Source organism: Galeopterus variegatus, unplaced genomic scaffold (genome assembly GCF_000696425.1).
Source record: "Galeopterus variegatus unplaced genomic scaffold, G_variegatus-3.0.2 Scaffold5396, whole genome shotgun sequence".
Lineage (NCBI taxonomy): Eukaryota > Metazoa > Chordata > Mammalia > Dermoptera > Cynocephalidae > Galeopterus > Galeopterus variegatus.
This window is the reverse complement of record NW_007731507.1, coordinates 817-72,688: the sequence shown is the minus strand read 5'-3', so window position 1 is coordinate 72,688 and position 71,872 is coordinate 817. Positions and strand designations below refer to the sequence as shown.

The 71,872-nt window shown below is 42.1% G+C and overlaps 2 protein-coding genes across 5 annotated transcripts in view; one reads left to right on the top strand and one right to left on the bottom strand.

Moving 5' to 3' along the window:
- The window catches only part of PPME1 (protein phosphatase methylesterase 1), a 78,807-nt gene extending 50,025 nt beyond the window's left edge, over positions 1–28,782 (top strand). The window contains exons 6-15 of one of the 4 annotated variants that reach the window (XM_008589358.1): positions 964–1,118; positions 1,668–1,758; positions 7,959–8,024; positions 11,396–11,519; positions 19,303–19,370; positions 20,205–20,266; positions 21,691–21,735; positions 25,427–25,491; positions 26,144–26,211; positions 27,563–27,681. In XM_008589358.1, coding sequence (XP_008587580.1) covers positions 964–1,118; positions 1,668–1,758; positions 7,959–8,024; positions 11,396–11,519; positions 19,303–19,370; positions 20,205–20,266; positions 21,691–21,735; positions 25,427–25,491; positions 26,144–26,211; positions 27,563–27,581 — 763 coding nt within the window. In that variant the 3' untranslated portion in view covers positions 27,582–27,681. Of the gene's footprint in view, positions 1–963; positions 1,119–1,667; positions 1,759–7,958; positions 8,025–11,395; positions 11,520–19,302; positions 19,433–20,204; positions 20,267–21,690; positions 21,736–25,426; positions 25,492–26,143; positions 26,212–27,562 lie in introns of all 4 variants that reach the window. The other 3 variants (XM_008589356.1, XM_008589361.1, XM_008589357.1) reach the window with 3 other exon arrangements.
- An 11,423-nt stretch (positions 28,783–40,205) lies between these two features.
- P4HA3 (prolyl 4-hydroxylase, alpha polypeptide III) lies at positions 40,206–70,910 on the bottom strand. Its single transcript, XM_008589355.1, has 12 exons — positions 70,771–70,910; positions 69,888–70,111; positions 66,068–66,217; positions 62,759–62,810; positions 60,561–60,724; positions 59,885–60,061; positions 55,010–55,074; positions 52,417–52,576; positions 51,854–51,916; positions 43,373–43,441; positions 41,717–41,813; positions 40,206–40,865 (listed from the first exon to the last, which is right to left on the bottom strand). Exons 2-12 carry the CDS (start codon positions 70,032–70,034, stop codon positions 40,795–40,797), a joined length of 1,215 nt encoding a protein of 404 aa, XP_008587577.1. The 5' UTR covers positions 70,035–70,111; positions 70,771–70,910; the 3' UTR covers positions 40,206–40,794.
- Between the last annotated feature and the right edge of the window lie 962 nt (positions 70,911–71,872).

Here is a 71,872-nt window from a genome sequence, read left to right as displayed (position 1 = left end):
TATACCACTTTACTCTTTTAAAGTAGTTTCACATTCACTTCTCAGTTAATCCTCAAAGCAATCCAGAGCAGTAACTGATATTCTTGTCTTCATTTTATAGATCTTGAAACTCAGTTTCTGAGAGATTAAGTAACTAATCCAAGATCACATAGTAAAAAATAAACTAGGTCTAGGACTCATCTTGTTACTTCAAACTTCACTACATTATAATGCTAAATGTAATTATTTCCCTGTTTTATAGATAGGAAAATTAAGGCATAAAGCAGTTAAACAATTTGTCCAGAGTTTCAAGCTTAGGTTCAAAATAAAGATGCATGTTTATGTAATTTTACTGAATGTGTGGAATGGGGAAAGTGTGATGTAAAGGAAAATCAGAAAATTTGGGTCCATAGCCAACCATTTATCAGGAGAACTAGATGTTTGGCTACCTGTATAGAGACAGGGGGCACGTCGAGATGTTTACCTAGGTACATTTGAAAATGGCCCAGTGGACCTTTACCGTCTCCCAGGAGTTGCAGACCAAAGGAAGACACTGGAGAAGAAAACTTTTTAAAAGTCTTGTCAGAGGGGCCGGCCCGGTGGCGCACTGGATAGTGCGCCGCTTGGGAAGCGCGGCGGTGCTCCCGCCCGGGGGTTCGGATCCCACATGCAGACCAGTTCCCGCTCACTGGCTGAGCGAGGTGCGGGAGCAACACCGAGGGTTGCGATCCCGTTGCCGGTCCCCGGTCTGGTACGGGCGCAACACTGAGGGTTGCGATCCCGTTGCCGGTCCCCGGTCCGGTACGGGCGCAACACTGAGGGTACCGAGGTTTGCAATCCCGTTGCCGGTCCCTGGTCCGGTACGGGGGCAACACTGAGGGTTGCGATCCGTTGCCGGACACGGAAAAAAAAAAAAAACAAAAAAAAAAAAAAAAAAAAAGTCTTGTCAGAGAGCATTTCCAGTTTTTTTTCTTCTCCTTGCAGAGATGTCGGCAATGTGGTTGAAGCCATGTATGGGGATCTCCCTCCTCCAATTATGCTGATTGGACATAGCATGGGCGGTGCTATTGCAGTTCACACAGCATCGTCTAACCTGGTGCCAAGCCTCCTGGGTCTGTGCATGATTGATGTTGTGGAAGGTAAATCAGAATGATAGACTTATAAAAGATATCAGTGGTGGATTACCATCTTGTTTTAATTTATTGTTGATATCACTCATCTTGAAGTATTACTTACCCTCTGTCTTTATATCTTTTTATAACTTACATTATATAATCATTTTCTCCATGTCATCAGAAACCCTTTATTAACATCTTTTTATGATTGTATAGTATTTTCAATCATATGTATGTCCCATAATTTTATTTAATCATTTACAAAGAAGGGGCCATGTTTTTTATGACCCTGCCCCAAAAGTCACACACTACTGCTTATAAAAGTCAGCCCTATTCAGTGTAGGGGCACTACACTAGGGAATGAATACCAAGAGGCAAAAATTATTGAGGGCCATCTTGGAAGCTGGCTATCATATTAGTCTTCTGAATTTTCTTAAATTGCATCTTAATTTTTTCCCCCAAGCATCACTGAATTCTGCTATTATTGAGGGCAGATATATAGAGTTGACTCAGTAAGTATAAATGCTCAGAATAAGTTAAATGCTGTGGTTAAAATTTCTGTTTAATATCTAGGTACAGCCATGGATGCACTTAATAGCATGCAGAATTTCTTACGTGGTCGTCCTAAAACTTTCAAGTCTCTGGAGAATGCTATTGAATGGAGGTAACCCACAAATCTATGTTGTCTTTATTTTAAGTGTTAGGTTGTAGCTTTCCTTTTTTGTCAGCTCAAGCACCAAGTTCAAAGGAATAGAAGTTCAGGTTCCAAGCTTTATTATAATAGCATGTGAGGGAAAATTGATGTAAAGAGCAGAATTTTTAAAAAATATTTTAAATATTTCAGACGTCTCAGTTTTCTAAAGCTGAGACATCCTTTTCCCACTACATTTTATTACCTCCTAGAATCTTAGTTATTGTGGATTATCTGCTGTCTAGCTGTTTCTGCCTCTAAGGTGAGAGCTTGTACTAGGTGATCTCTAAGGCCTCTTCTACCTCTAGTGCTCAAGAGTTCTAGGTTCACTTTCTGTGTTCCGGATAAAATGATGGAGAAACAGACAATGGGTGTAGGGTCTGTTCTCCTAAATCTATTTGGGTTTTGGGTAGTTTTTATAGAAATCATTGACAGAATTAGCTATGGCTTCCACTTAAGTAAAGGCTATTCAGTCATGAATTTATTTATTAATTCAGTCAGTCATTTGCTTAAATGTTTATTAAACACTTACTTTGTGGTAAAAGGTGAAGATTCAAAGATGAGTAAAACACTGTCCCTCCCCAAAAGCAGATCAGCCCTGCAATAAAATATTTTCACCATCCCATCTTCCTACATATTCTTCAAAATCCATCTCCAGAATGCTTTTCTAACTCCTCCAAACCACCAGATAACTCCCTCAGCAAAACTGCTAGAGACTTTTAAGTCTATATGATATTGTACTTTTAACCCCTTAAGTCTTCCAGTCCTCCCTTTAGGGATATGCTCACATTGTTCATTTTCAATATCTGTCTTAATGCCCTTCCTGCATCATAAGGGCAGAAGGTGTTCTTTATTTCTTATGTACTTTCATACAGCATATAGCATACTGCTGGATGCCCTAGCAGGTGGAACATATCTGTTAACTGAATCAGAGATATCAAGTGGAAATTTAGGACCTGGTAAATATATCCTAGGGAGTTGTCCTAGAACAGAGGTTCTCATGTCGGAAGAGTGCTTGTGTTTGGTGAGGTTGCTTCTACCACCCCTTCCTTGTTCACTATCATGATGCAGGATCCTATTCTCTCAGAAGCACCAAAGATCTGTCTTGGGCAGCCAAAGCATTGAGAATGAAGCTGCTGCTGGCTCGGCATTATCCTCAGGTGCTCTCCCTGCTTCCCCAGTAACAACCAATGAGAAAATTATTCCAGACTTGGCTCAGTTATCTTAAGCCTGTCCTTTTTCCAAACTTTAAAAAGTTATTCAGTAAGCATTTTTTCTAGTACCTAAGATGTGTCAGTATCTGATCAAAGAACTGGGGATGAATCAGGTTCAATTACTGTCATCAGAAAACTGGGAATACAATCAGGTAAACACATAAACACAACACAATGAAGGAAGTGAAGAGGGTATAGAAGAGGAGCAGCCAATCCAGCCTAGTGGTCATGGTAGTCTTTCTCTTAAAGGAAATAGAGTCTTGATTCTAGTGCCAGATGCAGGATAGTGTAAGGGCTCTGTTTGTGGAATATTAAGATGTTTGGGTTCTGTGAGAGTCACTGATTTTTAGAACTCATTTTCCTTCTTTTTTTTTTCTCTTTAGATTTCTATTTTTAAATTCACATGATTTAAAACTGAAAAGGAAAAAATGATATTGAGTGAAAAGTGTGGACAAGAACTGTTGCCTATCTCTTATGTTCCCTTCCAGAGATATTTTCTGCCTGTATAAACAAGTTTGTACGTTCATATCCCCCCTTTAAAATTTTAACCCATATTTAACTGTTCTTCGCCTCACCATTGTCACTTAATAATGTATCTTTTTTTTCTTTAAATTTATTATTATTATTTTTTACATTCTAAGTTTCTGCCTGTATAAACAAGTTTGTACGTTCATATCCCCCCTTTAAAATTTTAACCCATATTAAACTGTTCTTCGCCTCACCATTGTCACTTAATAATGTATCTTTTTTTTCTTTAAACTTATTATTATTATTTTTTACATTCTAAAATGTTGCAGAGCAGATGGGGGGATACAAAGGGAGGGAGAGGGGGTGAGGAGACAGGAGAGAGAGGGGGTGGGGCTGGCTTTTTCTCTGGCCTGGTTGCAGAGGGTGGGGGTGGGTGGGTGTGGCCCCGGCCCATGGCACCCCTCCCATTCTGGCTCAGGAGCCCAGGAGGCTTCTGGCGGCAGCTCAGTCTTCACTGGGTTGGATGTGGACATTGGAGGGGCATGGCTGAGACCTTCTGTCCCCCTTCCCACCCCAGCTCAGGAGCTGGGGTGGCTTTTGGAGGCAGCTTGGTTGTTGCTGGGCTGGATGTGGACTTTGGGGAGGGCATGGTTGAGGCTCTCAGGCCCCCCAGGAGCTGGGGTGGCTTTCGGAGGCAGCTTGGTTGTTGCTGGGCTGGATGTGGACTTTGGGGAGGGCATGGTTGAGGCTCTCAGGCCCCCTCTCTGCCCTGGCTCTGGATCCTGGGGGGCTTCTGGTCCTTCTAGGTTTTATAGATGTTCTTTGGTGGTGTTAGACCTTTACTCGTTAATATCAGAACTTTGTCTCTGATCTGTGTGTTTTTTGTTTTTAATATGAGTTCTTTGTTGGATTATTAGCTATTCCCACAACTTAAAAACTCTGCACCGGAACTAATTTGTTTTCCCTTGGTTACTTCTGAAATGAGGGAACTTCCTGTGGGGACCAGCACTTGAGCTCTGTGGTTGAGCTAAATTGCTACTTCACTGCTGATTCCCTGAAGAAGGGTTTTTGTGCAGCTCGGATTTTAACTGTTGACCTTTTAAGCACTTCAGGGTCTTGTGAGGTCCGATACATCTGGGTTGTGTGGAAACTCTGGTCTGGTTGTGAGTCTTTTCAGCAAACTGCACCCGCTGCAGTTCTGTATTCCTGACCAGTCTCTGCTGAGTGGGCCTGTGCTGATTGGAGGGCAGATCAGCTGTCCATGTGGTGCCCTGGTGTTCCCCCGGTTGGCCCATCACCCCTACTCCCCACATTCCAAACCCTGCCTATGGGGCAGGCCATGCACTAGACCCTTGTGATGACTCACCAGCCTCTGAGTGGCTCTTTTTTTCAATTGTCTGTGGCCCCTCACTCCTACGTGGGTCCACGGGAACCCTGTTAGTGGTCTTGCTGGCTTGGATTCCACCAAGTCCCTCTTCTCCCCTGCAGATTCCAAGCAACATCACACAAAGGGCATATCTGTGACTTTTGTTGGCTCTTGCTCTGTGTACATACCAGGGCCAGGCTTGAAGAGGCCTGGACTCAAAACAGTTGAAATTTCTTTCTCCCATTGCTGCTTTTCCTGCCTTCATAAACTCTGTGGGTCTCTCCTCCTTTTCCCTGCGCTCTAGTAGCTCCAGCTTGGCAGTTGTTGCTTTTTAATAGTTGTAAGTTGGTTTATTGTGGGAGAGAGTGACACTGGGAACCATCTATTCCACCATCTTGATCAAAAGTTAATAATGTCAAGAACCCACTTTCTGAGCCTGAGAATCAGAAAGAATAGTAGAAGGTATTTGGTAATTTTGTTTTGTACTCCACCAGATATCTGAATGAAGTTATGACTCATGGCCATTTTGGCTCTTCCAGATTATTTTTTAAAGTTGTTGAAATACAAGACCAGCAGATTTCTGCTTTTGCTCTCTTGATCTTCCTAATAAAAAGCAGCAGTATATAGTCTTTAAGATCTTGGGCTTTGACTTCAGACTGGTTTCACCACTTTGGCTTCTCTGAGGAAAATAGAGTAAGGGAAGGAGTGGGGAGTGGGTTGATAATGGAAATGGCAAATTACTTAGGAGACTATTGTGGTAGTATAGGAGAACAATTATGGTAAGCGTAGACTGAGGTGGTAACAGAGGAAGTAATATGGTCAGATTTGAAATGTGTTTTGAAGGTAGAACTGACAGGATTGGTTTATGGATTGGATGTTGGGAGACAGAGGGGGGAAGGGAGATATTCAAAGATGACTTCTGGTTTTTAGCCCAAGCAATTAGGTAAATGGTAGAGACAGAAGTAGATTTGGGTGCAAATAAGGGGCAGGGAATCAGGAGTTTTGTTTGGATAAACTGAAATGACTATTAACCCATTGAAGTGGAAATATTAAGTAGGTCGCTGTATACACTAGTTAGAAAAGATTGAGCTAGAGATCAAATTGGAAAATTGTTATCACATAGGTAATATTTAAGCTGAAAGATTGAATGCAATCACCTAGGGATTTGATGTTGATAGAAAAAAAGATCCAAGAACTGAGCCTTGGGATATTCCACAACATTTAGAGCTAGGGAAGAAGAAGAAGATACAACAAAGGGAACGGAAAATGGTAAGGTGGAAGGAAAACCAGGAGAGTATAGCAAAAAAAAAAGATCCAAGAACTGAGCCTTGGGATATTCCACAACATTTAGAGCTAGGGAAGAAGAGGAAGATACAACAAAGGGAACGGAAAATGGTAAGGTGGAAGGAAAACCAGGAGAGTATAGCAAGTGTTTGTAGAAGGAGGGAGAGACAACTGTGTCAAATGCTGCTGAGAGATCAAGTAAGATGAGGACCAAGAAATGATCATTGAAACTGGCATGATAGAGGTAATCTTGACAAGAGGAAACTTGTCAAGAAAATAAGTGGGAGATAAAAACCTAATATAAGTTGGGGATATAGGTTGGGGGAAGGATGAGAGGCAACAAAATGGAGAAAGCAAGATAACCCTTTTGAAGAGTTTTGCTGTATAGGAGAGCAGAAAATTGTGGTAGTAGCTAATAGTGAATGTGGCGTCGGGTATGTTTTTAAGGGCTAGATCGTGCAGTATGTTTATGACATCCACTAGAGAAAAAAAAATGACACAGAAGAGAGACAGGATAACTGAAGGAAACAACATCCTTTCTGAAGGAAGAGAGGATGGGAACCCAAGGACTCAAGGTTGGCCTTGAATAGGAATAGAGATACTTCATGTATTAAACAGGCATCAAGGCAGAGTTTATGGTTACAAATACTAGTGGGTTTGTAGATTCAGTTAGTGGGCGAAAGATGAAGTAGTTTTGATTGCTTCTGTTTATCATAAAAGTAAGAAACATTGTCCTTATCTAAGGGGAGGGGCTTTAAAATTTTACATGATTTTTTAAGCTAAAAAATGAGATTTAAAGAAACGTGTTCTCCTGGTGGCCTGCTTCAGTGTTTCCTGTTCCTCCTAGGACATGCAGCCATTTTGCTTTGTCCTTAGATGTACTTAGATAGACAAGTATGAGAAGACTAATTTATTCAGATAGTCCAAGCTGTACAGTATGGCTTGCAAGGCCCTGTAGGAAGTGGCCTTGCTACCCTATTCTGTCACACTCCTTCTTTGCTCTCTCCCTGCTGACTTCTCCTGCTGTTCAATTCTTTAAAATCATTATCCTGCTGACTTTTACATCACAGTACCTTTGTCCACATTACACCCCCTACCTAGAATGCTCTGACCATCTTCTTTTATTTCATTTTTTTTTCCGAAGAAGACCTTCTTTTATTTTCTGGTTAACTTCTTATCTTCAGTCCTCAGTGTAAGCAGGACCTTGGGCTGGCCCGGTGGCACTGCTACAGTGCGCCGCTTGGGAGTGCGGCGGTGCTCCTGCCGAGGGTTCGGATCCCACATACAGACCGGTTCCCGCTCACTGGCTGAGCGAGGGGCGGGCGCGGCACCGAGGGTTGCGATCCTGTTGCCGGTCCCGGTCCGGAACGGGCGCGACACTGAGGGTTGCGGTCCGTTGCCGGACACGAAAAAAGACAAAAAAACAAAGGAAAAGTGTAAGCAGGACCTTTGAGAAGATTTCTCTAACCACCTCATTCAGAATAAAGTGCTTTCTTTGACACTTGCTTTATTATATTAACATTATCTGTTTGTATCTTTTTCTCCCTATTCAGTTATGTGCTTCTTGAGCACAGGCCTGGCACATAGTACCCTCTTGGTAAATATTTGCAGAACTGAAATGGTTACAATGTCTTTGTACAATGTCTTTACTTAACTTTTTCTACCTGATTCGTAGCCATAATAGCCAGATGAGTAATGGTAATCTCCATAGTAAGCAACATTAGTAACCTCAAGTTTTTATTATGCGCCACGGAATCTGCAAAATTACTCACTATTCTAGTGATGTGATAAGATTGATGCTGAATAACATCCTCTCTCCCTTCTGACTTTTTCTCTCCTAGTGTGAAAAGTGGCCAGATTCGAAACCTGGAGTCTGCCCGTGTCTCAATGGTTGGCCAAGTCAAACAGTAGGTCCTATTATTCCCCTTTGGGCTAGTTAGAGGCTGAGACATGGTGAGGGAAGTTCAGATTGCTTCTTTTATCTTGCACCTATCCTAAATCTATCCTGGTAAACGCCTTCATTATTTTTGATAATTTTACAAAAATAATGCCATACAGGCTGGCTGAGTTTCTTTCTTTCATTCTCTCTCTTTCTTTCCTTCTTTCTTTTTTTTTATTATTTATTTATTTATTTATTTATTTTCTTAAAAGATGACCGGTAGGGGGATCTTAACCCTTGACTTGGTGTTGTCAGCACCATGCTCTTCCAAGTGAGCAAACCAGCCGTCCCTATATAGGGATCCAAACCCATGGCCTTGGTGTTATCAGCACCACACTCTCCCAAGTGAGCCACCGGCCGGCCCTCCTTTCTTTTTTAAGAAATCCCAAAGCCCGTTAGTGTCCTCTATATAATACTGGATTACCTTAGCACAACTCTAGGTATTAAAAAGTGAAGAATCCCAGAGAGAAAACATTGAAAATTAAGTGTCCACTTTAGTGCTGGCAGTTATGGTTTCATTTTGGTAACAGTTTCCTTCTAAGCCAAACCTGGTTGTGAGGGAATTATAATGTAAAAACTGGCATAACCTGAGTGAAAGCTGGATTCTAAGGGTAAACTGAAATTATTTAGCCCAGTTGATCTTTCCTGATAGTTACATGGGTCCTGACTATTGCTCTGTGGTCACAAAATAAACTTTAGGTGAATTGAAAAAATGTTGCCCAGCATAACAGACAGGAGTGTAAGAGTTAGATGAAAATGATAATGGCATTATTGCATGCTTACTATTTGCCAGGCACTGTACTAGGTATTTTATATATACTATCTCATTTTGAATACATTGTATTATGGAAAAATTTCAAATATATAAAAGTAGAATAATACAATGTACTCCAGTTTACTCATTGCCTATTTTCAACAATTAACTCATGGCCAATCTTGTTTCATCTGTGCATCTATTTACTTCTTAGCACAAAATATTTTGAAGAAAACTCCAAAGAAATTTCCTCTGTAAGGTTTTAGTATACTCTAAAAGATAGACTCTTTACATATAATCACAATGACATTATCACACCTAAAAAATTAACAGTTCCTTAATATCATCAAATATCTAATTAGTATTTACATTTTGATCATCTCATAAATAATTTTTATTGTTAAAATCAGAATCAAAATAAGGTAGATACATAGCAGTTGGTTGATATATCTCTTAAGTGTTGTTTAATCTATAGCTTCCCCTTCTATCTTTCTCCTTCTCCCTCCCTCCCTCTCTCTCTCTCTCTCTCTCTCTCTCTCTCTCTGTGTGGATATATCTCTTAAGTGTTGTTTAATCTATAGCTTCCCCTTCTATCTTTCTCCTTCTCCCTCTCTCTCTCTCTCTCTCTCTCTCTGTGTGTGTTTACTTGCAATTTATTTGTTGAGGAAACCTGGTTGTTTGCTCAGAGAATCTCCCGAAATCCGGATTTGCTGATTGAATCCTCAGACTGTAATTTAACATATTTCTTGGTTCCCTGTATTGTCTGTAAATCATAAGATCCAGAGGCTTGATCAAGTTTAGGCTTGTTTGTTTGTTGTCGTTTTGTTGCAAGAATACTTTATAGGTGATGTTGTGCACTATTACCAGGAAGCACATAGTGTCTGATTGTCGCTCTTTTTTTTTTTTTTTAATGTGAGTAGCCATTGATATTCATTACCTGGATTCATTAATTCATTTGCACTTTCTCATTTAATCCCTAAAATACCTCAAGATAAGTATTGTTTCATAGATGAGGAAATGGAAGTTTAGAGAAGTAAATGATATTCCTAGGGTCACGTCCTAGTGGATGACAGTGCTGAGATTTAAACTCCTATGTACTTGACTTCAAGGCCTAAATTATGGATTTTATGCCAAAATGGCAATTCCAGTATAATATCAGACAGACAGAATAGAGACTTTGAATAAACTGTGAGACTGCCCACTTTTCATTGCCTAAATATTTTTATATCTGCCTTGTTTAAGCAGTTATGAAGCATTTTGTGAAGAATTTACATGACTTACATGCAGGTAGTTCAGTAATTCTAAAATTGTATAGCAAGTGGTGTTTTCTCCTAATAAGTAAACCTATGTTTGTGAGAGTGTGTGTGTGGGTGTGTGATAATTGTCACATAGACAGCTGGAAACTTTCTGCCCTTTTTGATCTAGGTGAAATTGCCTTGAACCTCCTAATCCACAGGCTGTGAAAACTCAAAGCACATATTTCTTTGTTATACTATTTTTTTTTTATCATGTCTGTGATATATACTAGATGTGAAACTTGGTCAAGTTTCTTGGAAAACCCCCACTCAACAAAGCATTTGTGAACATACACTTTATTGAAGGTTTGGTAAACAAGACAGAAAAGGATAAGTTATTGTTCTTGAAAATCTACTGCTGACCCAGTATCTTTTTATCTTGCTCGTTTGCTCTTTTTCTCCCTTCTCTCTTTCCTTCTCAAGGGCAAAATAACAGATTTTGCTTTGTCAATCTACTGCTGACCCAGTATCTTTTTATCTTGCTCGTTTGCTCTTTTTCTCCCTTCTCTCTCTTTCCTTCTCAAGGGCAAAATAACAGATTTTGCTTTGTTGTGCAGAGCAAACTCTTGGCACTAGCTGCTACTCAGGCCCTTGGGATTTTTACATTTAGCAATTGTCAGTGTATTATTTCCATTGAGTTCACTCTTAAAGGAATTATGGTACCAACTATTCATATAATAATCATTTTTCTACTTAATTACATAATAAAGAGATATCATTTCTAAGAGGAAAAAAACAATAACTGATCGGGTCAGATAATCTGCAAAGTTCAGCTGGCCATGGGTGTTGTAATTGTCAGTTTCTATCAGCTAATTAAAAAGGAGGGCCTTTTACCATTCTGTCTGAGCCTTGTTCTAATGTAAGCAGGGTACAGCAGAAAAACACCATGCTTTGGAGTTAGTTGGCCCTGGATTTGCATCCCACCCATATCCACTCATGTGGTAGGTAACTCTGGACAATTTTCTTAACTCTTCAGAGCTACTTCATAGTATTATTATAAGGATTATATAAGACAGTGCCAGTAAAACTTTTATTGCCATGCCTCAGGATATGGTTGCTCCGTTTCTATGGGTCATTACTGGTGCAAGAAAAGGAAACCAGCCCTTGGAGTATAGTCATATGGCCATGACCTTCCACAGTCCTGGAAATGTACATTTTCACATCTTCCTCACAGGAGCATTGTCGAGTTTTAGCTAGGATTTGATTATAAAAAACCATAAGTATGAGTATGTCTGAGATAATTTGTATATAGAAGAGAGGTATGTGATAGCACTTTTTTTAAAAACCTAGGTGTGAAGGAATTACAAGTCCAGAAGGCTCAAAATCTATAGTGGAAGGAATCATAGAGGAAGAAGAAGAAGATGAAGAAGGAAGTGAGTCAGTAAATAAGAGGAAAAAGGAAGATGACATGGAGGTGAGTGACTGCCTTCCATTCTTGGAAAGATGGGATAGGGAATAGTTCCAAGTGTGTGTGGGTGGGGAAGGGGAGATGACATTGTTCCTTTCGTCTACCGTTAGATATTTTAGGGGGCAAAGACACTATCATAAGAGATATGTAAGTTAATCGTTGATAGCTCTGACCTATTGGAACATAAAACTTACAGTATATACCCTACCCTCAAACAGACTGCTTTCTCACCAGGCTCTTTCTTACTTCTGTTCCTGTGGTTTCTCTCATGAGAAGAATCATATTTCCTCTAGTCTACTCTTAGCCCATCCAGATCTTACCCATCTTTCAAGGTTTATTCCTTGGGAAAGCTTTCTGACCTCAGTTTACATTAGTCCCTCTGGAATACAGTGCTGAACATCTATATAACACAACTTAGCACTCTGTTTTTTGAAGTTGTGCCTATTAAGTCAACAGAACTGATTTTTGTAAGCCACATTCAAAGATACTGTGGTGTCCTGCTCATCATCCCTAGAATGCTGACTCATGTTGTCCTCTAATTATGCAAGAATTGTATCCCAAAGAAACAAAGTATGCAATTTAAGGGAAGAAACCGATGTTCTGCATGAATTTTTCTAAGCGTTTAGCTCAGGGTTGTGTAAGTGTTGTAGTAAGTGTTCTGTGAGTATTTCCTGAGCAGTTGCTTTGAGGATAGTTATGGAAAGGAGTGCTTTTTTCTTGGGAATGTTCAGTGATCATGAGCAACAGACTTTCTGGGATGAATTATAAACATCTTACTAAAGGCAGGTAATGTGTGCACCACATACTTCTTTGCATTTGGAGATGCTGCTGTTAGCAAGGAGAGCACATTTTTTTTTAACAGTATTTTTAATTTAGTAAGGATCTCCTTGCCATCCTTAAGATCAATGATCAGAATAATACTTTGTATCTCCTCAGAGTTTACAAAGGTAAAAACTGTATCTCTTTAGAGTTTACAAAGTTAAAAACAACACATGATCTATTTGGCCCTCCCAACACCCTATGAGGTGAAGGGATATCTTTTCTCCTGTATTACCATGTTGAAACCTAGGCTCAAAAGTTAAGAGATTTGGCCAAGGTAATCAAGCATTATTTAGTATATTTGAGACTCTGATACAATCAATTACTTTTTACCTTTTATGTACGAGGAACTATGCTAAGTGCTTCATGCTTCACATTTATCATCTCTAATTCTCATTTTAAGATCTGCATTATAGTTATCACCATTTCACAACTCAGGTACAGATACTTGCCCATGGTCACATATAAAAGTTAGAACTGAAACATACCCAGATCCTCTGAGTTTTAATTCCAACTAATTTTTCCTTTGTAATTTTTTATAAGCCCAATTGTATGGTTTTATAAACATCAGCCGTGTTTTTGACAGGGCAAACTGAGGTGCATTAAGCAATAAGGAGTATCCACTAGCAGTCGCTTTCCATTGCTCTCCAACCCTCCCAGTCCTAGCCATTCACTAATCTACTTTCTGTCTTTATAGATTTACCTAATCTGGACATAAAATATAAATGGAATTGTACAATATGTGGTCTTTTGTGACTGGCTTCTTTTACCTTAGCATAAAGTTTTCAAATAAAGTTTCACTTTATTTCTTTATGTCTGAATAATAATCCATTTTATGGATATACCACATTTTTTTATCCATTCACCAGTGGATGGACATTTGTGTTGTTTCCACTCTTTGTCTTACAAATAATACTCCTACAAGCATTCATGTGTCACCTCTCCCAGGGTGACAGAGACTCAAAGGATTACTCAAAGCCCATTTCTCCAGAGCAGTGAGAGGCCCAGAAGGGGTTAATCCTAGGATCAATTCTTTCAGAAGAGAAGAATTCCTAGGAATAACCCTGAATCAGGTTTTCTCTCAGTTTTTATTCTCCAGGCAGGAAAGTTACAGAAAAGGAACAAAGGTGGTTACAAAAAGAACAATGAGATAATCTTCAAAGCAACACTTAGTTCCCTAAGAAACTCAAAGAAACAGCCGGAGGCGAAATGAGGAACATCTGTTAACCATCAGCCTTGAAGCCTTTAGCTCACATACTTTCCCATCATTAGGTTTAGCTGCACCAAGGATGACTGCTCCCAGAGCAAGCATTTTTGCTGTGTTATAATTTTTTTTATCTACACCAGAGACTTTAGTCCTGGGAAAGTTTTCTGTTTTTCCCAAGCTAAGCATTTCTATGTGCAACTCTAAGAAGTTAGACTATACCTTAAACTAAAGGGCTTTGGCCTTGCTAAAACTACAGGGCTGTGGCCCCACTAAGCTATAAGTTAGGCCCTGTAAAATACATTTGCTTTATTAATGTTGGTATCCTCCACATTCATGTCCACCTTTTTGTGTGGTTTTTATTTCTCTTGGGCATATACATAGGAGTGGAATTGCTGGATAATACAGTAACTATGTTTAACCTTTTGAGGAACTGACAGACTATTTTTAAAAGTGGCTGCACCATTTTACACTCCCACTAGCAGTGTATATGGTTCTAGTTTCTCCACATCCTTGTCCATACTTGTTATTTCCTCTTTTTGATCACAGCCATCCTACTGTATGAAGTGGTATCTGATTGTGGTTTTGATTTGCATTCTCCTAAGGACTACTGATGTTGAGCATCTTTTCACGTGCTTACTGTCCATTTGTATATCTTCTTTGGAGAAATGTCTATTCAGATCTTTTGCCTATTTTTTATTTGGGTTACTTCTCTTTATTATTGAGTTGTAAGAATTCTCTATGTATTCTAGATACTTGTTCTACTTGTGTCTGTCTAGAACATGCAAATATTTTCTCCTATTCTATGGGGTTTTTTTTACTTACTCGATGGTATTCTTGGAAGTACAAAAGTTTTTTATTTTGATGAAATTCAATTTATTTATTTTTCCTTTTGTCCCTTATACTTTTGGTGTCATATCTAAGGAGACTTTGTGTAACAAAAGGTCAAAGATTTCTGCCTATGTTTTCTTCTAAGAGTTTTCTAGTTATAGCTCTTACATTTAGGTCTGTGATTCATTTTAGTGAACTTTTGTGTATGATAGTGGAATGGATCCAATTTCATTCTTTTGCATGTGGATATCCAGTTGTCCCAGCACCATTTATTGAAAAGACTCCTCTTTTCCCATTTAATTGTCTTGGCATCCTTGTTGAAAATCATTTGACTGTAAATGTTAGAGTTTATTTATTTTTATTTATTTATTTATTTTTCCTTTTTGTCTTTTTTCGTGACCGGCAACGGATCACAACCCTCAGTGTCGCTCCCGTACTGGACCGGGACCGGCAAGGGATCGCAACCCTCGGTGTTGCTTCCCGCCCCTCGCTCAGCCAGTGAGCGGCTGGTCTGTATGTGGGATCCGAACCCTCGGCGGGAGCGCCGCCGCGCTTCCCAAGCGGCGCACTGTAGCAGTACGCCACCGGGCCGGCCCGTTAGAGTTTATTTCTGGACTCTTAGTTCTATTCCATTGTTCTATGTATCTGTCTTTATAAGAGTATCACACTGTCTTCATTGTTGTAGCTTTGTTATAAGTTTGAAGTCAAGCAGTGTGAGTCCTCCAAATTTCTTCTTCTTTTTCATAATTATTGAAATATTATTTATATTCTTAAAAAAAATTTTGTTGAATGCTTATTTATGTGCCAGACCATATTCCTATTCTTTTACATACATGAGCATCTTTAGGTCATCCTTAAAACAGTTCTTTCAGACCTTGTGTTGCCCATTTATAGCTAAGAAAACAATTTTGAAGAGGTTAAGTAACTTTCTCAAGGGATAGTTATTAGTTAATGATGGGACTTGGGATTTGCATTCATTCAAGTCTGACTGACACAAAATCTATGTTTTTAAACACCTTTTTAAAGAGAGGCTTTGGTAAATAATGCAAGGCCTGTGGTAGATGCCTTTGTTCTACACATAGAACTGTATCCTACACAGGCAAACACCCCAGGAAGATTGGCAACCAACTTTCTGCTTCTCCCACCCAACAACTTAATCTCATCATATCAATCCGTTTTATTACCGTTTGTCAGAGCATCTGTATTAGTCTGTTTCTGTTGCTTATAACAAAATAGCTGGAACTGCATTTTATAAAGAAAACAAAATGTATTGCTTACAGTTTCTGAGGCTGGGAAGTCCAAAGTCCATCTGGTGGTGGTGACAGCGACCCAGGGGTCTCACATTGCAAGATGGTGTAAGCAGAGAAAGAGAAAGCAGAGAGACAGACAGACTCTCCTCTTTTTAAAAGCCCTCAGAACCACGCCCCTGACCATCATTTTTAATCTGTTCACTATGGCATGGTCCTGTGATCTAATGACCTCTTCAAGGCTCCACCTTTCAATTACCATAATAGGATTTCCCACCCTCTTAAGTCACAGTGGGGGTTAAGTTTCTTATACATAAAACTTGGGGGGGGCACAATTCAAGCTTCAGGGAGTTTTGGGGGGACATTATTCAATCCACTACACCATCTAACAGGCATCTAAACTAAACTAACTTTATAATCCAACTCTCCAGAGAAAGGATTTGTTTCTAATACAGTAAATATAGGAGCAGCTCTAATTCTAAACACAATTTTTTTGTTTTTGCAAATTTTAAGACTTGAGATGAACTCCTTTTTAAAGAAATTTATTCTCATAACATTATTATCTTTGGGGGTTCCCTTACCTTAAATTTGTCATTTGCATATGAATTCCAGTGTACATGTGGGAGGGGCTTGTGAGATTTAGAAATGGCTCATAAATGGAAATTGTCACAGGTAATAGGACAGGCTGAGGTTCCAAACTGAAATGGTAATTAGTATTTCACTTTAAAGTTTCTTATGCCTGGAAAATACTAATAGAAGATGATAGAATTGTTTGTTTAGTGAGAATATTAGAGCCATAAGGTACCATCATGTCCCCTTTTACTGATGGGAAAACCAAAGCTCAGAGAAGGGAAGGGACCTGAGAAAGTCAGTGGCAAAGACAGAACTAGAAGACTGAAGTTTTCTGACTCACCATCCAGTGATCTTTTTCTTTTTATTACGGTAAAAAACACATGACATAAAATTTACCATCTTAATCATATTTTTAAGTTTACAGTTCATTAGTGTTAGATATATTCCCACTGTTGTGAAACAGATTTGAAATTCTATACCTGTTAAATAACAACTCCCTTTTCCCACCTTCCTGAAGCCCCTGGCTACCACCATTGTACTTTCTGTTTCTACGAATTTAACTACTTTAGATTCCTCATATAAGTGGAATCATACAGATGTGTCTTTTTGTGACTAGCTTATTTCACATAGTACAGTGTCCTCAAGGTTCATCCAATTTGTAGAGTAAGACAGGATTTCCTTCCTTTTTAAGGTTGAATAACATATATATGTGTACACACACACACACAGAGTCATGTGTCACTTGATGGGGATGTATTCTGAGAAATGCATCATTAGGCAGTTTCATCTTTGTGCAAACGTCATAGACTGTACTTGCACAAATCAGCATACTACACACTTATAATCTTATTGGACCACCATCATATACACAGTCTGTCATAGCCTACTCCATACCTATAATCTTATTGGACCACCATTGTATACACAGTCTATCATAGCCTACTACAAACCTATAATCTTATTGGACCACCATCATACATGCAGTCTGTCATTGAAAGGTGTCCATGGTGGTACCACATTTTTTTATCCATTTATCTGTTGATGGACATTTGTGTTGCTTCTACATCTTAACTGTTATGGTTAGTGCTGCTGTGAATATGGGTTTGCAAACATCTCTTCGAGATCTTACTTTCAGTTCTTTTGGATATAAACCCAGAAGTGGAATTGCTGGATCATATAATAATTCTATTTTTAATTTTTTGAGGAACCACTTTGCTTTTTTCCATAGCAGTTGCACCATTTGACAGCCCAGATCACAAGGTTTCTAATTTCTCCACATCCTCACTGACACTTATTTTCTCTTTTTTTGGTAGTAGCCTACTAATGAGGGTGAGGTGGTATCTTGCTGTGGTTTTGATTTGCGTTGCTCCATTGATTAGTGATGTTGAGCATCTTTTTATATGCTTGTTGGCTATTTGTATATTGCCTTTGGAGAAATGTCTATTCAAGTCCTTTGCCCATTTTTTCATCAGATTATTTGATTTTTTGTGGCTGAGTTGTAGGAGTTCTTTATTTATTATGGATATTAATCCCTTATCAGATATAAGATTGGCATAGGTTTTCTCCTATTCCATAGATTGCCTTTGCACTTTGTTCATTGTGTCCTTTGATGCACAAAAGTGTTTAAGTTTGATGTAGTACCATTTGTCTATTTTTGCTTTTGTTGCCTGTGCTTTTGGTGTCATATCTAAGAAATCATTGCCAAGTCCAGTGTCATGAAGTTTTTTCCCTATTTTTTTTCTAGGAGTTTTACAGTCTTAGGTCTTACATTTAGGTCTTTAATCCATTTGAGTTAATTTTTATATATGGTGTAAGATAAGGGCCCAATTTAATTCCTTTGTGTATGTATATCTATTCGTTTAGTTAACTAAACACTATTTGTTTAAGAGACTGTCCTTTCCCCATTGAGTGGTCTAGACACTCTTGTCAAAGATCATTTGACCATACATGTGAGGCTTTATTTCTGTGCTCTCTAGTCTATTCCATTGGTCTATTTGTCTTTATGCCATTACCAAACTGTTTTGATTACTACAGCTTTGTGTAATATATTTTGAAATTAGAGAGTGTGAGTCCTCCAGTTTTGTTCCTCTTTTTCAAAGTTGTTTTGGCTGTTCAGGGTCCAGTGGAATTCCTTGTGAATTTTAAGATGTTTTTTTCTATTTCCTCAAAAAATGCCATTGGGATTTTGGTAGGGATTATATTGAATTTGTAGATCACTTTTAGTATGGACATTTTAGTCATCCAGCAATCTTTAACACAATATGTTGCTGTCTCAGGTTCACTTCTAGATTTTCGTATTGTAGTTGATACAGTATCCTAATTATTTTGGTTAAAATATTTCACATATTTCAATGATGCAAAAAAGTATAGAGAATCATTTATTTGTTCAGCTAATACTGATTGTATACTTTGTGCCCATTCACTTTCCAACTATCAAGATTTAAACAGATGTTGACATTTTTTCATATTTGTGTCATATTTTCTTCTTAAAATTGCTATTGCAGGAATATTATATCATTATCATAAATCAAAATGAAGGAAAAAAATGTTCTGCCAGCAAATCAATCTATTTTCAGTTTTTCCTTCCAGCCTTTCTCATAAGTATACCACATTTTTCTGGTAGTAATCCTCTTAGATGACATATTATACTCTGCTTGTTTTACTTAATATTATATTGTAAGCATTTTTTTCATACTGTAATGTATTCTTCATAATCTTTTGATGGTATATCCTTCTTGCCAACTGGCTATAAGAAAAGCTTAAGCTTGGCTCTGCCATTTACTAGCTTTGTGACCTTAAGTTTCCTAAGTTTACAACTTGAAAAGCTTAAGCTTGGCTCTGCCATTTACTAGCTTTGTGACCTTAAGTTTCCTAAGTTTACCGAAACTAATAGAAGTAAAAAATAAACTCCTAATTATCTAAAAATGGAGATTACAACAATAACCTATATAATAAGACTGTTATAAGGATTAAATGTATATTAAAATGACTGGGACACAGTAGGGCCTTAATAAGTGCTAGTTTCCTTCCCTTTCCTTTTCCCAGGGACCTAGTTTTTATCCTGTTCCTCCAGGGGTTGCCCTTGGAGACTCAGAACTTGCTCTTATTTCACCAGACCAAGAAAGACCATCCATATACGTGGAGAATTGAACTGGCAAAAACGGAAAAATACTGGGATGGCTGGTTCCGAGGCTTATCCAATCTCTTTCTTAGTTGTCCTATTCCTAAATTGCTGCTCTTGGCCGGTAAGTGTGTATATTAGTTCATTTGTGTTGCTATAACAGGATACCTGAGACTGGGTAATTTATAATGAACAGAGGTTTATTTGCTTACTATTCTGGGACAGCTGTGTCTGGCATGGGCCTCAGGCTGCTTCTACTCATGGTGGAAAGTGGCAGGCAGCCGGCGGGTACAAGCAGATCAAATGGTGAGAGGAAGCAAGAGAGAGAGAGAGGGGTGCCAGGGTCTTTTGAACAACCAGCTCTTGCAGGAACTGATAGAGCGAGAACTCACTCATTACTCCCCCCACCTAGGAAGAGCATTAATCCATTCATGAGGGATCCACCCCCATGACTCAAACAGCTTCCAACACTGCCACATTGGGGATCAGATTTCTGCATGAGTTTTGGGGGAACAACACATACACACTGATAGTTTGTACACCAAACTCTATCAGTGTGTATGTGTATATATTTGTTAGCTCAGCTGCCATAACAAAATAGTATAGACTGGGTGGCTTAAGCAAGAAAAATTTATTCTCACAGTTCTGGAGGCTGAAAATCTGAGAGCAGGGTGCCAGCATGGTCAGGTTCTGGTGAGGGTTCTCTCTTTGTGCCTTCTCTCATGTGGCCAAGAGAGAACAAGAGTGAACTCTCTGGTATCTCTTATTATAAGGACACTAATCCTGTATCAGAGCCCTCCACCCTTATGCTCATTTAACCTTTTGCTCATTACCTCTTTTCATCCATATACGTGGAGAATTGAACTGGCAAAAACGGAAAAATACTGGGATGGCTGGTTCCGAGGCTTATCCAATCTCTTTCTTAGTTGTCCTATTCCTAAATTGCTGCTCTTGGCCGGTAAGTGTGTATATTAGTTCATTTGTGTTGCTATAACAGAAATACCTGAGACTGGGTAATTTATAATGAACAGAGGTTTATTTGCTTATGATTCTGGGACAGCTGTGTCTGGCATGGGCCTCAGGCTGCTTCTACTCATGGTGGAAAGTGGCAGGCAGCCGGCGGGTACAAGCAGATCAAATGGTGAGAGGAAGCAAGAGAGAGAGAGAGGGGTGCCAGGGTCTTTTGAACAACCAGCTCTTGCAGGAACTGATAGAGCGAGAACTCACTCATTACTCCCCCCACCTAGGAAGAGCATTAATCCATTCATGAGGGATCCACCCCCATGACTCAAACAGCTTCCAACACTGCCACATTGGGGATCAGATTTCTGCATGAGTTTTGGGGGAACAACACATACACACTGATAGTTTGTACACCAAACTCTATCAGTGTGTATGTGTATATATTTGTTAGCTCAGCTGCCATAACAAAATAGTATAGACTGGGTGGCTTAAGCAAGAAAAATTTATTCTCACAGTTCTGGAGGCTGAAAATCTGAGAGCAGGGTGCCAGCATGGTCAGGTTCTGGTGAGGGTTCTCTCTTTGTGCCTTCTCTCATGTGGCCAAGAGAGAACAAGAGCGAACTCTCTGGTATCTCTTATTATAAGGACACTAATCCTGTATCAGAGCCCTCCACCCTTATGCTCATTTAACCTTTTGCTCATTACCTCTTTGTAGGCCCTATCTTCAAATACCGTCACATTGGGGGTTTAAACCATCAACGTGAATTTGGGGGGACAGAATTCAGTCCATAGTAATGTGGGTATATTGTCATCTGTATATGATCTCGTTAAAACTACTAGCCAAATGGGTAGTGACTTCCAAAGTGGACTACCATCTTCACTCATCTTTTCCCTTTTTCCTCCTCGTGCCCAATCCCTAAACCTAACTGAGCATAGGCTAGTTCTGGCCTGGGATAGCCTAGTTCTGGCCTAGCCTTTGTACCTCGTCAAGCCCAAGTTCACTCATCTTTTCCCTTTTTCCTCCTCGTGCCCAATCCCTAAACCTAACTGAGCATAGGCATCCACCTGGGATAGCCTAGTTCTGGCCTAGCCTTTGTACCTCGTCAAGCCCAAATCCTTCTTCTAGAGCCTAGATATCATGGTGTAAGGATATTTTGAGTGTTATGAGAATCAAAACAGTAAAACCCTATTTTCAGTAACCAGTTTAAATGAGTAAAATGATTATAGGATAATCTCAACCTTGAAAGTCCATCTGGTGAGAATATAACCTCTGGGAGTTAGGATTGTCATTAACATGAATTGAGAAGATCCTCATGTTTACAACTTTGTAACTATTTTTAATTAGTACTTGAACAGCAAAACCTATTTCACAGGGCATTTTTCAATAGGCTGCCCATGGATTCTCTTGTTTTGTTCTAGGTGTTGATAGGTTGGATAAAGATCTGACCATTGGCCAGATGCAAGGTAAGTTATCAAGAAATTATACCCCTTACCCTTTTCTGAGGGCAGAGAGAGAGGGGTCAGGGTCATGTGAAAATTAATATTCTGAGCTGGTTAGGTGCAATGGAGAAAGCATGAGCTTTACAAGTCAGACCCATCTTTGAGATCCACCTCTGCTTCTGACCTACTGTGTGATTATGAACATGTATTTCGCTTTTTAGAGCTTTGATTTTCTTTTTCTTTTCCATCTAAAAATGGGTATGATAGTACTCCTTATGTCTCAGAGTTATAAGACTTAAAATGAGGCAATGTTTTTTAAAATTATAAAGTACGATAGGTAGCTAACATTGCAAAAGGAGATATTCTGAATACTGATCAGTATTTTTATTACAGTTAGAATTTTTAGGAAAGGGAAAGATCCAAGATAATGTAGACACAAAAAGGAATAGAATCTGTTTTGAAGACAGTATGGTGAGGTGGCAAAAGGAAGGGCTCTGAGGTTGGAGAACTGAGTTTTGAATATTGCTTTCCTAGTAATTTTTTGACCCTGGGTAAGGTGTACTTGACCTGCTTCAGCTTTAGTTTTCTTAATCTGTAAAATGAGAAAATTGATGACAACCTCAACCAAAGGGTTTGGGAGGTATAATAAGAAGGAAAATGACATGTTGAGCACTATACAGAGGTGCAGGTATGGTGTAAAATGACAGTGGAGGCAGTGGGACCAACTTTGTGGAGGAAGCTCTTGCTTTAGTTTGGGTGAAAGACTTGGTGAAAATGAAGTCAGTAGGTATGACAACTTTGGGTCACGGGAAGAAGAGTTCCGACTCCAAGACTAGGGTTTCAGGCTCAAGCAGATTTTGTTCTTGACCTTCCTTCTCTACTTACTCTCCCTAAGCAAATTTCATGGCTTCTATTTATACCCTGATGATTCCCAAAACTAAACATCCATCTTTATCCCCTCTTCGGAGCTCCAATCCTGGCCTGGGTATCAAACCTGCTGGACATCTGCACTTGGATATATCATGGGCCCCTCAAACTGTTCTCATAGCTATCCCAAGCTCTCTACAGAGAAGGGAGCTATATTCCCTCATTATATGTTCAAAGGCTCTTGAATGACTTATAAAACTGTCCCCAGACCCTCATGCCCTTCCCTTCCTTTAACTCCATAGTGTTCTGAGTCCTGGAGCAGGACCATGAGCTGGGACTGTGTGATTTTTATGGCACTGATGTTGGTAATTCTGGGCTTAGACACATACTGTATGCTTAAATTCAATTCAAGCAAACCTTTCCTAAGCACTCTTTCTGTGCAAGACACCTAAGCTTGATGCTGTGCAGACAAAAGAATCAGATATGGCCCCTGAAACTGTCTGAAAGCAATTGACTTGGTCTGGAATAGCATTTGAAACCAATGTTGGTCACCAGCCTTGGATTCAGACAGTCCTGGGTTTGAATCACTGTTACTAGTTTTGTGGCCTGAGTGAATTGCTAACTTCTTTAATACTGAGTTTCTTCATTTATAAAATAGAGATGATGACGTATCTAGGTAGTTACATGAGGTTTAAATGAGAAATGTGGGTGCAGTAAAAGTCTGACAAATGATGCTTTTCATTTTGTCCAGCAAGCACTCAATAATTCCTCATTAGATGCCCTCCTGTTTTCTCAGTATGGATTGTGTCAAGACCACCTTTTCTTTCAGAGAAAGCATCCCATGAGTATAGAGAGTAAATGGCTAGGATGAGGGAAATTCCATAAAACAAAATGAAATGGGTAAGTCTGCATAGATTCCAAACCACAGCCTTCCCAGAACTGTGTTCAAAGCAGCCGAATTTGTTGTAGAACCCTAGAAACTCACCACTTTATTCATGGCTCAACTTGAATAAATAATTTAGGATCTCTGAACCTAAGGTTCTTCATCTATAAAATCAGAGAAGAGGGTTTAGAAATATTCTCACCTCATAGGATAATTGTATGCATTACTCATGATTATGTTATCTTATGTATACCTCGCACAGTGTTACTAGTATATGTGAGTTCTCCCTTATTACTTACTTATACCCACTCTTCCAAAGAGGAATGAAAAATACACCCCTAGTTATCAGAGGCAGATAGAAAGACCAGGGGGGTTGGAGTTGTAGGTTTTGGCTGTGGTCATTTGTTTAGTCATTCATTCAACCAAGACTTACTAAGCACCTACTCAGTGCCCAGCCCTATGTTGGGTCCAATTAGTGATGTAGAGCAAATGATAATGCCAGCCCCCATTCTTATGGAAACAACACACTCTTGTGGAGGCATGTAAAATATAAGCTTACAAAACTAGAAGGCACATCCTGCTCTGTGTTTGGATCCAAATGCATTAACAATAGTCCCTTAGGAGATAGAATGGTGAGGTGACTAGGCTGGAGCACCCACAGGCAGCTTACTGTGGAAGGAGAGGCATAAGCTGAGCTTTACTGAATGGAGTGGTCATAGTTCCTCCACTAATTAACTAAGTGGCCTTGGGCAAGTCCCTTCACTAATCATGGCCTCAGTTTCATCATCTCAAAAAAGAATTTTAATATTTGTCCTGTGTAATTTTATAGGGTAAATTTTTTTTTTCCTTTTTTCTAACCTGTAAGGGGATTGCAGCCTTTGGCATGGTGTTGTCTGCACCTGAGCGCACCGGCCATCCCTATATCAGATCCGAACCCACGGTCTCAGTGCTACCAGCGCCATACTCTCCCGAGTGAGCCACGGGTCTGGCCCTATAGGGTAAATTTGAGAATCAACTTTAAAAATGAATGGAAAAGTACATTGGAAACTTTTTGAAGCACTGTGTAACTGGGGTAAGAAGCACAGAATGTGATAACCAGAAGGACTTCCAGAGCTTATTCCCTTATTTTGTAAATGGAGAAACTGAGGCTCACAGAGTCTGCTCTTTGCCGATGGGAGCTCTGGGTCTCATGTCCTTTAGTCTCCTTAGGGATCTTCTTTATCAATCATCTCTATTCACTTTTAATGGCTATCACATTAGTTGTGAGCTTGCAGTGTTCCATAAGACAGTGAAAAAGTTCTTAGAACAGTGCCTGGCACGTAGTTAAGTACTCAAATGTTAACATTATTTTAATAATAAATTTCAAAATCCTTAACATAGCTTACAAAAAACCTGAATGGTATAGTCCCTGCTTACGTTTGCAGCCTAATTGTTAACCACTCTCATAAGCACCATGCCAAGCCTCTTTTAGATTTCCATGAATAAATACCATTTCAAGACTTCTTTTATTTGTGTAGGCTATTCTTTTTGTGTGGGAAAAGAATATTCTATTCTTCCTGGATCTCTGTTGGATTCTGAAGCCCCCTTTCCTATGCTCTTACAGCCCATTGTGCCCAATTTTATCGTAAGGGCTACATGCTGCATTAAAATGTTGATTTTTATGTTTTACTCCCCCCCCTCCCCCCCCCCGAAGACAGGAACTGTTTCTTCTGTGTGTTATGGTCCACAGTAAATGTATACTAAATAGGTACAGAAAGAAAAAGTGAAGGGAAAATGATTTGCCCAAGATTACAATTATTACCATCCTTATCAAAGAGTTGGTAATTGGGCCCAGAGTGTTGGGGGTAAAGGGTCAGGGTAGAAATATGGAGGTCCTGGGCTCCAGGAGTGACTGTGAGGCTGCAGAGGTGGTTAGGAGAGGGCTGTTTTAGTCTCTGAGGTTGCCTGGTTTTGCTTCTTTTCCAGGGAAGTTCCAGATGCAGGTTCTCCCCCAGTGTGGCCATGCAGTCCATGAGGATGCCCCCGACAAGGTGAGTCTGGTACTTGATGACTGTATAAGGACAAGTGTGAGAGTAATCTTGGATGTCACAGAAGATAGGACAAGCCTCTGAGTCTCAGCCTGTGTTGCTTGCGTCTTAGCCTGTGTTGCTTGCAGCAGCTGCTATGAGGCCTGTGCAACTGCAATTCCACCAGCTCCCCAAACCTCCCCCTGGCAGCTGCCTCTGGTCCTGGCTTTGTACGTATGGGCTGAGGTGCTACTGGCACCCTGCTGTTTCTTCCCAGGGTCATATGGTTATGATCTTAAGCTCTACTTTGCCATCACCCACAAAAGACAGATGGACGAAGGATGATTGGAATAGAAACTACTCCCTAAACTATAGTCACAGTGAGGAATTAATATAGGCTTCTCCTGTGGGAAAAAGGTGCTTTGTAACTCAGGGGATAAATAAGCACTTCACATCATTCCTCTTGACCTGTCTGGAGCCATCACTGGCAAGGATGGTGGGAAAGAACATCCAAATCCTGCCAGGGCCCAGGTGCTTTTGATTTCAAGCTACCCAGACCTATGGGACTTATGAGGGCACCATAGAGCCTAACCTTCCAACAGAAGCCCACAAGACTTCCTAGGCTAAGCCCTGTCACTAACCTTTACGTGGCCTGGAATCTCTCTCCCTGTTCCAGGTAGCTGAAGCTGTTGCTACTTTCCTGATCCGGCACAGGTTTGCAGAGCCCATTGGTGGATTCCAGTGGTAAGGAAGTATAAGGGTTTAGGACCCCAGCAGTGCTGACTAACTCCAACAAACAGTTATTTGCAAGGTTGTAAATATCTTGGGTTTACCCCTACTTGGTTTGGGTCACCATACCTCTCTTCCTCAACCAAGAGCCTGGCATGCGTGTTTCTACAAAGCCATGATTAGTTGTTTCTGTGTGCTCTGGTCCAGTGGGTTGTCGATGAGGCTGTGATTAAATTGTGCCTGGTCTGAGGAAAGCTGGGCAGGACATGGAGACTGTAGAAATTTAAAGCAGGATTTTCAGCCTCAGCATTACTGACTTTTTAGGGCAGGTAATTCTTTGTTGTGGGGGGCCATCCTGTGCATTGTAGGATGTTTAGCAGCACCTCTGGCTTCTCCCCACTAGATGTTAGTAGCACCTCCCACACACAGTTCTGACAACCAAAAATGTCTTCAGATACTACCAGATGTCTCAAGGGAGGCAAAATCGCTACCACTGGTCTAGAGGAAGAAGTGGGGCCAGGTGTCTCATCCTTAGGAAGCTCTTCATCTGATTAGGGAGACTCAGTTGGGCTCTTTGTTGAGGAGGAAGAAGACCCAAACCAGGCAGTCCTGGACCACCTCAGAAAGCTCCTAGTCTGTGCTGCAGAAGGCCCTTGATCCTCAGAGAGCCCACAAGCCTGATGAGAAGTCAGTCCTGCCCCCTGGAAAATATCTTCCCTGATTTTGGTGAGGGTTCAGGGGAACTTGTTCCTCACCCTCAGAAAGTTTGATGCAGAAGAAATGCTGAAGAAGAAATGGCTTCTACTTAGTGAACTCTGAATGCCAATTCCTGGGAGCTGAGAGTGACAGGGCAGGGTAAGCATTGGAGATTATGACAAGAGCTGGTACAGTGAGCCACAGAAGTGACACCATTGTGCCAAACCATCCTTCTAGCAGCTGACTGTTGATGGATCCCAGGAATCAACATTAAAGACTTAACTTCTCTTAAAGTGTTGGACTGGGACTCCTGGACCATTTGGAGCCTTCGTCAAATGAGCATTTCACTGAGAGCAGACCTTGTGTCTAGCCCAGGATGGGGCCGTGGGGAGATGGGACAGATGGTTATTAGGGAGGGCTTCAAGGAGGAGACATAATCAACATTAAAGACTTAACTTCTCTTAAAGTGTTGGACTGGGACTCCTGGACCATTTGGACCCTTCGTCAAATGAGCATTTCACTGAGAGCAGACCTTGTGTCTAGCCCAGGATGGGGCCGTGGGGAGATGGGACAGATGGTTATTAGGGAGGACTTCAAGGAGGAGACAGGGTAAGCAGGGAAAGTTAGTGATGGTTACATTTTCTTTCCCTTCTCTTTCTGCTCTTCACAGTGTGTTTCCTGGCTGTTAGCGACCTGCTATCTGCTCTTCCCCAACATTGAGCTCTGTTGTAAATACATCGCACCAGAGGCCACTGTGATGCCGCTGTCTCCTCACCATCCCGCCCGGCCATGTGACACCGGCTCCCTGTAGACGGGCATCCCCAGATGTACAAACCCTTTTGTGTATTCCTGCCAAAAGCACTGTTTTCCAGGGCCCTTGACCAACATCGGCCTCCCTACTCCAGGGCTCCCCAGCTCCTACCCCTTCCTTATGCAGGAGCAGCCCCTGCCTGTTCTCCCTGCCTTGCCTAAGGTGAAGCCTCCATCAGAGCTCCCCCCACTTGGCCCCTGTTCCTGGTATTAGGCAATGCATCTGGGTCCAAATGTCTCCCCTAGGCTCAAGGACCTCCATTCCTTGAGATTGTTCTTCGTGTGGTCCTGCCATACCTTAAGGGGTGGACAATGCACAGGGTGGTCCTTATTTTTCCCTTTCAAATAAAACACCAATCAGGTACCTTTTTATCCCAGTCTTACTCTTTCAAGTTTGGAAGACCCAGAGAAGCCAGGATCCCATCCTTAGGTACAGGGAGGGGTGGTGGATAGCATCACAAGAAACCAGGCTGAAAATCAGGTCCAGCCAGTCCAAGCACATGGCCTCCCATCTGGGAAAGCCCACTGTCCCACTCCCACATGTCTGGGCACCTGCCCTGGGCTGAGGCCAGGCTGCTCTAGGGGCCTCTTGAGCCCTCACCTGCTATTGAGCAACCCAGGTTAAATACAGCCCATGCACAAAGTCACAGGCTAAAGCCTGTGGAAGTGTTTTTAATAATCAAATTTAACCATTTTCATAATTGGTTCCTGGAGGTGTGCAGAGTGTTGGCTTGCCTCTTCTAGACCCACAGCTTCTCTTCGCCATTTGTGATTTCCATGTCACTCTTCATAGAAACATTACAGCCTAGCATTCCCAGTCTTTGCCCTCTTCCAGCTGCCCCATCACAGCACTGCAGCCTCCTCCTGCTGTCCTGGCACGCCATTTCCAAGGGCAGGGAGGGGCAGTCTCCTGAAGCCCATCTTTTCTGTGACTGTCTTAGGTGATGCGTAGCCCCCTCCAACTTTCCACCCAACAACTTCCTATCCCTGTCCTGCTGCATGGTCCGGAGTCTGGGACCTATTTTGTTTCTTTGTTATTTATGACGTTGTGTAAAGAAAATAAATATCTCCCAACCTTTATCGGTCTGGTCATTCTCTGTGGAGTTGTCCTTATTTCTCCTGATCTGAGCTCAGCAGACAGTTTGTTGAACTTAGTTGTAACAGAACTCCAGAAACCCATTTCCTTATAGCCTATCAGTATTTTATACTCTGCCTGCTCCCCAGATCCAGAATACTCAGGAGATGGACACAGTCAGCCTCCACTGCAGCAAAGGAGGCCTGGATTCCTGTCACATCTCTTCTAGTTATTTGCTGTGTCGACTTTGGCCCAGAACAGTCTGTGCACTGTCCACATGACCTCAGTCACTAATGGCCTCACATATGCCAGCACCCAAACTTTGTCCACAACCCAGATCCTCCTGAGCTCTGGACACTTAGGTCCATCTACCTTCTCATGTCTCCCAGATGACTGCAAGCCCCTTCATAATGACCATTCCTAAAAGTGAATTTTCTCCTCCCCTACTCCCCCAAAACTTGCTCTTTCTCTGCAGGTTCCTAGCTGAGTAAGTGGTAAGTAACACCATCTGTCCAGGTGTCCAGACCAGACACCCAGAGTCCCCTGGACTCCTCCGTCTTATACCCACATCCAGTCTACCACCAAACCCTGCCCATTCTCTTTTCTGTGTCCCCTCTTTTCCACCCATAGCCACTACTCTAGCTTATGCCTCCTCATCTCGTACCTGGATCATTTCTGTACCCTTGCTGGTTTCACAGCCTTTCCCTCCCTAAGTCATCCTCCATACACTGTTGGAGTCTTTCTAGCAGGCTCTGGAGCCAGCCTGGCTAAAATAGAACCCAAGCCAACCCCTTACTTGGCTGTATGATGTAGCAGTGCACTTTCTTCTGCTGCAGTTTTCTCATCTGAAAAATGGAGATAAATAGTACCTATCCCACAGGGTCTTGAGGACTATTTAAGTTAAAATAAGAACTGAATTTCTCAGTAACTGGTAGATACTTAATAGTTCCTATTATGTCACTCCTATTTTATACTTAAGACCTTTACTCAGAGTGGTCCATGGGCCAAGTAGCATCAGTATCACCTAGAATCTTATCAGAGATTTTGTTGCCACCCCAGAACTGATCTGCATTTTAACAAGTACATTAATGTCTGAGAAGTTCTGGTTTAGATATTCACTAAATATTTCAGAATAAAGTATGAGCTCCCTAGCAGAGAAGTTCCTTGTGGTGTGATCTGATTTTTCCCACTGAGCCCTTTGAGGATGCCCTTTCTGGGCTGTGTACCTTCTTGTCCACAGGGGGGCAGCATGGCCACGTGTGGTTTTCAGGGGCACTCAGTTCAGCTATTTTTGTTCACCAGACGAAAGTCATAATAGTTACCAAATTTAAGCATCATCTACTTGGCACATCTCATTTAATCCTCACAGCAACCCTATGCAGTAGGTGCTATTATATTCCTTTTACCGGTAGGCAGACAGTCCAAATTCATACAGCTCAGAAGTGACAGTCTTAGAATTCAAACCTAGGTTGCTTACATGTCATGCCACCTCCTGGATGATACAAAGGACCCTGGGCAAGAAGTATGTATTAGTCCATTTCTGTAGCTTATAACAAAATGCCTGAAACTGGATAATTTGTAAGAAAACAAAATTTATTGCTTACAGTTTTGGAGGCTGGGAAGTCCAAAGTCCAGGGAACTCATCTGGTGAGAGTCTTCCTTGGCAGTAAAGCAGGGGTCTCACATGGCCGAATGGTGAAGCAGAGAGAGAGACTCATTTGCTCTTCTTTTAAAGCCCCCAGAACCACACTCATGACCTCCATTAAACCATCAACTTAATCACCTCTTCAAGGCTCTACCTTTCAATTACTGTAATAGGATTTTCCATCCTCTTAACACTGTCCTTAACAGTGTCCTCTTAACACAGTGCGGATCAAGCCTCCAACACATTAACCTTTGCGGGGACACAATTCAATCCACTGCAAAGTCATTTTGGCCCAGATACCTGACTTAAAAGAGCAGGAGGATGATGACCAGGGAAATAAGGTCTCTTTAGGCTTGATAGATGGAGGCTGAGAAAGAATGAAATGTTTGTTGAGCTTTGTGTTAGGTATTATGACAGGCGCTTACATATCAATTCATTCTTTGTATCCTTGTGAAGTATAGGCATACTTATCCCCAATTTAAAGGCAGGAAAGGCTGGCCAGTTAGCTCAGTTGGCTAGAGTATGCTGGTGATAACACCAAGGTCAAGAGTTCGGATCCCCATGCTGGCCAGCCACCAAAAATATATGAATAAAATAATAAAGGCACAGAAACTGAAGCTCAGTTTTGATATTGCGCACAGCCGCAGATAGGGTGGGAGTATCTTTGTCTTCTGAGAGTATGTTTATCTTCTGATTCCAAGTCTACTGAGCATTCTACTATACCCCAGCAGAGAAGGGACCATTCGTATATTCACTTAACCTCTTTAATGAGCACCTATTATGTATGTGCTGGCCATAACAATGTCCTTGCAGAGGTGACATCAGATATGAACTCAGGAAGGAAATAAGCCAGACCCTTGAATGAGGGATTGCCACAGAGCCAGAAGAAGCATGTTCAGGTCAATCCAAAGGCCATTTTGTCACAAACACAAGAATGTCCAAGGGGAATTCCTTCCCCAGAAAGGAAGGTAGGCAGATTTGGGGGGCAGACCTAGATCTAATGGGGGAGAGGGAGAATCTTGAGATGGAGAGGACTCAGACCATGGGATGAGGGGAGCAGGGCATGACATCTTGGTGTCATGCTCTTAACATACTCTCGTGAGCATTTTTTCACTGATTAAGCCTGCCTGAGCACGTATTTTGTGCCAACATCCAATGTAATTTGGAGATGGAGATAAATAATGAGGCCCTTAAAATGAGCTCATGGTCTAGAGAAAAAGAAATAATGGCCACAAGGTATAAAGGTGGGGGGGAGGGGGGAGGAGGATGCAAATAAACCTATTTGAAACAGGCCAGGGAAGGTTTCACAAAAGAGGCAGCACTTCAGTTGTCTTGAAACACCATGAGGTAGAGGTAGAGAAGGAAGGGAAATAAATTTCTCGTAGAGGGGACAGTATAGACCAGCACTGGAGCACTGAAAGTCAGTCTTAGAACTGGTAGGAATATCAGTATGGCTGGAATATTGGCTGTGGCAGGAGATGAGCCAGGAAAGGAGGCAGCAGTCAGAGCATAAAGTCTTGAGTGGCAAGAATGGGGAGTTTTCAGAAGTTATTAAGCAAGGATGTGACAAGATCAGGTGTAGATGGATTGGTGGGTGCCAGACCAGAGGCTTGGAGATCAATAAAGAAGCAACTGTAGTAGTCCAGGTGAAAGACAAGGGTGTATCTAACTAGGATAGTGGCCACAGGGATGAGAGAAGGGGACAGTCTCAACATTTTTGAGGTGGGATGAACAAGACAGAAATTAATTGCATTTGGAGAATGAGATGCCAAGGACCCATAAATTGGATTTAACTCCCTTAATTAGGGAGTTTAAAGGTCAAGACTTTGCCAAGTGAAAATCGAGGAGAGCCTACAACAGCAGCAGAGAAAGCACAAGGCAGTTATAGGACCAGTGTTTTGTTTGCAGTCTTGGAGCCAACTCTTCAGCCCCAGCTGGCCACTCCATCAGTAGCCAGAATCAACACATTCTTAGTCTGGGTCCAGGGCTCGGAAAGTTATGTAAACTCAAGAGGCTCCCTTATTCCTCGAGCTGGCTTCCTCTCCTAGTAGTTGCTAGAAAACCCCAGCCCATAGCCAGGCGAAACCTTGGAACCTGAGACTAGCCAAGTGGCTGGCGTTTTCTAGCTGGGTGGGGGGAATAGTCAACTGAGTAGGTTAACTGAGTGTTGGGGGAGAAAGCTTTTTCCTGATGATCAATGATGATGTCACTTATTGATGACTAATGAAACTTGAGCTTGGAATAACTGACGCGATGCAGTCTGAACCATTTGTAAACCACATTTACAACCTCTGAGACCTCACAACTCTGTGGCGTGGGTAGGGCAGACAGATCAGCAGTAACATCCTACAGATGAGGAAACGGAAGCTCTGATAAGAAAAGTGATCTGCCCACGGTCACACAGTAGCACAGTCTGGACTAGAGCTCAGGCCATCTGACTCCCAGACCAGTGCCTTCCTTATCACTCTCAAACTATTATAGAGAGATGAGAGGTGGGCAGGTTCATGGAGGACTGGGGTCTGGTGACAGGAGACATGCTCCAAGCTCAGCTCGGCCTCTTACTAGCTGGGTTATCTTTGGCACAGAACTTCTTTCAGAACTATTTCCTCATCAAAAAAAAATGGGGTGATAATCCTTAATTCACAGGGTGTTGTGAGGATTAAAATGAGACTTAAGTATACAAAGTGTAAGTGTGTGCTTCCTGCAGTAGTTGAGGTGAAAAACAGTAAATGCCATGGTGCTAAGAATACAAGGTGATGGATTCATCCTGATTGGGAATCCCAGAAGGAAAGGGAAGCCAAGGCAAAAGCCATTATATTCAAGGTCTGTTGGGTTCCACTTCCTAACCCCACTTGGTGGGGCTGCTCTTAAGCAGAACAGAGTTAGTTAAACTTGGTGTGCACTTAGGGCCCAAGTGCTGCCAGAATTATAAATCCTCCCCTGGCCTGGGAATGTCCTTAAATTAAAAAAAATTTTTTTTGTTTGTTTTTTTTGTGTGTGGTAAAATATACATAACACATTATTCCTCATTCTCAACAGGTGTAAATGTACAACTCAGTGGCATGTAATTAATATTCACAATACTGTGTACCATCACCACTAACTATACCCAAAACTATTTTATTTTTTTAAAGATGACCAGGAAGGGGATCTTAACCCTTGGCTTGGTGTTGTCAGCACCACGCTCAGCCAGTGAGCGAACCGGCCATCCCTATATGGGATCCGAACCCGGGGCCTTGGTGTTATCAGCACCGCACTCTCCCGAGTGAGCCACGGGCCAGCCCCACCCAAAACTTTTTTTATCATCCCCAACAGAAACTCATTAAACAGTACCCATTAAACAATAACCCCTTCTTCCCCACTCCTTCCAGGTCCTGGGAACTTCTACTCTGCTTTCTGTCTCTATGAATTTGCTGCATGTACTGCCTTTAAGTGGAATCATGCAATACTTATCCTTCTGTGTCTGGCTTGTTTCACTAAGTGTAATGCTTTCGAGGTCCATCATGTTGTAGCATATATCAAAATTTCATTCCTTTTACAGCTGAATAATATTCCACTGTTATACCACATTTTGTTTATCCATTCATCTCTTGATAGGTGTTGTTTATGCCTTTTGGCTATTGGAAATAATGCTGGTATGAACATGGGTATACACATGTCAGTTCAAGTCCCCACTTTCCATTCTTCTGGATATACACCTAGGAGTGGAATTACTGGGTCATGTGGTAGTTCTATGTTTAACTTTTTGAGGAACTGCTAAACTATTTCTGCAATAGCTGCATTATTTTACATTACCACCAGCAAAGCATGAGGGTTCCAATTTCTCTACATCCTTACCTACACTTGTTATTTTCCATTTTTTAAATTATAGCCATCCTAGTAAGTGTGAAGTGGTACCTCATTTACATTTCAAGACAGCCGGTGTGGAGGGAGAGTAAGTGGGGTGACACTGACCAGAGAACCACAGAGGGCTTTAGAGTCAGGCATGTGGGCTGATGCTGGCTGGCCCAAGCACTGGGGACATGCCCTGCCTGCCACACCCCACAGTCATAAGAGACAGAGGGACAGAGGGAGCAGGAAAGGGAGGGAGGGTCCCTCTAGTCCCGGGCACTGGAGTTACTGACAAGGCTTAAGGCTCACATAGAATTGATTGAGCAAGGGCAGCAAGATAACCTTGTTCCTCTGGGGTCAAGAGAGTCAAAAATAAAGATTCTAGAATGCTGGAGAGCACTCAGGGAGTTTTTTCTAGGCTGAATGGCACCCCCTAGGGACCGTATGTAATTTTAAGAAGAATATTTAATACAATTTTTGATTTGGTAAATGTAAAATAAAATCTGTTTCCAAAAACATATTACAAAACATAAAGTTAAACAAATCTTCTCTTTTAGGGTGATGTGTGTGAATTTCCAGGAATAAAGAAAAATTTAAGTTCATCAAAAAGAAAAAGGTATGGATTTTTTAAGAGTTGGAGAGATATTAATCTAAGAACTCATCATACACCTGTGAGGTAGGGCAATACACTCCCACACCTTCATAACGCACATGTGCGTGCACGTACACACTAACCTCCTTATTCTTCAAGGTCCAAATCAAATGTCACATGAGCCCTGTCTCATAAATGATAAAATCATTTGCCTCATAACTTTTGTAACATTTTCTATGTTCCTCTTCTCACTAGTATTTCACTGGTATTGTTGTGGGTTTTCTTCTCTTGGGTGCTCCTCAAGGGCAGAGACTCAGTCATCCCAGTGTCTACAGCCCCAGGAAAGGGCCTGGCAAGAGGCAATATCAATAATGCTTAGTTGAATGAATGAATGACATCACACATACAATCTGTGCCCATTAAAATGCCATCAAGGATTGGTACCATCATTTGCCCACTGTGCTCCTGTTCTAAGAAGCATCTATGGAGCTTTGAAAAGAGCACGGGTCTCTGAGCCAAGAATCCTTGCTTCTAGTCTTGGCTCTGACACTGACACACTGTGTAATTATGGTACCATCATTTGCCCACTGTGCTCCTGTTCTAAGAAGCATCTATGGAGCTTTGAAAAGAGCATGGGTCTCTGAGCCAAGAATCCTTGCTTCTAGTCTTGGCTCTGACACTGACACACTGTGTAATTATGGGCAAGTCACTTAACCTTTCTGGACCAGGGGAAATAACTATTGCTGTCCAGCCACATAAGGTGATAAGCATGGTGGTCATTATTTTATAATTATTCTCCATCTGCAAATGTGGTGAACTTCAGAGAAGGTAGAGATATAGTTATGTTTGGGGAGCCATCTAAGCCATGCCCTTAAGCCCTTAGCCAAAAAGACTGTCACTACCCAGGTATCCTGGTGCCTAGAATCCACCTTTACCACCTCATTTTTTTGAGGTAGTCTTTGATTTCACCAGACTCCCCATTTCAAATGCAAATATGCCCCTAGCATGGACAGGGGGACCCTCTGTCACTTAATCCCTAGAAGGAACAGGCAGATCAAACACTCGATGGGAGGGGTCACGTGACCAGGAAAGTGAACGTAAAGGAGATGGGACAGAGAGGAAGAAGGGAAGAGGCAGGCTCTAGTTCCTAAGGAAGAGAAAACTGAGGGGGTCTCGAAGTGAGGAAGAGAAAAGAGCCCAGAAAGAGGTTAGAAGCAGCTGCTTGGGGGAGACCTCCCAAGCTCTAGATCCTGGCTCTGCTCCTGGCTGTGTGAACTCAGGAAAGTCTTTTCTTTCAGTCCTACTTTCCTCTTTTGCCAAAAGGAACGATAATTGTCATGAATAAGATATGGGAGGTTAAATAGCTGGCTAAAAGTAGGCACAAATATTTGTTTCCTCCCACAGCCCTTAGATAACTTCATAGTTCTGCTGAGTAAATAGCAACCTGCAGGCAAATGTCCCCTCGCCCCACCCCAGCCCTACACACAGGCTACCCTGGCTTCTCCTAACTTGAGCAACCCTGCCCCCAAACAGGGGACTCTTTGAATGATTCCATGAAAGGGCAGTTTGTGCTGCTCTTGGCGTTGCTGAAAGAGCCCCCCAGAATCAACACCCTCTTGCTTCCTCCTCCCAGGCAGCTCTCCCTGCTCCCTTGTATGTAAAAGGGGACAAGCAGGATGGCCTCTGCACCCTGCCCTCTACAGGCACACGTTCTCACTCCTTCCACTGTGGTTCTGTGCTCCAAAGTGGAAGCCCTCTCAGCCCACTCTGGCCACAGGGTTTTCCCCTTTCTCCCAGCTCCCTCAATCCTTAGGATGAGCACCACATGGCTTTCCACTTGATTATATCCACTTCTCTAGTCTTACATTTGGGCATGTGCTTATTTTGCCCTACAGGCAGTGAGTAGACGCCTCATTTTCCTGGATTCTCGTAGAGCACCTAGCACGGGCTGGTCACACAATAGGTGTTCATGCATTTGTGGAAATGAAGTGATTCATTCGGGTATTCATATCTACATCTGACAGGGCTCTTAGCCATTCAGCATCCGAGGCACAATGGATAGACCTTTTCAACTCCTGGGAAAAGTTTGGAGACTCCCCCCTAAAACTGTTGGCTCCAAAAGATATTCTTGTCAATGGGAACAAAGTCACAACAGCAAAGTAATATGTAATGCAGACAACGGAAGGCTAGTTAAGATCTTTGGTGACAAATAGACCTGGATTTTAATCCTGCCTTTGCCACTTTGTAGCTGTGTGACCTCAGGCAAGTGACACTTTCTCTGCCTCAGTTTCCTTCATCTGTAAAACAGGCATAATAGTACTTATCTCACTATGAGGATTTTTTTTTTTTTTTTTTTGGTCTTTTTTCGTGTCCGGCAACGGATTGCAACCCTCAGTGTCACGCCCGTACCGGACCGGGACCGGCAAAGGTATTGCAACCCTCGGTGTTGCTCCCACACCTTGCTCAGCCAGTGAGCGGGAACTGGTCTGTATGTGGGATCCGAACCCTCGGCGGGAGCGCCACCACGCTCCCAAGCGGCGCACTGTAGCACCTCAGTGTCGCGCCCGTACCGGACCGGGACCGGCAACGGTATTGCAACCCTCGGTGTTGCTCCCAGAACCCGGGGCCTTGGTGTTATCAACACCACACTCTCCCGAGTGAGCCACGGGCCGGCCCACTATGAGGATTAAAGGAGACAAATATACCTAAGTTCCTGGCACAGAGCCTGGCCCATTGTAAACGGTCAATATGTGCTCACTAATTATAATGATAACAGTCATTAATGCCAAGAATATTACCCGGAGTGAGGCTTGCAAATGATATTTAGTGCAATGCCAGGAGTCCAGGTTAGACAAGCCTGTTAGAAAACAGCTCACAGAACAGTACAAGAAAAAAACAAAATTATAGGGCCGGCCTGTGGCTCACTCGGTAGAGTGCGGTGCTGATAACACCAAGGCCATGGGTTCGGATCCTATATAGGGATGGCCAGTTTGCTCACTGGCTGAGTGTGGTGCTGACAACACCAAGCCAAGGGTTGAGATCCCATTACCGGTCATCTTTAAAAAACAAAACAAAACAAAACAAAATTATAAACAAGCAATGCCCCAAGCCATAGTCAGTCCTAGTAAGATTAGCTATCTACCCACTAAGTGCTGTGGGGGCCCCAAAGCCATACCACTTTCCAGCAAGACTAGTCAACTTTCAGAGGGCTTGGCGACTAGTGCAGATACAAAAAAATGAGGCCTTTCCCCTCTCTAGCTGTTATGTAATGGGGGGACATGGCTTTGAAAAGCATCCAGTGGAAAAAGCACTGCTGAGGGAGACAGAAGACCGGGCAGCTGGCCCTAGCTGTGCTGTGTAACCCCAGGCAAGCCACTAACCATGCAAGCTTTCCACAGTATCTGCTCTGCTGTCCTCCCCTGGGGAGGTGAGGTTCAAGAGCAGGAGTAGTGAAGTGTTTTGAAAGCCAACACACATAGCTCTAGGGACGGACCTATTGCCTGCCCAGCCTCTGCAGACGCTCCCCATCTTCAAGAATTGCTCCTGTCCCTCCTTCATGGAGGGGGAGAAAGGGGAAAGGGGGCTCTCAGTGCTCTCTGTTCATGCCTCCACTTGGAGCTACATTGTCTTGTGATGATTTGAGGGTCTCCATTTCTAGGGGCAGGGGAAGCATCTAATTCTCTTTTCCATCCCTAGTGCCAGCCAGGGCCTGGCTCTGAGTAGGCACTTTATCAATGTGATTTGAATGGACAAATGAGGCTTTCCCAACTACCCCAAACCACAAAGATTCCCTTCCTCTTGATTGCAGCATGCAATGGTAATTCATCTCTTCTTGCATGCAACATTTTCACGTTGTGCTTAAATGACACAACTCAGGACACATTTTGTCTCATCCCCCTACTGGCCCAGCTCCCAGGGACTGTATCCAGCACCTCTCTGGATCCTCCAGCACCAGCTGAGTCTAGGGCCTGCTCCTGGGGAATGCTCATTAAGTAGTTGTTGCTTAATTTGCAGCCAGACATTCTTGTGTATCACTTGGTCAAAAATGTTTGATAATTGTCATCTCTCAGACATTGATAAGAGCACCTGTGTTAAAAGCACAAAGTTTGGAGCCAGACTGTGGGATCTTGGGCGAGATACCTAACTCTCTAAATCTGCCTCCTTGTCTGTAAAACAGAGATAATAACTGTATTGATCTCACAGGGTTGGCATAAGCATTAAATAACTAATGTATGAAGCCCTAGAACAGTGCTGTCACTGCTGTCACAGTAAACTTGTTGTGTGCACCATTACTATGATTGGTTCTGCCAGATCCTGCAATTCTGAGAAGTTCAGGTTCTAAGAAGAAAGGGGAGCAGTCTCCCCCACAGACAGTGGCTTTCTGTCTCAGGCCTGTTTCTCTGGAGCTGGAGGAGGTAGTTTGTGAGTAGGCGACGGTAATCTAGGAGGAGGATTTCGAGAACCTTGGTGCACTCAGCAAAAACACTGGGGGTGTGACAAGGTGCTCATGGAGGCTCTGAGAAAGCTGTGTATTAGAGCCTCAGCTCTCTGGGCAGTTGAGATCCTGAAGGGCTTGGTGCGGGGAGCGGATGTCTCACCACCCGGTCCGTTCACTGTGTAGCTTTTTTGTGAACAAGACTCACTCATATCCCTGTGGAAGAACCTGAGCCAAGTGACCTGAAGTGTTCTCTTGGCATAAGTGCTCAAATATCACAATCTCCCATCGATGCAGCCTTAGCTCATGCTAGTCCTTCTGCTGGGAAACGCTTCTCCTCACCAGATTCTGCCTATAAAAATTCTACCTTTCCACAGTGCAGCTCAAAAGGTGCCTTTGCAAAAATGTTGAATGCCTACTTATTTTTAACCAGACCTTCTTCTAGGGATGCCAAGAGGAATCTAGTGGGAGCAGACTGGTACATAAATAAATATTGAAATTCAGTGAAATGGGGGCTATAAAAAAAAAAAAAAAAAAAGCAGGGCCACAAAGCACTCACCCTGCAAGGGAGGCAACAGAACATAATTAAATGAATTAAGTAATTTCAATTCAGATAGGTGTTAAGAAAATAAAATCAGTTGATGTGAAAGCAAGTGGCTGGAAGGTAGAAGTGTCAGGGAAGGCCTCTCTGAAGTGACACCGAGCCAGGAGTGGAATGATGAGAAGACCCCGGCTGTGGGAAGACTGCAGTGGCACCCCATGTGGAGGTCTGAGGTGTGGGACCCCATGCAGTGACAAGGCCGGCGTCTGTGACGTAGCGAGGGGAGAGCAGAGGAAGGTGAGCCAGGCTGAGGCTATAGCTTAAATAACGTGTTACGCTCTGCTTTTGCCACTCGGCGTTATAATGTAAGAACATTCTCTGTTGGAAAAAATGATCTGTAAACATTTTTAATGGCTGTATTAAAAAATCTTATGAAAAGAAAGTTGCTTTCTACTTTAAAAAAATCATCATACGATATACCACTTATAGGGGTACTTCTCAAATGGAGTCACTCCCTGCTGGGGCTTCCACGGCAGTCATGGGAAGAAGGGCTTAAAGCCATGGGAGTCGGGCTAGCCCCTCCTGCAGGTGACCCCACTGCCACTTCTGGGTCCCTGTGGTCAATGTTCAAAGTAGCCAAAGCCCCAGTGATGAAACCCCACAGGCTGTCAATAAGTCCTGTTCCCAATAGAGAGTGTGTGAGCTCCAGACACTTTCTCTCTCAGGCCTCCACTGTCCCCTCCTTTGCATTGTGCACTCTACTCTGACTCTCATGGCTGGAGCAGAAACAAATGTAAATTCTCAGGTGTCCTCTGGTAAAGACCACTTCACTTCCCTGCCTCCCACTGGCAAGGAATGGGCAGTGCTGACGAAGCCTTCTTCCTGCTCTCCCTTCTCCTCTCCTACCCTAGCTCTTGGCTCCTGGCTTCTCCAGAAATCCACAGGACTCCACCAGTGTCTCTCTGCCGACATTTCAGTCTTCAGGGCTGGAGCTGCAGGGTCTGCGGAATTCCTGTCCATACTCATGTATCCACTTGTTGGCCACTGGGAGAGGATGGGGAGGAAAAGAGAGCAGGCTTGATGGAGCGGGCAGTGGAAATGCTCCGGACCACACTCACCCACAGGGGCATATTCTGTGCTCCAGGCCACTCACCTGCCCACCCTGCTCCTGGCCCACTATGTTTTGTTTTTTGAAGGCTGGCCAGTATGGAGATCCAAACCCATGACCTTGGTGTTACAAGGTTGTGCTTTAACCAACTTAGCTAACCAGCCAGCCCTGCTTCTAGCAATGATGAATAGCAAAGAGGAGACTGTCCTCTGCAAAAATCTGACAGGTCCTGTTCACTGTAAACTGTTTTTCAAACCTGTGCAAACTAAGGTCACTCTCCTTCGTTCTAAAAGTCCACCTCCCCCATGAAGCCCTTCCTGAGTGATGAGAGAAAAAGGGTGGTTTCTCCTGGCAGCGCCCACCTCAGCACCAGGGCTCCTTTTCTACTTCCTTTTCTGTCTTCAGAGCTAAGTGCTCTTGGACACATACATGAAATAAACATGTCTGTCCGATTCTTACGCCTTCCTTATTTGACCACCTCCTCATGGGAGGGCACTAAATGGGAGAGGTGATGGCTTGATGATTGTCTCCTTTAGGCAGAGGGTTGGGACTCAGCACCATATTCCTCCTCAGCTGTGCTCAGAAATCAAGCCCTTTCTGGTCAATAAACCTTTACTGATACCTGCTCTGTGAGAGGACCCCTGATTGATAATCTGATCATCTCAATATAACATGGCACCATAATGAAGCTTTTGGAATGGAAGGGCTATGCTATTTCCCACCATCCCCTACTTGACTTTATTCTGCACCCCTCACCCCATTCTCCACCCAGAAAGGCAGGACTTACCCCACTTATCTCCCACCAGGACAGGACAGCCAGCATGCAGTGTGTCACCATCCCCTTCACCACTCCTATGCAGGTTCCACCAGAACAGTGCTGCATTCTGAAAACAAGAGGACCCAGCCCCAGGGAGGGTCGGCTCAGTATCTCAGGCCTAGGGCAACACATGACTAAGGACAAATACATGTCATTAAACAAGAAAAGTCTCCATGCAGTCTGGGGGCAAGGCAGGCACAAAATGGCACAAAATAGCATAAGGTGCCATCTACCATTCATGCATGGGTCACTGATTGAGAGTTTACTCTGCTCCAGGCCCTGGGGCTGCAGGGACAAGTCATGTCCAGTTCTGCTCTCAGGGAGCTCATGAGAGACAGGAAACAGACCAGGATAATGCAGTGTGGTGAGCGCTAGAAGAAGGTGAGCATGGGTGTTCCTGGGTTACCGAAGAGAGACACCCAATAAAGCCCTGGGGCTGCAGGGACAAGTCATGTCCAGTTCTGCTCTCAGGGAGCTCATGAGAGACAGACAGGAAACAGACCAGAATAATGCAGTGTGGTGAGCGCTAGAAGAAGGTGAGCATGGGTGTTCCTGGGTTACCGAAGAGAGACACCCAATAAAAGCCACAAGGTGGGACAAAATCTCCCTCATACAACAGAGAACTGCATTAATTCAAAAACTTATCCTTCCTTAGGCACTTACTACTAACACTTCCAGGAAGTAGGCACTATCATAATCCCCATTTTCCTCACAAGGAAGTTGAAGCTTGGGGTCTTTAAATAATGCAGCTAAGGAGCAACGTTAGGATTCAACAGCAAGTGTTTTGACTTCAAATCCTATATGTTCTTTTTTTCTCCTCATACACTTTTTTCTTTGTCATATTTACTTCCTATGAACTTACTTTAACCATGGCCATTAGAAGTAGACAAAGCCCAAGGTAATGAAGAACTTTCCAGGATGCACTGGCAGCCTTTACATTCCCAAGCCTAGAAGAGATGCCAAGGCCCTGAACATTCATGGATACCCAGCATTTATTTATTGAATGCTTAGGATGTGCCAGGCACTGTGTTGAGTTCTTTTTTGGCATGATCTCACTTATGTATCTTCATTTCATTCCTGAATTAGGTAAGGGCTGCTGGAGAGTGTGATTGATCTGAAATTTGGAGGAAATATTCATTCATTGAATAAGCCTCATCCCAGGGCTCTCCTGCATTTCCCTCTTTTCCATAGCTCTGCTGCAGTCAGTTGTTACTGCCTGTTAACTTTCCGTGAGCTCCTAAGGAAAGGGCTATGATTTTCCCTTTGTACCCTCCGTGCCTCTAGTTCTCAATGTGGACTGTACTAATGACTGGAGGAACTAGTTGCTGTAAAGGATCCAAAGGTGAATAAAACAGCTCTTATCTTTGAGGAGCTCTACTGTGGTAAGGAAGGCAGCCATGTAATCATCTACGTGTAACAAGTGTAAATAAAATAGCAAACAGAGGCACAAGGAACATGCTGTGGTAATAAAGACAGCTGGGATTATCTTTGATTCTGGGAATCAGGGAAGACCTCTCTTTATCCCTCCTCCCAGGAATCAGCTAGCAAGCACAGACAGCATGAAGGTTAGGATGTTAGTTCTGCACTCTTAGAAGCACCGTATTCTAGGCCCAGGCTCCCACTCACCTTAACCACAGGCACACTAAAGTTGGCGTAGATGAAGGCTGTGGCTCCTCCAGCTTCCACTGAACTCAGCTATAATGCCAGAGGAAGAAGCCAGAGTTAAAATAGCCGCTGACTTCCCTGCTCTGTCCTGTGTTCATTAACCTGACATCTGATGTCATTTCTGCATAGATTCCTTCCTGTTAGAGTTCCTACCTCAACGTGAAAAGCAATCATCCAAGTTAGGAATTAAGGGAGCCTATTCAGTGGTGTTGATGTTTGCCTATAAGGTTACAAGAGGACAATATTTTGGAATTCTTCCTTTCTTTTCCCTTTCAGCTAACATCCTGATTGAGGATTACAATAAGTAGGTTCAAACTTTTATTGAGTCCCTTAAGAAGAATACATCTTACGTCATGACCTAAGACACACACACACACACACACACACACACACACACACATCACTGAAGTAAAAATTTCATAGAACGTTCTCACTACCCTCTAATATTTTCTATTTTATTTTATTCTATTTGAGTGCAGTTTTCTTAGATGCTGATCAGACCCACTAAATTAATCTTACAGCCTACTAAATGGATCATGACTTGTGACTTGAAAACCAGTTTAGACTACAATGATTCATTGTGATAGATGGGCACCATAGGAACTACTTATTGCACCTGTGGCATGTTCCCTGGATCCCTCAATCCTCTAAGGTAACCTAAGCTAAGGAGTTTCACCACTGGTATATTCTAGGATTATGGATATATTTTCTTAATATGAAGATTTTTTTTCCTGATTGTTAAAGAAATTCATAATAATCATAAAATCATTTTTAAAAATACAATAAAATATTTTAAAATATTACTCATCATTTTGCCATCCAGGAAAAAGCACTGTTATAGTATACATAGTAATACTTGACGTTGTTTGAGCACTAATTATATGTTAGGCATTACAAATGTATTACCTCACTTATTCCTCACAACAATCCCGTGAGTTAGGATTGTTACTATTTTTATTCTTCATATGATGAGGAAACCAAGTCTGAGAGAGATTAAGTACTTTACAAAAGGTCACTTAACTCTCTGTGACAGAGCCAGGATTCAAGCTGAGCCAATGCTATCTGACTACAAAGTCCCTGCTTATAACCATTATGCTATACTTATGAACATTTAGGTTATTTCCAAAATGTTTGCTATTATAAACAACACTTCATCGAACATCTTTTTTTTTTTTTGTCTTTTGTCTTTTTCCGTGTCCGGCAACGGATCGCAACCCTCAGTGTTGCCCCCGTACCGGACCGGGGACCGGCAACGGGATTGCAACCCTCGGTGTTGCCCCTGCGCCTCGCTCAGCCAGTGAGTGGGAACCGGTCTGTATGTGGGATCCGAACCCTCGGGCGGGAGCGCCGCCGCGCTTCCCAAGCGGCGCACTATCCAGTGCGCCACCGGGTCGGCCCTTCATCGAACATCTTAATGAGTAAAATTATTTTTGCATTTTGGATTGTTTTTATAGGATTATACTTTTTATATTTTATAGTATTATTGGGTCAAAAGAGTATGCATAAATTTAATATTTCTGATACATACTGCTAAACTATTTTCTCACCATCTGTATGACATGAGAGAGCCAGTTTGCCTAGCACTGGCCACCAGATGGTTCATGTCCTTTAACCTTGTGGCATTCAGATCCCACCATATTCACTTCTGTTACAGAGCAAGAGCTGTAGGAGTTACGATGGGGCACTTGTTAGAGGAAACTGAACTGACTTGGTGATTCTGAACATGGAAATGGCAGTGGTGACTTTCAGTGTTCCCTGGCTCCCCCTGTAGCCCACTGGGAAGGCCAGTGAGAACAACAATTCGCTCCTGTGTTCAAGTAATTAATAAATTGGATGATCTCTTCTAACCCCCCTTGTCAATTACTGTGGTGAGAGCAAGACACAACAGGAGCAATTTGGATTTCCCTGCATTCCTTTACATGTGGTTTTACAATATAGTGGAAAGGAATGACATATCCAACAAATTCAAAAGAAAATCTGACTCTGTGTGCAAAGAAACTCATGGGCATAGAATGGATTTTGAGTACAGTGGGGAGGGGAGAGAATCCATCCCTCTGTATACCTTCCACGGTTTTGTACTTGGACTGATCTTACGTTTAGTCTGAGGAGAAAATCACTAACCTGATTTCAACTCAATCCTCTGTACTTAAAGATTATTTTCTCTCTACAATATTACTCTTACGTTTACCACAAACCTTAATGCTCATCTTTAGAAATATTTATAATGGTCTTTACCCAACCTGAAGATGAAAGAATTGGGCATAACCTAGCATGTTCTAGGTCCCACGACATCGATTCCCCCTTACAGGGTCTTTTCTTTACTTGTGTTGTAGGATACAATGATAGAAACATATTGTATGAAACTTTCCAGTGATATCCCCACTACATTATCTCATCAGATCCTCATGATAACCCTGTGAAGAAGTGCAGGGCAAGAAAATGAGCTCAAATAATTGATGTAATTTGTGCTGAGGCCACATAGTAAGTGGCAGAATCAGGATTAGGCTGACTGACTCCAAAAACAAAGTGCATTCCATTCCACTGTGTCTCAAATGCTTAAAACCCAAACGCACATGCGCACACACACACACGTGCGCGTGCACACACACACACACACACTTGCACTTGCCATTTAAAATTGCTGGGCTCTTACATCCATACTACCTTTTACTGTAGTAACTGGGCCTCTGCAACCAGAGAAACAGCCATAGGAAATATTGGGGTGGGGGGATAATGAACAGAGATATATTGTGCCCCTAGATGCCCTATTCTTTGGTTTGGTTGCTGTCTGTATTCTTGTGTCCTGTGACCTCACGTGCCAGCTTGAATGATCAGCCAGAGATGTAAGCAGCTGCAGATCCAAGATGTATCACCTGCCTGATAGCTCACTTCAGCTATCCTTCTGTGCCTGATCAGAACAATCAGAATGACCGCCAAGAGGTCAGACAGCACTGTAAGTGGCATCCTTCCAGTTCTGCAGGAATTATAAAACTGAGCCACATGGAGAAACTTGTTGGAATTGCCAGCATTAAAGACTGTATAGAATGTCAGTCTCTGATTGCCCTTTCTTGGCCGCACTGTGGAGACCAGATGCAGCCCTAAGGGAAGACGGAATGCTCCAGTGGGGAGTGTCTGCTATTCTAAAGAGCATGCATCCAGGACTTCATCTTTGGTTGTTATATAGAGCCCTTACAAGTATTTAACATGTTTATCCCTTCAGTTAAGAGTAATATATCTCTTCTAATAAGTGATCACTTCTAATAATCTCTTGTAAGTGACAGGTGATTGGAATTGCGACTTGTCCATAGAGAAGAAAGTAGACCCACATGATCTGAAGGGAAGAGGATAGGTGAGATAATAAAGACTGGGCATGGATCCTGTAGGATCAGGCCAGCAATTAGGAGAGGAGGCCAATTAATTTTTTTATTTTTAAAATAAGTGTAATGGAGATTTTACTGGGGAGATAAGAAAGTTTTCAGTACATATCAGAGGCAACAGTTACTGAATTCCTCTGTAGGCATCTCTGTTCTTCCCTCTTATAATCTTAGCTATCTCATTTCTCTCTTTCTCCTCCAGCTCCACAACCTCATCTATAGGTCTGTGCTTTCAACACCCAGCCAGTCTACGGGACCTCAAAGAGACAGGCTCTCTCTCCTCTTCCTGTGTTGTTCAAGTTTCACAATCTCTTGGGCTTTTCACATAACCCCTCTTCCCATCCTAACCTACTGCCTATGACAAGGTCATATTTAGATCCACACCCTCTGATGGTATGAACTCTGTCTTATATTTCTTTATATCTCTTATACTACCTAACAAAAATGCTATCCGAAATCCACAAAATTCCTGGTGATTTTTGTGTTAAGTACCAGACAAAATTAACATGTGAAATTGCTTTCAAAACCATCAAATGAAATAGAGATACAAATAGAGCTAGTCATTAAGTAAGAATCCCTGATCCCTCCAGAGCAAGACTCACATAGATCATAAAAGTTGCAACTCGGTTCCCAGACTTCATTCTGTATAGGGGGCTGCTTGGTGACTGAGACAAAAACAGAACATATCATTATTTTATGCAGATGGCACCAGAGTGACAGTCAGGATTCCACCATTAATATAGGGAGAGGTAAAGTGGGATGTCAAAGATGGGATATTTCCCTTAGCTATACCAAGTGGAGTATGTGCCCATCTTTGCTGGCATGTACTCAATACATTCTTTTTTTAAAAAAATAATTTATTAGATATTCATATAAATGAATTGTATACTAATCAAACAGAACTACTTGTCAATAGTGAAAATACTATATGAAGAGTTAATTGCATCTTTGGGTTTTCTGTGAAATAAAGAAACTAATACATACAACATTACAGGGAATTATTCTGTGGAATTCCAAATCACAAGACTGGAGTTCTCAATTATTCAGACCTTTGTTCTAAGACTTCACTTAGCATTCCCTGAAGCTCTGCAAGAGCTCTGCCTCAGAGAAATCAATAATGCCCTGGCTCCCTACCCCAGGAGATTGGTTATTGTTCCGTTGTTACCGTAGCGTGATCAAAGTGAGGCTCATAGTGCCCTCCGATCCCATAGTTCACCACCTGGAGATACTCTGCATAGGGAGGGTGGATGTCAAGGCCTGTGAGGGCAGCAATGCGGTGGTCAAGGGTCACCAGCATTGGGTCCACGGTGTCCTTCAGCCAGGCACTAAAATATACCACAGGTTAGAGCATCAGTGATCTGATGCCAGAAATGACTCGATGATGTCTGTGAGTGAATGAGTGGATGAATGAATGAATGAATGAATTATGTCAACTGCCAGAAGAAAGGAAGGAAGAGAGGGAGAGAGGAAGGGAGGGAAGTAAGATAGACACAAATGCCTAAGTACTCATCCCTCATGTTAAGCTTGCCCAGTCCACTTTGTGCTGTCTCAACATTCACATGTTCATTCATTCAAAAAAACATTCTCTGAGGCCCACTGAATGTCAGGCCCTTTGCTAGGTACTGAGGCTACAGAGTAAAGGTTCACAGCACTCAGGCACTGGGATGCAAAATCCCTGCCTTTAAAACTGCTATGTTGTAGTGACATCTCAACAGAGGGAGCAGGTGCAATAGAAAAAACTTAGGATTTAGACAAATAAGACCAGCCCCTGATCCTCTGTGTGATCCTAAGGCAGGTACTTAACCTTTAACTTCTATAAGGGTCAACGTGTTATCTATAAAATTGGAATGATAACGTCTCCTTCACAGACTTGTGAAGATTGTGAGAGACAACGTTTATGAAGATGCTTTGTAAGCTATACGTTAGTGATTACTGTTCAACACGGAAAAATCTCTGCTCTCCTGCTCTACTCCAAAACAAACCAGGATAGGTCAAAGGCCAGAGATCACAGTTCAGTTTCTCTTCCTGAATGTCTTGTTGAGGTTCTGACGAAGTAGAAATTTTGGAATCAGAATTTAGGTCCCTGGGAAATGAGGAAGTGGGGAATTACAAATAGGAACAGGACCTTCTGGGGAGAGCACGAAGGCTCTGAAGGGAAGAGCCTCGGCCTGATATTGGAAGACCACTTCTTTGCTCTTCGGATGATGTGTTAATTTGCTCTTTCTTCCATAGAGAGTGCATGCAAAGTGCTATGCCACGTGCTCTTTGGTGTACTAAGATACCCAGTACAAAGCTACTGCTTTTAAAGAGCTCATGGGTTATGTGGGAGAAGAAAACTACAAATACAACTAAGTACAAATTAAGGTAGAGTGAAAAAATGAGAAACAGACTTTAAAGTAAAGTGCTGGGGAGTACAGAGGAAAGAGAAGTTAATTCTACTGGAACACTGCAGGAAGATGGTGACATATGTGCCAAATTTTGAAGGGTGCATAAAATTTCAATAGATGCAAAACATATAGGGGTATTCCAGTCTAAAGAAACAGCATAAGCAGAAACATGCAAGTGTGACAATAAATAATAGGTGCAAATGCCAAAGCGTTTGGTCTATGAAAAGAAGTAACGGGATAAAGCTGAAAAGTAGGCTCAGGGCATAATATAGAAGGCTGAGGACACTGCGGTAGGGAATATGGACTTTACTTTGTGGATAATGGATATTCAGTGAAGGTATGTGAGCAGGAAAATAGTTTGGCAATTAGGAGTCCCTGGAGACCTTAGGAGTCCCTGGAGAGACCAGTTCCTGTGAAGCTGTGAGGACAGAACAACAATTCTAAGGGTTGAGAAGTGATGTGAGGGGAGAAAAAGGAGGGAGTTTCTTAATCTGAAAAGTGAAGAAAATACCACCTACTCCCCTAAAAGCAATGAATCTAAATAGAATGTTGAATTTTCTCTCTGACACTAGAATATCAGAAAGGTCAGAAAAAGCAATGAGGCTGAAGTCCCATGAACCTCCCAAAGTGTAGAGAATTATCCCTAATGGAAAATGTCCCTAAATGTACCAGACCAAATAAGTTAAGCCCAATGATTCTGAATCAAAGCTTTCAGCACCACCTCACTTCCCAGACAACACACACTAACCAGCCACCCCGAGGTCAGACATCTCCCCAGGACACTGACGTCCCTGCCTCCTCTTGCTATGTCACCAGCCCTTTCCTTACGGAGCAAACAAAGAGTTGCAGTGGGAGGTGGGCAGGGATGGAGGGAAGGGGATAAAGCTGGGCCCTACAGCTGGATCTGCACCTCTAGAGAAGCCATCCGGTCCAGAGTCTATTCATCCTCTTGCCCAATTGTTGGCAAGTCATGCTTTGAATATGAGTCAGGAGATGGGAATGGAGTCTTGTAAAGTCAAATTACAAATGGGGACAGGACTGTATTCTCTGGAAAAGCAATCTTGGTTAGGAGAAAAACTATATACTTATTTTTTGGTTTAGGGCATAGGAGCTTTGCCAAGTCTTTCTCTAATGACCTTCTAGTTAAATCCTCAGAGGATATTTCAAACTGGGAAAGGCTCTTGGGTGAGGAGAACGGAAATTTCTCCCTCTCAAAAAGAATGTAGAGACATAAACATGAACTACAAGTTCAATGGCATCTCTGATGGTCCCTTAATGGCTGTGGCTGACCTGGCAGGCAGCTGTGCCACCAGCTCAAGGGCAGGCAGCAGGTGTGACCAGGAGTCTCTGCTGAGGAACAGCTCTTCTTACCTTTTGCTGATGCGGTACTCCACTTCTAACTGCTTTTCCCCTGATGCCACCACTGATCTCTGTAGCTGGTGGGAAGGACATAAGACAAAGTCCAGGTGGTTATAATGCAAAGGAAAGGGCTCGGGCATTTCCACAGACACACCGCTCACCTAAGCATAAACATAGCAATTGGCAGTTCCTCCCTAATTAAAGGATGTTTGGCACATGGCACTTATTTAATGGTAGCTATCGATCTTGCAAAGAAAAAAATAAGTGACCAAAAAATTTTAGAGTTGAAAAGAACCTTTAGTACCACATCTGATAGACAGTAAGCACTCAGTAAAAGTTTGTTAAGCTGAAATAACTGATATTTGAATCCCTTTTGTATCTGCAAGGCTGTGAGTTAGGTAAGAACAAGGGCTATTTTTCATTCACCTTTGTATCTGGTGTCAAGCACAGGGCCTGACCTATGTAAGTACTCAGTAAGTGTCCATGAAATTAAATGAACACCTCCAACAACAGGAAACTCTCCTCCACACTCAGAGGCAGCCTGCTCCTTTTAAACAATTCTGACAAAAGTTCTTCCTTCCAGAAAATCAAAATCTGTTTTGCTGAAACTGCCTTGATAATGAAAAAACAACAGGTTTGAAGTCACTGATCTAACTGAAATGTCTCTATTTTGTTCTGAATGTCTGGATATAACATGTATACTATTTTTAAGCAAAGTGCCTCCTCACTGCAAAATCACTATACTAGGGACAGAAAGAGAAATATTATTTATTTACATAAGGATATGTGTACTTCTGCCTCTGCTATCAGAATATCAGCTCCACGAGGGCAAGGATTTGGTCATTTCTCAGTGCTATATCCCGAGGGTCCAGAGAAGGCNTAACCCCTCTTCCCATCCTAACCTACTGCCTATGACAAGGTCATATTTAGATCCACACCCTTTGATGGTATGAACTCTGTCTTATATTTCTTTATATCTCTTATACTACCTAACAAAAATGCTATCTGAAATCCACAAAATTCCTGGTGATTTTTGTGTTAAGTCCCAGACAAAATTAACATGTGAAATTGCTTTCAAAACCATCAAATGAAATAGAGATACAAATACTGATGGTATGAACTCTGTCTTATATTTCTTTATATCTCTTATACTACCTAACAAAAATGCTATCCGAAATCCACAAAATTCCTGGTGATTTTTGTGTTAAGTACCAGACAAAATTAACATGTGAAATTGCTTTCAAAACCATCAAATGAAATAGAGATACAAATAGAGCTAGTCATTAAGTAAGAATCCCTGATCCCTCCAGAGCAAGACTCACATAGATCATAAAAGTTGCAACTCGGTTCCCAGACTTCATTCTGTATAGGGGGCTGCTTGGTGACTGAGACAAAAACAGAACATATCATTATTTTATGCAGATGGCACCAGAGTGACAGTCAGGATTCCACCATTAATATAGGGAGAGGTAAAGTGGGATGTCAAAGATGGGATATTTCCCTTAGCTATACCAAGTGGAGTATGTGCCCATCTTTGCTGGCATGTACTCAATACATTCTTTTTTTAAAAAAATAATTTATTAGATATTCATATAAATGAATTGTATACTAATCAAACAGAACTACTTGTCAATAGTGAAAATACTATATGAAGAGTTAATTGCATCTTTGGGTTTTCTGTGAAATAAAGAAACTAATACATACAACATTACAGGGAATTATTCTGTGGAATTCCAAATCACAAGACTGGAGTTCTCAATTATTCAGACCTTTGTTCTAAGACTTCACTTAGCATTCCCTGAAGCTCTGCAAGAGCTCTGCCTCAGAGAAATCAATAATGCCCTGGCTCCCTACCCCAGGAGATTGGTTATTGTTCCGTTGTTACCGTAGCGTGATCAAAGTGAGGCTCATAGTGCCCTCCGATCCCATAGTTCACCACCTGGAGATACTCTGCATAGGGAGGGTGGATGTCAAGGCCTGTGAGGGCAGCAATGCGGTGGTCAAGGGTCACCAGCATTGGGTCCACGGTGTCCTTCAGCCAGGCACTAAAATATACCACAGGTTAGAGCATCAGTGATCTGATGCCAGAAATGACTCGATGATGTCTGTGAGTGAATGAGTGGATGAATGAATGAATGAATGAATTATGTCAACTGCCAGAAGAAAGGAAGGAAGAGAGGGAGAGAGGAAGGGAGGGAAGTAAGATAGACACAAATGCCTAAGTACTCATCCCTCATGTTAAGCTTGCCCAGTCCACTTTGTGCTGTCTCAACATTCACATGTTCATTCATTCAAAAAAACATTCTCTGAGGCCCACTGAATGTCAGGCCCTTTGCTAGGTACTGAGGCTACAGAGTAAAGGTTCACAGCACTCAGGCACTGGGATGCAAAATCCCTGCCTTTAAAACTGCTATGTTGTAGTGACATCTCAACAGAGGGAGCAGGTGCAATAGAAAAAACTTAGGATTTAGACAAATAAGACCAGCCCCTGATCCTCTGTGTGATCCTAAGGCAGGTACTTAACCTTTAACTTCTATAAGGGTCAACGTGTTATCTATAAAATTGGAATGATAACGTCTCCTTCACAGACTTGTGAAGATTGTGAGAGACAACGTTTATGAAGATGCTTTGTAAGCTATACGTTAGTGATTACTGTTCAACACGGAAAAATCTCTGCTCTCCTGCTCTACTCCAAAACAAACCAGGATAGGTCAAAGGCCAGAGATCACAGTTCAGTTTCTCTTCCTGAATGTCTTGTTGAGGTTCTGACGAAGTAGAAATTTTGGAATCAGAATTTAGGTCCCTGGGAAATGAGGAAGTGGGGAATTACAAATAGGAACAGGACCTTCTGGGGAGAGCACGAAGGCTCTGAAGGGAAGAGCCTCGGCCTGATATTGGAAGACCACTTCTTTGCTCTTCGGATGATGTGTTAATTTGCTCTTTCTTCCATAGAGAGTGCATGCAAAGTGCTATGCCACGTGCTCTTTGGTGTACTAAGATACCCAGTACAAAGCTACTGCTTTTAAAGAGCTCATGGGTTATGTGGGAGAAGAAAACTACAAATACAACTAAGTACAAATTAAGGTAGAGTGAAAAAATGAGAAACAGACTTTAAAGTAAAGTGCTGGGGAGTACAGAGGAAAGAGAAGTTAATTCTACTGGAACACTGCAGGAAGATGGTGACATATGTGCCAAATTTTGAAGGGTGCATAAAATTTCAATAGATGCAAAACATATAGGGGTATTCCAGTCTAAAGAAACAGCATAAGCAGAAACATGCAAGTGTGACAATAAATAATAGGTGCAAATGCCAAAGCGTTTGGTCTATGAAAAGAAGTAACGGGATAAAGCTGAAAAGTAGGCTCAGGGCATAATATAGAAGGCTGAGGACACTGCGGTAGGGAATATGGACTTTACTTTGTGGATAATGGATATTCAGTGAAGGTATGTGAGCAGGAAAATAGTTTGGCAATTAGGAGTCCCTGGAGACCTTAGGAGTCCCTGGAGAGACCAGTTCCTGTGAAGCTGTGAGGACAGAACAACAATTCTAAGGGTTGAGAAGTGATGTGAGGGGAGAAAAAGGAGGGAGTTTCTTAATCTGAAAAGTGAAGAAAATACCACCTACTCCCCTAAAAGCAATGAATCTAAATAGAATGTTGAATTTTCTCTCTGACACTAGAATATCAGAAAGGTCAGAAAAAGCAATGAGGCTGAAGTCCCATGAACCTCCCAAAGTGTAGAGAATTATCCCTAATGGAAAATGTCCCTAAATGTACCAGACCAAATAAGTTAAGCCCAATGATTCTGAATCAAAGCTTTCAGCACCACCTCACTTCCCAGACAACACACACTAACCAGCCACCCCGAGGTCAGACATCTCCCCAGGACACTGACGTCCCTGCCTCCTCTTGCTATGTCACCAGCCCTTTCCTTACGGAGCAAACAAAGAGTTGCAGTGGGAGGTGGGCAGGGATGGAGGGAAGGGGATAAAGCTGGGCCCTACAGCTGGATCTGCACCTCTAGAGAAGCCATCCGGTCCAGAGTCTATTCATCCTCTTGCCCAATTGTTGGCAAGTCATGCTTTGAATATGAGTCAGGAGATGGGAATGGAGTCTTGTAAAGTCAAATTACAAATGGGGACAGGACTGTATTCTCTGGAAAAGCAATCTTGGTTAGGAGAAAAACTATATACTTATTTTTTGGTTTAGGGCATAGGAGCTTTGCCAAGTCTTTCTCTAATGACCTTCTAGTTAAATCCTCAGAGGATATTTCAAACTGGGAAAGGCTCTTGGGTGAGGAGAACGGAAATTTCTCCCTCTCAAAAAGAATGTAGAGACATAAACATGAACTACAAGTTCAATGGCATCTCTGATGGTCCCTTAATGGCTGTGGCTGACCTGGCAGGCAGCTGTGCCACCAGCTCAAGGGCAGGCAGCAGGTGTGACCAGGAGTCTCTGCTGAGGAACAGCTCTTCTTACCTTTTGCTGATGCGGTACTCCACTTCTAACTGCTTTTCCCCTGATGCCACCACTGATCTCTGTAGCTGGTGGGAAGGACATAAGACAAAGTCCAGGTGGTTATAATGCAAAGGAAAGGGCTCGGGCATTTCCACAGACACACCGCTCACCTAAGCATAAACATAGCAATTGGCAGTTCCTCCCTAATTAAAGGATGTTTGGCACATGGCACTTATTTAATGGTAGCTATCGATCTTGCAAAGAAAAAAATAAGTGACCAAAAAATTTTAGAGTTGAAAAGAACCTTTAGTACCACATCTGATAGACAGTAAGCACTCAGTAAAAGTTTGTTAAGCTGAAATAACTGATATTTGAATCCCTTTTGTATCTGCAAGGCTGTGAGTTAGGTAAGAACAAGGGCTATTTTTCATTCACCTTTGTATCTGGTGTCAAGCACAGGGCCTGACCTATGTAAGTACTCAGTAAGTGTCCATGAAATTAAATGAACACCTCCAACAACAGGAAACTCTCCACACCCAGAGGCAGCCTGCTCCTTTTAAACAATTCTGACAAAAGTTCTTCCTTCCTGAAAATCAAAATCTGTTTTGCTGAAACTGCCTTGATTATGAAAAAACAACAGGTTTGAAGTCACTGATCTAACTGAAATGTCTCTATTTTGTTCTGAATTCCACACTCAGAGGCAGCCTGCTCCTTTTAAACAATTCTGACAAAAGTTCTTCCTTCCAGAAAATCAAAATCTGTTTTGCTGAAACTGCCTTGATAATGAAAAAACAACAGGTTTGAAGTCACTGATCTAACTGAAATGTCTCTATTTTGTTCTGAATGTCTGGATATAACATGTATACTATTTTTAAGCAAAGTGCCTCCTCACTGCAAAATCACTATACTAGGGACAGAAAGAGAAATATTATTTATTTACATAAGGATATGTGTACTTCTGCCTCTGCTATCAGAATATCAGCTCCACGAGGGCAAGGATTTGGTCATTTCTCAGTGCTATATCCCGAGGGTCCAGAGAAGGCCTGGCAGGGAGTAGGCGCTCAGTATTGGTGAAATGAACAAATGTATGAATGAAGCAGGGCCCTGCACTGACCGGCACTCAAGGGATTCAGACCCAGCCCTGGCCCTTCACAGGCAGTCAGAGCCGTGTCCAGGGCACTGAACTGCACCGAGACAGAAACCCTCTCCCTTTTCTCAGGCTTCTATAATGTCATCTTTCCAGCTGCTAAGCCAGATGAACAATCTTGGAAAAGCCTCTTCCTTTCCTTGGAAATGTTTCCCCATCTATAAAATGCAGCACTGGAACAGCATGTTCTTGGGAGTTCCTCTCAGCCTATCGCTATACAATATTAGTATGTGAGCAATCAGGTGACTGATATTGCATCTTTCTATCCTTCACCAGTTATTCCTGGCATCCTCTCTCGAGACATTCTTAGAGGAGAGATTCATAGAGGAGAGATGCTCTCTTCTGTTCTTTTAGGACAAAATCAATGGCTTAAAAACACACAGACACACAAAAATCCTAGGGAATCCTCCTTCTCTCAAGAAGCCACCTTGTACTTAATTCCTTTAACAAATGTTTACTGTCCATCTACAAGTCATTCATTTTTTGTCAGCACCACACTCTACCGTACAAGTCATTCATTTTTTGAAGCAAATATTTATTGATTCTCTGTGCTAAGCACTGTGCTAAGCATTGGAAAAACAATATATAAAACCAGACAATGTCCCTGCCCACAAGTCATCTAATGGGACTCTCACGGGCAAGTACAAGTGCTGTGGAAATACAGAGAAGGGCATCTAGCCCATTCTTATGAGGAACAAGAAGGCTTCCCAGGATGTTCTCAAGACACACTGGAATCATACAGGTGAAAAGACGTCAAGGGCAGAGCATTCCAGGCAGAGGGAACAGTGTGTGGCTGGAATGTCAGTGTCGAGTGCAAGGGGGAGATGTGGTAGGAGGGGCTGGCAGCAGCCAGGCCATGGAGCTTTGTAAGTATTTGAGGACAAAAGTGGCCCACTAAAGAGTTTAAGCAAGGGCTGGACATGGTCAGGTTTGACTTTTTAAAGATTACTCATGCTGCATCAGGCAGAACATAGAGCAAGGCGTTTCAAGAAAGATGAAATCTGATGCCTGCTAGTTTATATCCTACTTAGGGATACAGGATGCTAACCCATGAAACTGCAGGTGATGCCAGACAACACATAAATGGCAGAACAATTTAAAAATTAAGTATCAAAGAACTGGCAACAAAAGTTTTGAGTCCAGAGGAGGAATAGATTATTGTATGTGGCTCCAAAACGTGCTCTGAAAAAAATGTTCACTTAAAGAACCTATGAGAGTAGGCCAGAGTGGTCAGGGCTAGTGGGCCAAGGGAGATGTGGGGTTTCAGCTGAGTCCTTAAGGATGGATAGGATGCGGAGAGAGAGAAGTGACAAGACAGCATGCTTTGGGGAAGGGACAGTGAAGAGGAAGAGCGAAATTCAACACAAGCCACTGATGCATCTGTGCTCAGTTCCCATGGGGGAGCCACTGCCATATAAGCCCAGGGCTCCTTCCCAGGAGAGCCAAAGACCAGACAGGCCTCAGAAAACCCAGTGAGATGCTTCTCGGGGGAGGGTGTGTGGCAAGGTCTGTGCATGCCAAATGGATGACCTGGCCATGAAGGATTAAACGAACATCTCTGTGTGGGCCGCCTCGCCTGTCCTGTTACCACAGCAACAGAGCTGTTCTAAGGGAAAAGCAGCTGCTTGCCAAATGCCTCTGCTGGCTCACGGAGAAGCTGAAGCTGTTGAAAATACATTGTTCCAATTCACCAGTGGAGCTTAATCATCTCAAAAACCTCTGTACAAAGATTCTAGACTTGCCTGGAGGGGCTTCTAAATGAAATAATTATTGCTGCTCTTCTTCCTCTAATCCACATTTGCTGTCAGTCTTCCTTAAAATCATAAGCCTGATCATGTCACTTGCCCATTTAAAACTGTCCAGCAGCTTTCCCACTGCCTACAGGATAAAATCCAAACTCCCTGGCATGGCCTCTAAGGTGTCTGCTAACGGTGTCTCCCATCCAGCCTCATCTCCTATCACCTTCCATCTTTGCACACCTCAACCACCAAGCTTCTCCCTGTTGTCTGCACACGTCACATAGCAGGCCCTTGCACATGTTGTTTTGTCTTCCTGGCATACCCTTGCCACCTTCTTTCTCTGATGGACTTCACCTCCACAGCGAAGCCCTGTTCCCTCCTCTGCTCCCATCTTCTCTCCACCCACCTGCCGTTTCTTCAGAGAAAGGCTCACTTTTTGATGCTGTCATAGCACAACGCTCTGCACACACCTCAATTACAGCACAGATCACAGTGCATTGTAAACATTTCTTTTCCCGCATTATTCCAGAAAGATGCTGTGGCTTCATTATTGTAAAAGTTGAGCGCCAATCCCATGTCCATCACACAGCAGGCTCTGTTCTGTTGAATGACTAAATGGCAGCTCACCTGCCGTTTCCTCAGAGAAAGGCTCACTTTTTGATGCTGTCATAGCACAACGCTCTGCACACACCTCAATTACAGCACATATCACAGTGCATTGTAAACATTTCTTTTCCCACATTATTCCAGAAAGATGCTGTGGCTTCATTATTGTAAAAGTCGAGCGCCAATCCCATGTCCATCACACAGCAGGCTCTGTTCTGTTGAATGACTAAATGGCAGCTGGGATGAACAGCACAAGTTAAGATCATACTGTCTGGTTTGACTTAACTAATTCTGAGACAGTATTAATATGCTGTCTCTGGAGAGATAACCTGCTCACAGAAGTGGGGGAGACTGTTTTTTTTCCTAAATATTTACTGCACTTCCCAGGGGGAGGAGTAAACGTCCTCCCCATTGACACTAAGCTTGGTTGGGTGACTTGCAGGGCCTTCCCTGTGGAAGAATTAGATAGACACCTCCTGCTGATTGCAGTAGTGGCCACACGCTTTGCTTTGACCAATGAAATCTGGATGGAAGGAATGTCAAGCACTTCCAAGCAGAAGTTTTAAGAGCCAGCTCCTGTTTCCCATCCCTGTCTTTTTCCTCTCCCATGAGACTGGCAATATCCCAGACAGACATTGCTCTATCAGGCTGGGTCCCAGAGTGATAACAGTGTGGGACAGAGCTGCAGCCAACCTAAGACAGACATGTAATGTGAGAAAAAAGCAAACTTTCATTGTTGTTGTCTCTGAGATTTGGGGGCTGCTTGTTACGAAGCATAACTTAGCCTGAGTTAACTGATACAAGAAGGCAGAACAGCAGAGTGGTGATCAATGTACCTCTATGTTCCACTTGTGGCTCTAGCTACATGTGTCACCTTATCAAGTCCCTTCCCCTCCCTGGGCCTCAGTTTCCTCTTTAACAAAACAGTGAAGTTGAACTAGATAATCTTTCCACTCTAACTCTATAAATATGTGCTAGAATTTCACTTGCCCTGCCATTTCACCTTTTTTTTTCTTCTACCAATTATATGGAATGGTTAACATTTTTGAAGTGTTCCTTTTTATTTTTTAGGTTAAATTTACATACAATGATGCATGGGTCTCAAGTGGACCATTTGCTGAGTTTCAACAAATGCATACAACCATGTACCCCACAAGATACTGAGAGCACGTGCTCAACACCCCAGAAAATCCACTTGTACCTCATCCCAGTTAATCCTTCCCTTCCAGAGGCAACCGCTATTGTGATTTTTTCCACTCTGATTAGTTTTATGCGATGGTTGGCATTTTGGACTCCTGGACTGATGAAGTATCTAGTTGTTCAGGTTGCCTGTTCTCACACTCCTGAACTCCAGACATGTGAAGACAAAAAGGGAAGTGTTTAGCAGGCTTTGGGGACACTTACCCATGGTTCCGCAAGCTCTCTAAGTTTCTGAGCCTCTGAGTCACTGACAAAGTCATGGTAGAGAGCAACGTAGGGCTCCCGGTGGATGATCTCCTTCCGGATGGGCTGAAGCAGCAGGAAGGGGCTGGAATTGGCCTCATAAGAGCAGTAAAGGCTAGGGATCTGGTAGTGAGTGGGCTGGAAGGAAAGAGTAGAATCAGCATAAGAGAAGGAGGGTCCAGGAGCAGAAAACAAATCGGGGGAACTAAGGCACAAAATAACTGGAATGTGGGCCGGCCTGGTGGCGCACTGCTGCAGTGCGCCGCTTGGGAATGCGGCGGCACTCCTGCCGAGGGTTCGGATCCCACATACAGACCGGCCGCTCACTGGCTGAGCGAGGTGCGGGCGCAACACCGAGGGTTGCGATCCCGTTGCCGGTCCCGGTCTGGTGCGGGCATGACACTGAGGGTTGCGATCCGTTGCCGGTCACGAAAAAAGACAAAAACGAAAAAAAAAATAACTGGAATGCGAGAGATACAGAATGAGATTTGGGGACTCAGTGTAGTCACACTGAGGCTGTCCACGTGAGCTTTATTGTTTTTAATGCATCAGCTCTTTCCCTTCACATTGTCCCAATTCTAACTTCTCACTCTCTAGCAAAGCCTGTCCCCCTTTCTCTTTCTCTGAGGAATCCTACCTGGGAACCCAGGGTCTGACATAACCCTTCGTAGGTGTCTCGGGTCTGCAGGTGGGGTACATTGGGTCTCTGGATGACAGCCTCAGCTACCGCCTGGTTGGGGCTCTCTGCCAAGAGCCTTTCATATTTCAAGACATTCCTGGCCATCCTCTTATTATCTGGGCCTGGGAGAAATCAGAGTAGGAATAATAATTAACAAATACTGGCCCCAGGGAGTGCTGCCGAGGTTTCCGGCAGCTTCACTGCTGCATAGGATTGGCAAATGGACCCCCTGAATAATTCCTCACGTCAATGCACAGGAGGATGTAAGGCCCTCACTCCCAGAAGAGAACCCAGGGTTAAAAAGATTAACTTGGGCCTGGTAGATCTGAAGGTACAAAGGACTTTGGGAAGGAAAGTGGAACTTCACACTCTTAGACCACAGGATCATGAGGATGGCTGCTCTGGGATAGTGTGATGTCAGTTTTATACAGGGAAGAAGGACCTTCATTCATTCATTCATTCATTCATTTCCCATCCATTCAATAAATCTTCAGTGAACATCTACTATGTACTATATACTATGCTAGAGGCTAACCTCCTAAAGTTTAGAGTCTAATGGAGAAAAGGGACATTAAATTACCCCTTACAACAAAACTTGATAAGTAAGTGCAATAAAAGAGAGATCCAGAGAGCCAAAGCCTATAGCAGAGGGACTCAACCTATTCTTCCCTGGAGAAGTGGAAGCCAATTCATTCTTGGCTCCACTAGACCCTTCAAATTTCGCAACTGGCTGAGCACAGCAGTATGAGAAAAGGGGTTTTAGATGTTGGCTCTATCCTGGATTCCCACAGAGCCCTTGAGAAACCCAGTAAATCCTGTCTTGTTTGTGCCCACCTGTTTGTGCCCACTTTGGCTGGAAGGTGCACCAGGGGTTGGCAGCTACCCAGGGCCTGCTGGCCTCTCTCAGTGCATCTCAGAAGGAGGTGCTGAATTGTTCTAATGCTCCCAAAGCATCTTTCTCTGAGGAGCCCAATATGCTTCCTACCACCACCACCACCACCACCTTGGCAAAGGAGGAAAGGAGGGGGCAGAAATTACCATTCTTTATTTAACGAGAGGAGAAATGCAGTTTTAGAGTATGGAAATGATGAGCCCAAACACCAATGAAAATATTGCAAAGCTAGAAATGAAACTGGGAATTTCGATTTGCCCTGTCCTACTTAACCACCTATAACAGTACACAATTTGGGTTCTCTGGGAAAGGCACTGATTTCAATAGATCAAGCACAAAGAAATAAAGGAAGGTTGGGTTATGGTTTCGTTCATACCACTAAAATTACCCATGTGTTTCTGGACCATGCAGCTACTGTCTTATCCTACTGTCTGCTAAATTATCAGATCAGAGTAACACTACTAAATGGGTTCATTAAAAAGTTATGAATATATACAATTGTAACGTCCTACATGAAATACTTTATAAATATTAAAACTAATAATGATTGTCGTATCTTATTTTAGTACCTAATACCATATTAAAGGAAAACCTAGGAATCCATCTACCACCAAAATTTTAAGCAAATATATAATATATATATATAAAACTGCATGCAAAAATATCCAAGCAGAGAGCTGAGCTAGACAGTATCTCCCTCCTGTTTAACTCATTGTGTTTTCAGCAAAGCATTCCCTCAAAGGGATAGAAGCTGAACTCTGTGGCCACCTGGGCAGGATACCTGCATAGCAAAGTGAGCTCTGGTTTAAAGGGATGAACTCTGCAAGCAGCTGAAGTGAATAATCCTCTGAGTCACTCTCTTTCCTGCACACGCAGTGCACGTTGATTTCATTTATTCCAGGTCTACTTCCAAAACCTGGGTCTTTAAAATGCCTCTGAAAAAACCAGCTCCCAATCCTGAATTTGTTCCCATTGAAGCAACACTAATACATAACTGGCTGGGGTGGAAGAGGGAAGGGACAGCTTGATATCTTTTCCAACAACTTAAAAATTCAGCATTTTCCAACCAACTTAAAAATTCACCCCCCATGCATTGATCTGCATATAAGTAATACGTCATCCAAAATTTGAAATGTACCTGGATCATGAAATTAGAATAATAAAATAGATAGCTATATTTCACTTGCAGGAATTAAAGGCCAGGAACAGAAGGGATTTCCTGAAAGTCAGACCTGTGGCTGGTGTATCTTTTATCATTACGTACTGTAGAGAAGAAACTCTCGGGAGAGGCTAAGAGCACACGAAACATTTCCTGCCTATTAAAAAAAAAAAAAAAGGAAAGAAAAGAAAAGAAAGTGTTAACTGCACTGAGAATATCTCCTTTGACCAAATCATTTAATGGATTTTTTTAAAAAACGATAAAATATTCTTACCACAAATAGATTATAAGTCTCTGTGAAAGGAGCAGAAGCCGAGAAATGCAGAGGATTTGTGGTCCTGCTGCAAACCGGGTCTCATCAGTTTCCTCATTTACAAATGACTCATTACTATACTTACCAGGGAAGGTGGTAAAATCAATGAAGACAAACTTTCTTAAAGTGCCCTCAAATCTTCAAGTGTGCAAAACCACGTAATTGCAGGGTGTTGTTATTTGGTTGTATTTTATTATTAAACTTAATATGAAACTATAAAACCCTAGTAAAAATATAATTTGTTCTCCAGATTCAGTTCTTCCTAGAGTCTACAAAGTTAGTAGGAGGGGGGCAAAGGAAGAACTGAAATGGGAACATTCCCCCCTCCCAGTGCATAGGAATGAGCTCTCCCTGCAGCCATTCAACTGTAGGCTCAATGTGGTCAAAAGGAAACGGGCTTTCCAGACAAATCTGAGAACAAAATCCTGTACAGGTGGGCTGCAACCCTCTTCGTGCTGAACAATGACTAACTGATAGAAATGCATTTCCTCCCAATCATTTCATTTCAGAATATTAAAAATTCATTTTTAATGATAAAAGCAATAATTAGCACATTATAAAACACACGGAAAATGGAAAAAAATTACCCCACTAAAATCCAGGTACTGCTAGCACTTTGGATAGTTTTGGTGTAGTTATGTTTTTCACACATTTTCACATCCTGATTTTTTCACTTTATATCATCAGGAGTATTTTTATATTGCATAGTCTTCATAGACAGTATTTTTAAATGGCTGCATTTTATTCCATCCAGAAGCTACATCACAGAGGACCTAACCATTCTACTAGTCTTGGACATATTGATTGTTTCTAATTTTTTAATATCATGAATTATTCTGTCCTATATTTAACAGAGAAATAGTTAAGTAATCTATGGATATCTTGTAATGTCAGATATTAACTGAAGGTTATAGATTTTCAAACTCTTTGTGAGATGAAGAGAACTGAAATACAATTATACATATTTTTAAAACTCAAGAGCCTTGTAATGAAATAAAATGATACTTTATGAAGAACAAAGTTAGTTTCTTTTGGCATTGCAGTTCCATTTCTTTGGAAATGTGCACACTAAATAACATTAAATGAAAAAGGATAACACGTAGTATATAATATAATAATAATGCTTACAGTTACTTGAGTGCATGGCGTATGTCATGCATTGTGATAAGGACTTTGCATATATGAGAGTACTTCAAAAAGTTCATGGAAACATTGATCTTTTAATTTTATTTTTCCATGAACTTTTTGAAGTATCGTCATGTTAGCTCATTCACTCCTCACAACACTTTGAGGTGAGCATCATTTTTATTCCCCTTTTACAGATGAGAAAATTGAGGCCCAGGGAGGTTAAGTAAATTGCCCAAGTTTTCACAGAATTTGGACCCTGGTCTGTGTGATTCCAGAGCCTATGGTTTAACCACTACGCTTTACTGGCCATCATTACTGGCAGTTACTAAACATTTTTTTTTACTAAAATATATAATGAAAAAAAATATGTTAAATTTTATATGATAATGCAAGTCCCAATACATAGGGACTTTTACCTCTAATTTAGTAGGGGGAAGGAGTAACATAAATCATTAGTAAGACAAAGCCTTATGTTCTATTACTGTGGCATAAAAAAGAAGAAAGTGCTATAAAAGCACAAAGGAGGAAAGTCTGGGGAGTGAGGGGAATTAAAGAAGACTTCACAAAGTAGGTGACATTCGAGCTGTGTCTTGTAAGATGAACAGAATTTCACCAGACAAAGCACGATGTGGAAAGGGAGCGTCTACCAGTGAGCAGAAGAAAAATCTAAGTCATCAGAGTTAGGGGGAAACAAGACTAAGAATTAGGCACTGTTTTAAAGCCATCTTTCAGAGCAAGCAGCTTGAGTTTATCTTCTCTGAGTCTCTCCACGTCGACACTCCATTTTGTTCCTCTATTAAAATTCATCACTTCTCACCCTTTGTTACATCGCAGTTGTTCTGTTTTAGGTTTAATACATAGCAATGGAGCAGGAGAGTTAGGAAGAGCATGTAGAAAGTTTTACAACAAAATCCACTTACCAGGAACTTCCATGACAGGAACAGGACTGTTTGCTACACTGAGAATAAGTCTGTTTTGGCAGCAGCACGTGGGTTTGGACCACCGTAGGTTTAATACATAGCAATGGAGCAGGAGAGTTAGGAAGAGCATGTAGAAAGTTTTACAACAAAATCCACTTACCAGGAACTTCCATGACAGGAATAGGACTGTTTGCTACACTGAGAATAAGTCTGTTTTGGCAGCAGCACGTGGGTTTGGACCACCCACGTCCTCCTCCCTTTTCTCAGGAGAAGAGGGAAACAGAAAGGAATGTGGAGAGCAGAAATGGTTTATTAGCTTTGGAAGCTCCAGGGAAGAGGCTCCATGGCAATTTTTCCAAGCCTATTCTTGAAGACTGCACCGCTCTGGTGGGGAATGGGGTTAGCTATACAAAAGGATGGCAGTTGCTCTATTTAGGGAAATTAACTTGTAGGTGAGGCACAACAGGTAGTAGGTAACACCCAGAGGAGGCACTGAGGCTAGTCCTCTGCAACGGTGACTCTGGCTCTGTAGCCAGACACTAGTCATGTTACAGTTGGATAACAGTTGGACTCAACTGCAGATGGGAGAGGAAAACAATCAAACTTCTTCCCCCCTGATAATGTTATAGCATAGTATCTGTGAAGAGTTATGAGTTGCTGAGAGTGCAAAAGAGTGATCTACATTTGCCATGCACCCATCGAATATTTGTAAATGCAGCTACTGCTGGTACAGCTGAGAGACTGCCTCCTACGTGGGAAACAGTGACTGAAAAGCAGCCAGTGCATTGGTTAGAACACTGAACTAAGAGTCACACAGACCTGGGTTCTAATCCCAGCCCTATGAGTTTTGTGACAAGTTAGAAATCTTTTGAAGAGACAATTTAATCACACGTGAGATATAGAAATAATAAAATAACTGCCCTGCTTAAGTTGTATTTGGTCCTTTTAAGAAGGTGAAACTAAGAGACATGATAATTCTCAGAAAATTGTAAAACAGATATAAAGCATTACATTTATTGTGATAAGAGCAATGACCCTTACTTATTCCCCTACCTGGAAATAGGCAAAGGCCAAGTGATCCAAGGCATCTTCTAGACTTGCCTCATCCTCTGTCTTCCATTCTCCATATGATCCTCGGAAGAGACTGACAGCCTCCTCCAGCCATGGAATGGCATGGTAGTAATCCCCCATGTCATAGGCCACCTGTAGGGAACACAAATACCATCACTAAAGCCTTAGTCCACAGGTGGAGGAAAGGAAATGATGATTGTAAGAGTAAGAGGGCCTTTGAAACCCAAGAAGGCAAGTTTTAATCTCAAATTCATTTTAGTTCAATTGATTAAGCATCTATCATATACAAGTTATTGCAGTAGGCAGACAAGAGACACAAGAGATTTGAGGAACTTATAATCTGGAGGAGAAGAGAGATGTGAACTCATACTACTGCAATATGGGGCAGAATGGCCTGAGTGCTGAAGGAAAATGCATGTGTGCTGTGGGGCACAGAGAAGGGAGGAGATGGGAATCTCAGCAGGCATCGAAGAAGAGGCTTTGGAGACGGGTCTTCCTCACAGAAGGAAAAGACTTTCAATGAGCAGAGATTGGGAGGAAAAGCATGTTAAGAGAGTGGCAGAAACAAGTCAAGAATGTAGTCAAGTAGTCCACTGTGGCTGTAGCCTAAGTGAAAAGACACTGCAAATGAACTTAAAAAGGCAGAAGGGCTAAGCTAATGACAGTCCTGAATATCATGTTTTTAGGAAGATAGTGCTGGTAGCAATGTGAGGAATGGATTAAAGTCATCCATTTATTTATTTAATAGTTACTGAATATTTACTGTGAACCTGGTGGCCTGCCCTTAAAGAGTTTAAATCAAGTGAGGGGCACATGAGTAAACCAACAATTGCAACACAGTGCAGTAGAGACTGTAATGAAGGTAGGTATGGGAATGCGATGGGAGCTCAGTGGATCTGTTCTTCATTAAATGTTGGAATGCTGAGCAATATGGCCACATGTACCAGACATAGCCTCTGTCTCCTAATAGCTTATAGTTAACTAGAAAACCAGAGCTGCGGGTGGAATTTCCTGGAAGTCAATATTGGAGACAACATGGAATCATAAAGTCACAGAATTAGAAGAACTCTTACAAAGTGATCTAATTCAAGTATAACTTCCAGACAGGGAAAAACCTAGAGATAATGCAACTCTGTAACCTACATAATAAATCAATTCCTATCCCTGGTCTGCCATAGCCTGCTGTTTTATCTTTCTGGTCCTCAAGTTTCCTATTTGTAAAAAGGTTGAGCTGAAGAATAACAATCAAAAATGACTGAACTTTTCCTGCCAAATTAATAATTTAATTAAGATTTCCATGAGGAACTTCAAGCCCCATTAGTATGGTAGACTGAGATAACTGAAATTCTTCCAAACACAAATACTTAGAAATTTTGAATAAAATATAAAGGCATTTTATGATATATTTTCAAAAAAAAAAGGAAAATACCAGGTACCAGAAACAAGAAAGGAGTTAAAAACCCAGGCAATAAGCTTATGAGCAGATGCTGAAGCCACCTCGGAGGGGCGTGGATGTCAGTGTTAGTAACCTCGGGGTTAGTTACACCGTCCACATGAAGACATCAGATAAGTAGTCCTTAGACCTCTAAAAACCTAGGAATTGGAACAAGACACCCTCATAAAACTGGATTCCATGAAAAACTACACCTTAAGGAAAAAGTGTACTAAGGGGAAAGACAGATCAGAAAAAAATTTACTCACTGGCTTAAGGAGATAAAGTTGGTTTGTTTCTGTCTGGCCTCTTTGTAGGGAAATAAAATGTCTCCTTAGAATATTCTCCATTTCGAGCCTATACCTCACCTGAGTTTAGGGTTTGAATATGCACTATTCATATGGTCAAAGAACTCCCCAGGCCAATAAATCAATATAAAAATGGATCTAAGGCCAGTGATAGCACCAGAGTTCCTGGAAGAAAACCCAAATCCTCTCTGCAGGGATATTCCCATAACTCTCTTAGGGGAAAAATTGTCCCGCTGAAAATAAGCTCCCAATCAAACAGGACAAATTATATCAGGAAATAATCAAACATGAGCAAATGTCAACAGACACAATAGTACAGTGATGGAATTAGGTAACTAAAAGAGTTCCAGAAAACAGAAAGGCTTATTAGCAAATAACAATCCACGGAGGAAGGGACTGGGAAGTACAGATGAAACACATTTGGCCATCTGTTAATAATTATTGAAGCTTATTCTTTGACCCAGCAATACCACTCCCAGGTATTTATTCAAGAGAAACAAAAACAAATGTCTACAGAAGGACATACATAAGAATGTTAAAAGCAGCTTTATTCACAGTAGCCCAAACTGGAAACAATCCAAGTTCCATCAACTGGAGATCGGATGAAGAATTTGTGGCGTATTCATATAATGGAATACTGCTCAGTGATAAGGAATGAAACTACTAATAAATGCAACAACGTGGATGACTTTCACAGATACAATGTGCTGAGTGAAAGAATCTGGACTCAAAAGAGTATACATACTGTAGGTTTCAGGACAATGGTTACCTGGGCAGGGGAGAGTAGAGCAGGAAGGGTGGCGGGTGGTGAGAAAGAAAAAGAGCGGAGCTTTAGCTTTATGTAACATCTTTTTTTAAAAAAAAAAAAAAAAAAGAAACCAATATAGCAAAATTTGAACATATATTTCATTTCAGTTACATATATAATTGCTTATTATATTATTTTAGGTACTCTTCTTATATTTGAAATGTTTTATCTTTCAAAATAAGTAAATAAATACAGAAATAAAGATTGCCAGTGAGACTTTCAGGAAGTGAATTACTAAATCTACAACATATGGTTTTAGTTTCAGAATAGCCTCACTAATGAAGCATATGTTGGCACCATACATCAAGCTATTTTAACTGGCTTAAGTTTAAATTGGCAATGAACAAGATGACTGAGCTCTGATCCTGCTCAGGATCTCAGAAAAGGGAAAACAGCACGTAGAGTGACTCAGGGCTACCCTCTCTGCATTAGTTTGTAAGACTGATTCCTGAAACTTGGAATCAGGACACACGAGGCCCACTCAGCTCTGCTAATGAACACTGTAGGAGCCAGGAAAAATCACTTTCCTGCAATACGCATCTTCCAAAATATTAAAAAATATTTACTTCATTGCTTCTTAAGGCAAAGGCTGGCAAAGCATATATCATAAAATGATCTCAAGTGTGATTATAACTTATGATCAAAGGTGAGTTAAATACCTCATAGGGGGGTTCCTGAAGAATATTTCCTCAAGTAATGTTAAAGTGATGAGATGTCCTCAGTTTTTTGACAGTATTTTAATTTAGCATTCTAAATGCTTAGGAAATGTTGCAAGGGATTCCAGAAAGTCTCAGGAGGCTGAGTTTCCATGATCTTACCTTCACGCCACCATCTCTTATCCCTTTCTCCAGCCTTCCCCCTGCTTTCCCTTCCCACCAGTGGTTCATCTACTGGCAGCATGCTAGAGTTAGGGTGACCAAAGGACCATTTTGTCCAGTTTATGTCTGTTGTCCTGGCATAATTAATAACACTCCTTTCACTCTCAAGAGTGTCCTAAGTGTATGATCACCTTAGCTATCACGGAAAGAGTGTGGATTCGGAGTTAAAAGACTGGCCTAAAAATTTAGTTCTGCTACTAAAATTGTATAACTTTAGGCATGTTATTTCACATCTCTGAACCTTGGTTTCTTTCTCTGAAAAGGGAAATAATATCAAATTTCCAAGGTTACTGTAAGTATTAGAAATCAGAACATAGTCATTTCACCCACAAGTAACCAGAGCCTAGCAGTCATCCTTCTCCCTGACTGTCATTACCTTGCCAACTTGGAAGCAGTCGTCTCCTGTGAGGGAGAAGAGCCTTCTAGGACTGTACAGATCAGTCACGGCAGAGCCAGTGACTCTCTGAAAGACCCCTCGGGCCAGGCCCTTCACATTGAGCATGTACACGTCCTGCAGCCGCATCAGGGCCCTTGCAGCTCCCTCAAGGTCCTCAAAGGCCGGAAGGTCTTGCTCCACCTTCTCATAACCATCTTTCAGAGCTATAAAAGCATAAAAACATCAATTCGCCATTCAAAAAGCAGATGTTGAGCATTAATACATACAAGGCATGACCACCTGTTCAAATATTTCATGAGATAACGTTTTATTTATCTTTGTGTTCTCAGTGGCAAGCCCACTTCCTGGCAGAGTGGGTGCTTAATACAATTTTCTGAATGAGGAACGTTCTGAATGAGTGAATGCGCAGTAAAAAATACGGCACACACCTTCACACATTGTCTCCAAGAATCTTGCCCTTTGTGGGGACAACTCTTCTTCCTCATAACTCTTAAGTTCAAAGGAGAATAAATTAGGAAAGTGGTCTTGCTACATACAATCACACTGTAGTGACAATTTAACAAAATAGAAACTATTAGAAGACCACCACTTTCTGCACATATATAAGTGGGATGATACATCCTGCACTTCTTCACAGGGTGGTAATGGAGATCGGTGAGATAGTGGATATGAAACACTTTCTAACATATAGTCATATAAGCCCATTAGCAAGGGACCTACTTCTTTGTACTCAGGAGAGCTAAGGAGATCAAGTAATACCTATTCCGTTATGCTTAATCCCATCCCATCAGAATCTCTCTCCTTACCACTAAGGCAGGAGATAGAATCTTCTCTCCTAGCCTCCAGCCCTCCTCCTCATTACCTTGGATGTTCTCACTGGCCTCCAGACTATGCACCACATTCCTCCAGTCAGACTGCAGGCGTTTGATAAGAGTAAATGCAAGGAGAGGGTTAGCCACAGGGGTTGCTGAATCCTCATGTAAAGAAAGTACCTTGTCATAGAATCTGAAAGAGAGGAGTAGAATGATCTCACCTCCTGATGCAACCGCTACCGCTAGGAAGGTTGGCATGGTGTGTATACATGAAGAGTAGCTAAAACTGAAATGCTGAACATCTTGAGACTCATGTAATGGTCTAACCAAAAAGCCATGCAAGCACAAAGAACACGAAAACTACAAATATGACAAAGGTAGGCCCACTCATTTGTTCACTGAATGAATCAGTCTATACAAATTACTATACGACAGGTACCATGCTAGATGCTAGAGATACAAAGCAAAGACAGGGTCCAGCTCTCAGAGTTCACAAACAAGACTTTTTCTTCTGTCACCACTCTATACACAATATTGAGTATCTGGTAGGAACTCAAAAACATTGTGAATTAATTACAATAATTGTGATACATGCTATGAGAGAAGTGAGTGTATAATGCTATGGCAGTTTGTGGTCAGAGCACCCAACCCAGATGGGAGTTAGAAGGGTAAGGGAAGACTTCCCCCCAAAAATGGCACTTGATTTAAGTCTTGAAGGATAAATTAAGATATCGACAGCTACTATTTACTGAGTCCTTACCATGTATTAGGTATCCTGCTGAGTGCTTTAAATATAGTCTCATTTAATCTCCCCAGCAATTCTTAGTGTAGATTTTATTTTGCCCATTTTACAGGAGAGAAAACAGAAATAAGACCACACTGTTTGTAAATGGCAAAGCCAGGATTGAACCCAAGTCCACCTGACTCCGAAGCCTGGGTTCTCAGCTGATTTTGCCATACTGTTTCCCATGGATCTAGAACAAAGAAGGGAAGAAGAGTGTTTTTCCAGCCAACAAGGGCCAATGTGTACAAAGGCACAGAAGCCTGACATATATTTGTTCATTCAGCAAGACAATATATATTGACTACTTCCTGGATGTCAGACCATGGGGATTCTGAAGATACAAAGGCAAGACGGGTCCAAAGCTCAAG

What these genes read in the sequence shown, in the direction of transcription:
- P4HA3 (XM_008589355.1), bottom strand. Translation starts at nt 70,034, where the DNA reads ATGCGGCTGCAGGACGTGTACATGCTCAATGTGAAGGGCCTGGCCCGA. An exon ending in GAGTACCGCATCAGCAAAAG is followed by an intron (nt 52,577 to 55,009) that starts GTAAGAAGAGCT and finishes GGTATATTTTAG; the next exon opens with TGCCTGGCTGAAGGACACCG. An exon ending in TTGCAACTTTTATGATCTAT is followed by an intron (nt 43,442 to 51,853) that starts GTGAGTCTTGCT and finishes CTGGCATTATAG; the next exon opens with CTGAGTTCAGTGGAAGCTGG.